The following is a 63,415-nucleotide window of genomic DNA, read 5'->3' on the forward strand; positions in this document are numbered from 1 at the left end:
GGCACAATACAAGACTGATGTAGAAGTCCTACTGCTTATTCAGGTAATGCATCACTCCATAGCCCCCAGCTGCCATGGGTATTTCAGAGTTATTTTTTTCCTCGATAGGTACATAGAATCACAGAATATGCCAAGTTGTAAGAGACCCATGACCTAACTTCTGTCTCTGCATGGGACAGCTCCAAGAATCACACCATGTGCCTGACAGTATCATCCAAACACTTCTTGAACTCTGTCAGGTTTGGTGCTGTGACCACTTCCCTGGGGAGCCTGTTCCAGTGCCCAACCACCCTCTGGGTAAAGGACCTTTTTCTAATATCCAACCTAAACCTCCCCTGACACAGTTTCATGCCATTTCCTTGGGTCCTGTCTCCATCCACCATAGAGAAGAGATCAGTGCCTGGCCCTCCTCTTCCCCTCATGAGGAAGTTGTAGACTGCAATGAGGTCTCCCCTCAGTCTCCTCTTCTCCAGGCTGAACAGACCAAGTGACATCAGCCACTCTTCATAAAGCTTCCCCTAAAGGCCCTTCACCATCTTCAATATATTTGCTTGTGCTTATCTCCCTCTCTGAAATTTAGGCACTTGATTAAAGGGTCCTATTATTGATTAAATTTTCAGTAGCATCAGAGTGACCTCTCCCAAATGGCATAAGCTGCATTGCCTCCCACATGCTCTATCCCCAAAGAAAATTGTCTCTCTGGAAGGTAGAAAGTCTCTAATTCCCATCACTCAAATGTCTAGGAGCTGTCATTGCTGTGCCTGAAAAATAATGGAATAGAACTGTGGCATAGAAGTTAATTACTGTTATGTATGAGACTTATAGGAAGTGATTATAGACATCTATAATAAACTTAAGAGGATCACAAAAGATACGTTTGCTAGACATCGATGTTGAATTTGCATTTATAGGTGCAAATTAGGAATATAGAATAAAACATTAAAGTGCCAGCATCTCTCTCTGACTTGCAGTTCAGACAGCTCCAAAATGCAGGGTCCCAAATGCACTGCACCATCTCTCTGTAGCTTTCAGATCTCAATTGGAATCAGAAATTAATTTAGTGCTCCAAAAGCACTGATACTTCACATAATGAGAAAAAAAATAATTAACTGGCTTTTTAAATAGTCTCTGAGGATATGAATGTTTAGTCTACCTTTTAATACAAGGGCACTCATACCAACAATCAAGGAAGACTTTCTGACCCACTCAGTGGATAGTTGATGTTCACATCTCCCTCAGACCTGCCTTTTTATCCAGCAAATAGAGGAGAGAACTGTGCTAGTATTATACCTTCGCACCTGGGCTCACGATCCCCTGTTCTTTGCTGTTGCTGGATTGATTTCTTTTGGCCAGACTTGGAATCAGTATTAATTTGCTCACCTTCACTGCAGACAGGCATGACTTACACTGAGGCCTCTCTCAGGCATGGACCAAAAAAAAAGAAGAAAAAAACCAAAACCCCCCCCCCCCATTCTATTCTGCAAGACAGAAAAAACTGATTCTCCCCGGAGAGACCCTGGTGGGAGGTTGAGGGTGCTTTAGTCATAGAACAACCGCATGCACAAAGTTAGCAGCTGAGCTAGACGAGCCTTGCATTGTCCATGCAGACACATGTTCATGTCCCTTTCCCACAGCCCTCGTGAAAGGCACAAAGAAGTTGAAGCAGTTGGAGACAGCAGCCTTGAGAGGGTCAAGCTTAGAGCACCCTGGTGTCACAGTGGCCCCCTGCAAGCTGGGCCAGGGCAGAGCCAGAGGAGGGGGCTCACCAGGTCAGCTGGTGCCTGCTCAGGCCTCTGCTCCCATCATTCTTTTTGTGCTCTATTTTGGCCATAGGGCTATGGAGAAGTGACACTCATGTTCCTTGCCAAATGGCTTGCTGACAAATGTGTGTGAAGGGTCGGTGGGGACAGAGGCATGGAAACTGGGGGCAAACTGTGTGTCAGCTGACTTACATTCAAAGCAACCAGCCACTGAGGATGGAAACTGGGAGAAAGGACAGAGGCAGATGATGGCTTAGTCATAACAGCTTAAAGGAACATGTGAGATCAGCCAGAGTCAAATCAGCATTACAAATACCCCTGTTAAAGAGAGACAGCAAACTGCGTCTGTGGGTCTTCTGCATTGTGCCCTTTGGATTCATCTATCCTGATCCATATTACAGTCCCAGGTTGTTCACCATTTCCTAACAACTCTCCCCAGCTTAAACCTGATGTGCCTACAAGCACTTTCCAGCTCTGGAGAATACTCTCATCTTGTCTATGGACCATGACCAAGGGCTCGACTTTTGCCCCTGCTCTCCGTTCAAGGCTTTACATCTAGGCTATGTCTACATCTTGTTGATACTTCCTAACTAGCCTCTGCTGAGGATCACAGACTTTCTTCTCAGCCATGTTGTATCCACCAGGGATCATAAAATCATAGAATGGCCTGGATTGGAAGGGACCTCAAAGATCATCTAGTTCCAATACCTCATACTGCTCACCTCCCTTGTTTTAGGTTGTAAGCTCTTTGGAGAATACACCACCTGTGGTTCCATGTTTTTACAGTCCTCCAGTACAACAGAGCCCAGGCCTTAAGAACACGGCAACACAAGTCACCAGCCCTCTGCCCTTCCCCACAGCTCATTTTGAGCTAAGCTGCTGTACCCAATTCTTGCTTGGAGGTTTTAGAGCTAAATCTCTTTTCTAATTATAGTACTATACAGGGAAGAACAGTTTTTTTTACTAGAATAAGTAATGACCTGATTTCTATGTGCAGTGCTCACAGGGGAAAGCACAAAGCCAGTCCTGCTCTATTCCTATAGGATCTTGTATGAAGAGTCCTGTCTAATCTTTGGCAAGTCTTATAGAAAATCTGCACTGCCGCAAACTAAGGAAAACAATGAATAATTCATTTTCTTATCTGTTTCAGGATTGTTTTCTGCAAAACATCTATTTTAATAATTCATGTGATCTTTAGCTGCACCGTACTGCAGATGCAAGAGTACAGAGGGTAACCCTACTGTTTTTCTCAGTGTAGCCTGGAGGATTCATTAGTGCAAAATTCGAGTTCGCATTGGACCAAGTTCCAAGTGAGGAGTGAGGGGTGGAAATCAGGCTGGTTAACAAGATTCAAAATAGAACAATTCTCTGAAAATCATAATTCCAGAGGATTCTTCCTATGATGCCAAAATGTTCATATGCTGATGATGCCAAGCTTGTCAAGAGCCAACTGGGGAACAGAGGGAAATATATTCAGAATTCTCATATTTCCCTACATTGTATACAGAGTTTCCCCTGTTTTCCCAACAGTACTTGTCAAACACATGGGCTTAGCATTTATAGAATTGCACTCCAGTTACTGTTTCAGGCTGTAACTGATTTCTTCCTCAGTCAGATTTATCCAAGTGGCAGAGCTGCGGATTGAGGTTTCTTCTAGAGCTCAGGCAGGAATGACTACAACCTGCAATACCCCACTAGCGGACAAAGCTGCAATGCTGGTCACCCCTGTGGGAGAGTCAAAAACCTCTGGACACATTCTGACAAAAACGACACATTAAAAGCTAACCACAATCCGTGAAGGGAGGGATTTAAGGAGGAAATTATGATCTCACATAACGGAAGCCAATGATTCTTCGGGTCAGCAGTAGCAGATCTGGGCTCATGAACCTGAGCACTCCGTTCACATACATCCTGCTCTATCTAACAGCACTTATTTCAACTGGAGGCATGCTGAAAATGCCCTGCTTGCAGCAAAGTATTTCAGCCTGCTAAGTCATCACCACTTGGCTGTGCCCCACAGGGCACACAGTGAATATAAGTGCTTTTAAAGATTGCTCTTCCATTAAAAATGACCATAAATTAGTCCCCTTTACCCTGTACATGACAGTAAATTTTTCAGTCCAGCTTTGGTGCTGCTCCAGGAAACAGCCTGGAGATACCATTCTCCAAGACAAATCACATAGATAAGATGGACCTTGTTTGCTTCTAAAAATAGTACATAGAAATACCACCAGCACCAGGAGTACCTTCAAAAAGAGACAGTTAAAATCACAGCAAAAATATTTCTCCCTCCCTCAAAGGAAAAAAAAAAGCTACAAGCCAAAAAGTTTCAGAAGCTGGAGTAGCACTTGCTCTCCTCCTGGCTGTAGTCAAACCCCCAGGAATAGATCCTCTTGGCTCTCACAGCTCCAGCTCCACAGATGCTGGTGAAGAACCAAGGTTGCTTGAAGGTAAGTTGGTATCCACCAACGTTGTTAAAGGAGCCCTGGTATCAATTTAAATACACATTAACTGGGATAAGGAAGTGCTGTGCTATGAGAAGTGGCTGAATCTGTAACAGAGAAATACAGGCCATCCTTATATAATTCTGCACACAGAATTAAAGAACTCCAACACTACATGGACCTTTTTTTCTGGGTTTAAACAGATCAAGGTAATCATTTCTGCATTTTAGATCACATAAAACTTCCCCATATTATGTTTTCACCAATCATATTTTCATCTCCCCACCCAAGGCAAGACATTCTGCATAGGTTCAGTATGCTGTCTTGTATTTTATAAAGTAAATTAGCAGCTTTGACTTTTTAAAACTACACAGGGCTGCATGGCACTGCCAATGTAAATTTTTTGCCTGACAAAAATTACCTGTTAAAAAAGAAAGGTATAAAATTGCTTTACATTCTGGGCAGGCAGCACTTGCTTCCCAAGATGCACATGGCCAGGCATGAACCCATGGGAGAGGAGATATCTGGTGAAGTGCAGTAACCATGAGGCTGTGGAAGGCTTTTCAAAAGACCCAACAGAAATCTTTATTCTTAATTAAACCAAATTCTGCACCCTGCAGTGGGTATAAATACTGATTCTACTTTCTTGAAATAACCTTTATACCTTTTTTTTATCCCTGTTTCTTCATTTTCTTCTCCCTAGGGACAGCAGGACCCAGTTTTTGACAGGTCAGTTTGGATTTGTGTCAGTGACAGTGTAAATTCTGATTTCTTAAAGAAAATCTTACGTTTGCATCATGGGGGTCATTCCTGGGGAGGAGGGAAGGCAGTGTCACACAAACATCCTCCCTCAGCAGCACACAGCCAGTGTTAGGCACTCACCAGGGACATTCTCTGCCGCAGGTTTGGCAAGGATTTTGAGAACAAGCATGTTAGGACAAAGCTGAAGCATAAGAGGGCAGAATGGTAAGATGTGAAGGCACCCACATGCAAGGGCTCCACAGGAGAAGGAATATCACACTTAGCTTCATTAAATCCATTGCCCTGAAAGACAGGAAAATTTATCACCCAAACCAGTTAGATTATAATGATACAATCTGACATGGAGTCAGATGACATTTTCTGATTTTATTTGAAGTTGACACCTTGAGACAAGGCATAACTGAGAGGATGACACCAGTAAGAAGGTAGCAGGAATATTTGTGCCTCCTTCCCCTTCCCTCAACTCCATGAACTCCAGTGCTGAGTATTAAAAATAAACCAGTGTAACCTAACAAATTGCAGAAGGTATTTCAGTCAGAGTGGGACAAGGAAAGAAAGTGAGAGTCTAAGATTTGAAACTATAAAACCTGTTACTAGAAAGTTATTTTAGAGGCTTCAAGAGTGACATAAAAAAGTCCTTGAGACTTAAGGACTATAAATAACAACTTTCCAAAATCAATGGTAGTAAGTTAAACATGCAGAGTTTTATTCCTTGTATTTTCATGCAAAATATGCAAATGCTCTCTATTTCCAAATTCATTGGAGAAGACTAATTATTGCAATATCCATAGAATTTTGCTGATTAACTCCACAATGAGTGCAAGTTTCCATCCCTGCAGAGAAGCCCTGAACCCCATCTTACATTTCAGCAAAGAAACGAGAGAGCTTAAATCCAATAAGCGGTTTCTCAAGAAGTTTAAATATTCCTATTGCTTTATTTTTTTTGCTTATAACGTCATGGCCCAAGTAGCAACTAAAATGATATAAAGCACCTGATCTAGGGAAGCTGAGATCACACTTCAGACTTGGGAATACCACAGAGCTGCTACTTCCCATTTTACCTGATCCATTAAAGTAAAATAGCTTTCATCTGTATTACTGCATATCTCAAAAAAAAAAACCCACATTGCTTCAGTTTAGAATGATGTATAATTTATTGATATAATTCACAAGTAGTTGGACACTACTCAGTTTAATCTCCATATGCAAGTGATTTACACAAACATATAATACTAAAATTGATTGCTTAGAAGGTAAAAAATACCATGGGTATGAAATGCCATGGTAGATGTTGTTCAATATACTACACAATCTTAGTGTCAAACACTTTTACTCACTTATGGTTTTAGAAAAAAGGCAGCTTGCCATTTTAAATTATTTTTTATAAGTAGTCTGGGAAACTCAAGAGGAGAGGTTTTGCTCTAAACCTTCTGATCAATTATTTCTCCCAGATCTTAGGAACTGAATTGACAACAAAAGCAACATTTTCAGTAGTTCAAACAGAAGATGTAGATTTTTGACCCCCTGAATTCACCAAGCACCACGTGACCAAATCACGTTGCCTTCCAGCATGTGATACGAAATACTAACTTCTGAATATTCAAAGGAATGTGCAGGAACTTAGACCATGCCTCAGCATGGTGGTGTTGGTGAGAACTGCCTGATGTTATAATTTTTGGCCCCTGCCAGTATCTGGTAGTTGTGAATGTGTTTGCAGTTCAGTGTGAATGTATTAGCATCACCAGACCATTTGGTATTCATGCAGCTGATCGTAATTCTGCACAAACTCTTCTCACTGAAACTTGTGTCTCATAAGCCTCGTTAATTTTGCATTAAGCATATAGTGGCTGCATGGAGAAAACTGGACTTTAATGTGTTTGCCTGCATCAGATTAAATTACACATATTATCTTCTAGATGAGGTCCAAACATATATTTTGCTTGAAATGCCAGTAGTTATGCCAGCCTTAAAACATATCGAGAAGCTAAAAAGCTTTTACAATACGAGATCCAGCTACTTATTCCACATATACAAAAACACAGCTAGAGAAATACAATTCAATTGTCAATGCTGAATTATGAGGAAAGTCTAAAAAAATAGAAAAACTCTGATATCTGGACATCAATTCAGAAGGTAACACTGCATAATGAGGCAATATGAGCACCCATTTAAAATGAAAAATCCCCCACCAGAGAAGCATAAGGGGACCATGTTACAAAAATAGATGAATACTGCGCCAAAAACATGCACACAATTGCCATGGTCATCCAGTATGCTAGCGATGGTCTAACAGTGGTCTAACACAAGAGTGAGACAGTGTTTCCAAAGAAAATCAAGTGAGTAACTACATATTGATTAAACTTTCTGATGCAGCAAAATGAGGGCACAGAGCCATCTCTGGGTTCTGGAGCTGTTTCAAGATTCGCTTGTAAAATTTCTCTCTGACACGATTGAACTCCATTATGTCCAGTGGATCCTCATCAATCCAGAATTTGTGGAATTCATGCATTAAGTAGCCTACAAAATAATAAAAAGGGAGAAGAGATGAATACAGTATGTAAAGATGATATAAAAAATTAGAAAGAAGCCTGCAATTCATAATTATGATCTGCACAGGGAATCCTGGTCACTGAAGTCTGACACTTCAGGACACTGGGCAGGGACAAGACTAAACGTATTTTGGACAAAAAATTGGATGAATATTACATGCTGGCAGAACTTCTCACCATAAACACAAGAAGTCGCTAGTTGTCTTGACATATGGATTCACTGATTGTAAAATCCCTTTTAAAAAACACCCCACTATATAAAATGAAGAATATTGTTAGATCTTCCCCCTCCAAAATTTAGGGGATTTCCAAGAGGCACCTTCTGTACTTCAGCAGTGATGATGCCAAGTGTGCCGTGGAGCAATGCAGTTTCATGCACTGCTTGTACACTCAGAGAAGGAAACAGAGGCCAAGACCAGTGAGCCAAGTGCAGTTCTCAGCTTCTAACGTGTGTCCCCACAGCCTGAGGGAGCAGAAGGGTGCAAATGAGGTAACGTGGATTCAGCATTTAGGAAGTCCATGCAGTACAACCACTGTGTCCCCCTAGGTTGCTGCCTGGTCAATGTAATTTTGACTTTCCAGTTCAGTCAGGCAGCCCGTAGACATTTAATGAAGCCTAAAGTTACCTGGGATTGAAGGAAATTTGAAGGAAACATAGGATGACTGCAGTAGGGAGAGGAGAGAAACTTTAAGAGCATAAGAATAGGGGTTTATCAGACACAAACAGACAAACTCTGGAAAAATTGTCCTCGCTCCAGGAAAGTATATATGTTGGTGTTTCTCTACAATAAAATCCATTTGATAACCTCAAGTTTTTCATGGGATAACCTGTAGTCTTTCCTAGGATGGCAGATGGGGTGTATATGAACATCCACCACCTTCACTGGCCCATTATACCAAAACCACAGAAGTTTAATCCAGTTTCACAACTCATAGATTCATGTGCTTTATGGATAAGAACTGTCAAAACCAGCACTCCCTCTACTGTCATCCCAATGGACTGGGTATGTTGGTCATGAGACACACTGGTTGTGGGGCAAAGTCCCAGGCTTGACCAAGAGAACAGTCCATCCTGCAGCCAAATTTTTATAGGTGGTAACGTGACACTGCAAAGGCACTAAAACATTTCTCTTCTTCCCCCAGATTTAGTGGTGGGAGATTTAGACATGGCAAGAAATACAAATCAAGAATAGGATATAGAATCATAGCATTGTTTAGGTGGGAAAAGACCTTTAAGACCAATTCCAACTGCTACCCCAGCACTTCCAAGTTCACCACTAAGCCATGTGGTGCCACATCTACATGTCTTTTAAAAACCTTCAGCGATGACAACTCCAGTACTTCCCTGGAAAGCCTGTTTCAGAGTTTGATAACCCTTCTGGTGAAAAAATTTTTCCTAATATTCAATCCAAACCTCTCCTGGGGCAACTTGAGGCCATTTCCTCTTGTTCTGTTACTTCTTACTTGGGAGAAGAGACTGACCCTGACCTACAACCTCCTTTCAGGTAGTTGCAGAGAGTGATGAGGTCCATCCTGAGCCTCCTTTTCTCCAGGCTAAACAACTTCAGCTCCCTCAGCTGTTCCTCATAAGATTTGTGCTCCAGGCCCTTCCTCAGCTCCACTGCCCTTCCCTGGACACACTCTAGGAACTCACTGTCCTTCTTGTAGTGAGGGAACCAGGACTTCACCTTGCTGAACTTTTGGCCTCAACACATTGATCCAGCCTGTCCCAGATCCCTCTTCAGAATCTTCTTGCCCTCCAGCAGATCAGCACTCCCACCCAACCTGGTGTTGTCTGAGACCTTGCTGAGAGGGCACTTGATCCCCTTGTCCATATCATCAATGAAGTTATTCCTGTTTAATTCCTGTTTGACTGGCCCCAGTACTGAGCCCTGGGGAACACCACTAGTGACCAGCACCCAGCTATCTGGCTATCCAGCCAGTTTTATAGCCAGCAAAGAGAACACCTGTCCAAGCCATGAACAGCCAGTTTCTCCAAGAAAATGCTGTGGGAAACAGTGCCAAACATTTTAAGTTTAGATAGTGTTACTCCCACTGTGCAAAGTGCACAGCAGGCCTCTGCTGTAGAAGAGATGATCAAATACACGGAAAAGAGCTGGGAAAGCATTATTTTGGCAGGGGAGCAACTCTGCTGAAGTGTGGAGAGTAACACCTGAATGTAGATGGAAGTATCATAAGACAGTTGGATTTATGGGGAAGCAAATTCCAGAAAGTCCTTAAAGTCCCTTTACTTTCTTCTTATTATTTAAAAAAACAGGAAGGTCACTTGTTCAGGCACTTAATGAGGTTTTTTGATTTGTGTTTTTTTGTTTGGTCTGGGATTTTGGTTTTTTGTTTTATTTTACCCCTTGGTTTGGTAATGGAATCTATCACAACTAAGAGCTGAATCCAAGCATCCTAAAGACAGGAGAGCAAGACTAGCACTACAGTCTCTGTGTTGTGTCAGCAGATTATTTATTTTTTTAAAACTATGTCTAGTACAAAAAGGGTTAGCAGAGTACAAATTTTGTATTTCCCGACCCCCCACCCCTTCACCCCCCCCCCACTTACAGAATGTCTGCTGAAAGTGAGTGAGTGTTGGTGCTTCTGGAGCAACGTTGTAGAAATGGGTCTTCAGAGCTCCACTCACAAGCAGGTTGTATGCCAGGTCTGTTATGTTAATGCCCACAATAGCAAAAGAGTAGCTGTAAGAAAAAGCAGCAACATTTGTAGAGAGTTCATCTTCTTTCAGCACACTGTAAGACACACTGATGACTCTGACACTGCAGATTTTGTGTGTTACTGAGGTATATTACTTTTCTCCTTTGTGAGTTTTCAAGGTGCGTATGCGGTGGAAAGCAAGAAAAACATTTATCCTGGATGCCTCGTACATTCTACCAGCAGGTTTTCCTTGGGAAATACATGAACACAGTGAAAACAGGAGATTCATCACTGTGCAAGCCTCTTCAGTGGAACAGCACTGATTAGTTCCTACGGAATAAAAACAAGTACAGATGTCCCTGTGCTCCTGTGCTCACCTCTGCAACAGGGCAAGGACTCCACACGGTGGCTGTGGCTGCAGGGTGACCCACCATTTGCTACTTTAAACTATCTGCCCCACAGGAATTCATTACCCAGAGTTAGGAAAATCAGGTTTTAACAATCCGTCCTATAAAGACATTCATACGGCTAAAAAGCCTGTGAAAAAGATCCATCTGAGTCACCTCACACTTCTTCCTAGAAGTGAACTAGATACACAGGCCAGAAAACAGGCAAAAACCTAAGTCAAAGCATACTGGATACGAACCCAAGAAAAATCAAACTCATGAAGCAAACTCCTGTCCTGCTAAGAGATATCAAGTGAAGTATATTTAGGCATAACAGAACCCAGAATCTGAAAGTTAATTTGTGAGACTCATGCATAAAGAATTTGACATTTCTGGTAGTGATTATTTCCCAAGAAAACACATAAAGTCTCACACTGACATTTATTGATAAAAGAAAACATATTTGGATATTCAGTGACGGTTTTTTTCTTCTCATCTAAACACAGCTGTCTTCTGTAGACTGTTCTGGGTATTTTTTCAACTGCCTCTATCAAGTAAACTAAAATACTTTCCTTTTCTTCAACCTTTGTTGTATTTCAAGAGGAAAAAATAATAAACACTAATCTAGAAGTCAACTGCAGCATGAGACCTAGAGGAGTGTTTCACAGAGAAGTGAAATATGGACAGTAGGATACATTGCAGATCTTCAGACACACACAGGAGGAACATCCAGTTCCATACTCGTGAATAATGCAGCTGCACCAAACCCACTTCTTAAGAAGAAAAAAAGTCATTACAATTTTTTTCCTATTGTATTTTCCTAAAAGCAGTTCATAACCTGGCTTTGACAGCAGGAAGTGACATCTGATCACATTATACGTTAAGAAGAATTAAACAGATATTCATCACTGCACTACACGTATAGCATACAGAGGAATGTTCTCCTTGCTACGGAATTTTTGGGTTATTTTTTTCTAAATGTAACAAACTGTTTCTCCTGTAATCTTTGATCAACACCAAGGTGTGGTTAAGACAATAGATGCTTCCAGAAATTTCCTCTAAAATGTAACCAGGGAACACCTTTGTCTGCTCAAATATACAGCATCATTGTTACCTGCAACTTTAAAAAGATCTTTAAACTTACCCAATTGCCTTATCAAACTTTTTCTTCTCCCATTCAGCTTTGCTGAGTTGGCTGAGGAAAAAAAAGTAATTAAAACTCAGATATTGCCATGAATTACAAACTGACAAATATTTTCTTTCAGTTTCTTTGATATTATAACATTTGAACATGGTATTTTACTTCCATTGACATGGCTAAGCATGTTTAACTCTGCTTCTGGCTGCATGGATTGATATAAACAGACTTGAAATGGGTAACTGGCTTTCTATCATTGCCCATAAACTCGTCTCACCGTTATAAAACAGGTACCTATGTCAATGCTCACAGTAAAAGCCAGTTCTTTTCTATACTGACCACAAAGATGATCCACTTCAGTTAAGTTTCAGCTATACAAAAAGTTGAAATTACATTTAACTAATCAAAGATGGTTAGACTCATCACTGGAGGCATGATTCACCTGAGGCAGCAAGCCTGAAAAATACTCCTCTGACTGTCAGTTTTTATGACTATCCAAATTAGAAACCACTCAACGGCCAAAAATAAAGAACAGCATTTTCTATTATTTGGCATAATAATGTGGAGATTTTCAAGGACACAGAAGAAACCTCTCTTAAAATAAAATTAGCTAGGGAACAGATTGATTTTAGACTAAATTTCAGCTGTTCAATGATTTTTAAAAGCTGTATGATCCAACCAGTCAGCCAATATAGCACTAGCCAGGTCTGAGTCTATTCAAATGAGGAAGTTTAGCAGAAATCATTGCCTACATTTATACCCAGCTAAAAGCAGGCATGGAACTGACTCTAACCAGTGGACTACAAGCTTGACATGGCTGTGGCAGTTTTGCCTTGGTTAAGTAAATCAGAGTTTGCAAGCTTTAGATCCCACATTATCGACAACCATGTGTGAAAGCATAGTTCTTGGACTATACCTGAACTACAATAAGTACATATTACACTAAAAACAATTCCCTGAGCTTCATGTAAATATAGTATATAAAAATTGTTGTCATTAAGTATTTAAGATACTAATAGGTTCATATCCATCCTCACCTGAGTGTTACTAGGTGGTATGCACAAGGACAAAACTTCACCTTCTAAATGGCTTAGCATACAGAACACCTTATTCTTCACTCATTCTCTAAAATCTTAACCATCTTTGCAGGATGTGGCATAACAACACTTAGAAAACCCTAGGTAAAGATGAATAATAAGGGTGGCACACATAGGATGTGGGTAAGCAATACAGTTCAACTAAGGCAGAAAATTCATTGATCATGATCCTGTCAGAAAACAGCACAGCTGCTAAGCAACTGCATCAGGAAGATCACCATGGGCACCCCCAGCAGCATCTATCCTTCTGCTGAATGCTCTGTCAAGGCATAGAAATTGCACATACTCACACAGCACTCCAAGACTGCCCTTGGTAATCAAACATGCAAATGAAGAATACTAATATGTTCCATGGGCTTTCTGTCATAGAATTACCTTGGGAACTCAATCACAAAAAAACCCCTAAGGAGATCAAAAGCTTCACAGAATTCAGATGTGGACCAGCTGACTGGATATCTAACATTCCTGGTAGAAGAAAAATGCCTTTTAAGGCAACTGATTTTTATGTAACTGGATAAGAGGTATCGGACCCCTCCAATAATTATGGAGTAAATCTCATATTCCCAAATTGCCCATAACACAGCTTTTGACATCTGAAAGTACCTGATCTCTAAACAATCAAGACAATGGACTCGCCAGATTGGGATCATCATTAGTCAAGGTAGACAGATTATATGACTATAAATAAAGGGCCCTTTCAGCTCTGCTAACAAATTTTTGGCCTAGACTACTTATGATTATCAAGTCAGTCACTTCAGCTACATCAAGCAAGGTGAATTTCGTTTTTGATATATTAACTGCTCATATGTACCCAGTGTTGCACCACCAGCTATGTTTGAGTCAAGTTTGAAGAAAAGAATATGGATCTCTTGGTGTTGCAACAAAGATTTTCAGTTTATAACATGCCAAATTGTAGTATGGTTTGATGTTTATTTACATGTAGCATCTCAGAAAACTTAGAGAAAAGAAAAAAAAATACCTTAGTTCCTTCTTAGTGACTTCTCTTTAATTATGAAAAAACACAAACAAATTAAAAGAAAGGTAAATAAAAATACAAAAATCACTTGAAATTAGAAGTGAAAACATTTAACACTAAATTTAACTATTTCCAAGATTCAATATACAAGTTCGCCTCTTGTACTTGACCAGTTTACAGGATCAGTACTTGAAAACAGACAGCATGTGGCAATACCCAAGCATATACCCAACAAAGAGAAGAAAACCCAGCCCCATTCCTGAGACAGAGCCAGAACAGTGCTCTCCCAAGTTATTATTTCAAGCGTTACCTGTATTTAGGGTGAAGAGAATCAGAGAGAACTTGCTGAGCTATCTCAGTGTCCCATTCAGCGAAATACCTGCAGACATATATAGGGTATTTAGGGTGAGTTGTCAAAGAAACACAACAAAAAAAAGCATCTTGAGACATACTGAGCTGTTCACACACACCCTTTTAAAGGTCACTGCATGTGTTACACAGTATGAGGAGTGTGTGACATGTTAAACTCATTAAGCTACCACTCAGACCTCCAAAATAAAAGATTAAAGCAGCCTCAAACTACAAGTGCAATCCTGTAAGTGCTTAGTGAATGTGCATTACCAGAGTCCCTTCTCTACCCATCCTACAGAAAATCAGCTGCTTATTGCTAGAGCATGTCAGGTGCTGAGCTCAAGAGAAAGCAGTTCAGGCTTCTTGATCTGGTAGATTCATTATGCAAGATAAGAGTCATCACGGAAGATTAAGAAGTTAAAAACACAGTAGGGATTAATTTCCCATGGAAGTTCAAAGCTGGAGTCAAGAGTCCAGATCCTTGAGTGAGCTTTGCTAGAAAAGAACATATGGACAGTGGATGATTTATGTCCTTCAATCTGTAAAAGCAGAAAATATTTCTTTTTCCCCTCATAGGGAAAGGTTATTTTATCAAATGTTTCTGAATTACATAACTACCTGCAGTAAATATAATGGCTGGAGAAAATAACAGGCATTAGCCAATTCCCAAATTATGAAGCACAGCTATGGTACTAACACCTGGTGTTCCTGAGTTGGAAGGAAGAAGTGATGTAAGCTCAATGTTTCATTTTGAGTATCAACAGAAATTGAAGTAGTAGTCAAACCACAGAAGTCTGTCATCAGTGGTTGCATTTTAAGTGTTTTGCTTAAGGATTCAGCATGAAATTCCCAAAGAAGGTGGCTAAGCAGTAACATAACCCTCCCACCCACATACTTCCAGGGCATTTTGTTGAAGGATATCTAGATACTGGTGAAAATATGTTTTACAGTTTCCTTCTTATGGGAAGAGAGTGCTAACTCACTGTGTCACAGAGAAACTAAAAAAAGGGCTTAGCAAGTGGTATTACCAGGTTGAATGAGGAATACTGATAGAGAGGAGAATTCTTTGAAGAGATAAACCCTCCAAAAATTAGGCAAGCAAATAAATTCTTTCATTTGTTTAATATGAAGTCCCTGCCACTTTTATAAGTTATTCCCACAGACTTGCTAAAATCTGCTTTTCATGACTTCAGACACACACAAACCCATATACAGAGGAACGTACTTACACCAAGTTATATAAGCCCAGGAGACCCATCCCTCTAAAGTCTGTTTTAGGATCGTCACCTTGGAAACCAATTTCACACCATTGCTTTGAAATCCGAGCTTTCAGTGGTGAATTGGGCTTCAAACATTTCCACAACTAGGAAGATTACAAGTAAAACATAATTAAACTTCCACACATTAGTATGGCTTTTTTTTTCTTTTTAAACTAAGTTCTGATGTAATGTCACTGCATTGCTATCCCAGAAACTGGAACACAAAATCAAATTAAATTCTTCTGTGTGTGGGGGGAAATCCCAAACAGCTCTGAAGTATTGCAGATGTTTCAGCCCTACAAGGCCCTTCCGACCTTATTGACAGCTGCTGTAACATCTCACACAAAGACTTGTTTTGCTCACGCTTTGTTCATCAATGTGGTGTCTGCCTCCCTAAGCACAGAGACAGGAATGGGCTGGATTTGGTTGTAAATCACTGACAGAGCAGCAGGCAATCAGCCCTCAAGCCCCTGAGGCTCTGCAGCAATCTTTTCTCTGGCATCTTTTGCAAGTCTCTGGAAAGGTTATAAATCAAGAGTGCTGACTTGGCTACAACAGTGCTGAAAAGCAAATCAGAGAACACACACAAAAAAATAAAATCCATACAAGAATAGCATGTGCCACCATCACATTTAACTAAGGGAAGAATCATTCCTTGATCTCACATTAAAAAAAAGGCGAAAATGATTTAAGAAGCCAGATCGCCAGCTGGAATAAATCCACTTAGCTGCACTGGTCCGGCGACTTTAGTGCCTAAATACTATGTTGCTGGGCACCTAAAAGCAGCCTAAATTGACGCCTGTCAAATACAAACCTCATGTGCCATATCTCAAACTCACTCTTTCCAAAGTATATTAAAGAAATCAGTATTTAGAATTAAGAAAAAAGTGAATTAATAACCAATCATGAGTTGGTGAGTAAGGCCTCAAGAAACGCACTTAGACAAAGCGTACCCAAGGGAAAGAGCTGTATGCACATTTCCCCAGTAAAAACCAGAAATTGTTTTAATTTTAGCAATCCTAGCTGAATTTAAAATTAAGTGCCCTAGGAATGTTAAAACTTTAATGATTTCACTTTGCAATGACTGCGTAAAGCATCATTGCTTAAACCATATTTGCTATCTTTATCCATCAACAGTAAATACAGTATTAATCATTAGTTCAATCACATTAAGTTAATCTCTCTCTCATTCATAAAGTGCCCTCCTGGTAAACATGAATAAATGACAGTCATTAGGAACTTGAATTACCCATTGCAGAGATCACTTGGCAGAGTGCATAGAAGGAATGAAAAGCAACTAGCCTATTCTTCCACAGTGTGGGTTGGAAAATGAATTAAACCCTTGGACATATTTCCATTTGACATTTGCAAAAGCAAAACACCTGCTGTAAACAAGTGCTAATACTCAGGTGAAACTGATACTTTTTTCAACAGTATGAGTTTGCATAATGTTGCATAAGCTGCACTGTTTAATCTTTCCTCAGACAAATACTGTTTCCATTCTGCTTTTATGCTCAAGCAGTTATGTTTTTAAAGCATTTACATGACTACACATCAGTGCTGTCATGATTCTCAGGACCTTGCCCTCACAGGCTGGGTGGCTTGGAAAGAGACCACAGCCAGCTCCTTGGTCTTTCTCACCTATGATCCCATCCTCAGACCCCACTTCTTGCTCTCTGGGCAGTGTAGATGCCCAGTGTATTTAGGAATGCTTTCTTGGAGCCAAAGGCACTTATTAACCGGCAGCGTTATTTTCAGGGACCAACAATGTAGGCTCACCTCCAAGGCACAGGCTTCCTCAGTGGGTAAATCTGTGTGTCCTTTTAGTTAAAACTCACTCTACCCCCAGAAGTTCGTGCATTAGGTTGCACTGGGGCTGGACTTGAACAGGAGGAGTCCATCTGCCTAAGCCTACTTGATGGTTAGAGCCCTCCTTCGGGGCACTCTGATTTTTAACAACTCCTTGGTGAGACTCCCACCTCTCGGAGGGTCAACCTTAAATACAGCAGCTTTCCAGACACCTACACAAACTCTGACCATGTGAGGCATTTTTTAGAAACAGTTATTTGCATCCGACAGTGCCTATATAATATGCCTACTGGGATTTTTGGAAGTATTTGGAAGGCTGAGTAACTACGGTAAAATTTCCAAAAGCTCTCACTGTAATTTGTGTAAAGCACTGCATTGCAAGATAGAGCGTGGTTTGGATGTAGTGGTATTTAAGTTTTCAATATTTTTGTTCCAAATACGTGGAAAAAAACAAACAACAACCAAACAGGTGGTATGTTTTTATAAGAATTCTGAAAATTCTCTGAGAAGGCATTTTGCTTTCAGATAATAAGCTCACCATCACTTATTCTATGTTTCTTATAATTTCTCTGAAGTGTGGAATAGGGTCAGAAACAGGATTGGAAGAAATACCAGGGCTTGCTATTAGACTATTTTCCAGACCCTTTATTCTTTCCTCAATTGCTTTCTAATACAGGAATTCACTAGCTCTTCCTCTGCTTATGGCGTCAAGATAAAAAAATGCTTTTATTGTTTGCTCCAGTGTGAGGCTTTCCTGAAAGCATGAAGGAAGTAAAACCCAATTGGTATGGTTTTCATAACTCTACCTGTATTTTCCAAAGAACAGTTTCACTTTGTTTTCATTTCAAAACATATTTGGTAACTATAAATGTTAATCCTTCCATTCCACACAATAAAAATCTGGATGTTTGCCATTGGGATACATTGTATTCAAAGATAAAAGGAACTGAAGAAAAAAATTTTACTCTGGTTAATAAAGAAAAATACCCTTCTTACATTGAAGAAAGCTGTACTGAAGTAGGACTTAGGGCTATTTTTCCAGAGCTCACTGCAGATAACAGCTCTGCACTATATAACTACGTATCCAATGCCCACATATAGTCCAGCCAAGGAAAATCCATTCATCAACCAGGGAGTGAGCTGCTTGCTTGGCAGGTGTTATACCCAGACCTGATTTTAATGCTGTATAGTTTTGTCTTAAAACAAGTACACGATGGAGGAAGGTGACAATACCTCTCAATGTTTTAAAGAGGTTTATAAGCCAGGCTGTTTGGAGCTAACATGAACAAAGGATGCCCTCTAAGTACCTCTTAAGCACTCACCTTCAGAAGCATTTCTTCATGTTGCGGATTCTCTGAATCATACGGCTCTCTGCGCAGCTTTTCAACCTCTGCAATAAGATTTCTGTACCCCACAATCTGCAGCAGGCATGCCTGAAGAGATACTCCCAATCTGAGGGGGGGAAGCAACATAATCCAACTCAATCATATGTAGCCATGAAACAGAGTTACCATGTACATACCCATTTAATTAATGAGTAGCATTACATCCATGAATTGATAGTCTAACACTTTAATTACAATGGGAAAATTTCCAAGAAATCAATATTACATTAAACAAGGCCTTGTGAAATGTATAGTCATATTTAGTGCCTTTCTTAGATGATAATATTTGGGATTTTTTAAAAAACTGAACAGTGATTTTCACATTGAGATCCCATTACAACTATACACAGCAGCATCCAATGTCTACAACAAGCACATTACTTAGTCCTTCTCCTCATTCAAGTGACAGCTTCTCAAACAATACCCTAAGATCAGAGATGTGAATTTGAAAAGGGGTGAGGGGGAGAGGAAAGTCAGCAAAAAGCTAAAAATATTCATTTTGCTTCCATGCCACAAAAGCTAGCATAAAGAAGCCAAAACCCTGAAGTAATAGAGTTTCAGAGATCTGCCGCCAGGCAGGGTTTTTTTGGTCTCATGTTGAGAATTGTCACAATGGCTCTTTTCATTATAATGCAGATTTTGTGTTTCCTTTTACATTTCCTGATGCATCATCAAAAAACCCAAAACCAAAACACATGAAAAAACATCCCTCCCAAAAAACCCAAATCCCAACAAAAAAACTGCACCAAGCAGCAGCTTATTCAGTTTACGTTAAGATTTTATAATATGAAATGCAAGTTATGCAGTACACAACTGCCATGCTCATAGAAATTTTTACTTCTATATGGGAATAAATTCTCTAATATTTAATGAAGTCTGAAATTATCAGAACATCTAGTATGAATTTGCAGGGCATAGCTAAGTCTGCACCCTCATTCCTCTGTGGCATGCAGGTTGCACTGATATTAAGCTGTACATGTTCCTCATCTGTCTTGTCTAGTATACTGAAACATATTGTTTATTGCATAATACTGTTAAATTTTCTGAGTAGAAGGATTTTCACTGCTTATCTTTTGAGGCAGGTCCTGCTTATCTAAACTGATCTTCTTCTATGGCAAGGTGAACCGCTTAGTGGATGAGGGAAAGGCTGTGGATATTGTCTGCCTGGACTTTAGTAAGGTCTTTAACATGGCTTTACACAGAATTTTCCTGGAGAAACTTGCTGGTCATGGCTTGGGTGGGTGCACTGTTTGCTGGGTAAAAAATTGACTGGATGGCCCAGAGAGTGGTGGTGAGTGGAGTTACACCCATTTGGGGGCTGGGCACTAGTGGTGTTCCCCACGGCTCAGTTTTAAGGTCAGTTCTGTTTAATAACTTTCTTTACCAATGATCTAGACGAGGAGATCAAGTGTATCCTCAGTCAGCTTGCAGATGACACCAAGCTGACTGGGAGTGTTGATCTGCTGTAGGAAGGCTCTGCAGAGGGATATGGACAGGCTGGATTGATGGGCCAAGGCCAATTGTATGAGGTTTAACAAGGTAAAGCACTGGGCCCCTCATACAAGAAAGACACTGAGGTGCTGGAGCATGCCCAGGGAAGGGCAACAAAGCTGGGGAAGGGGATGGAGCATAAGTCTAATGAGGAGCAGCTGAGGGATCTGGAGGTGTTCAGCCCACAGAAAAGGAGGCTCAGGGGAGACTTCATTGCTCTCTACAATTACCTGAAAGGAGGTTGCAGCCAGGTGGGCATCAGTCTCTTCTCCCAAGTGACAAGTAACAGGACAAGATAAAATGGCCTCAAGTTCCCCCGGAGAGGATTAGATTAGATATTAGGAAAAATTTCTTCACCAAAAGGGTTATTAAGCCCTAGAGGAGGCTTCCCAAGGAAGTGGTGGAGTCACCATTCCTGGAGGTATTTAAAAGACGTGCAGATGTGGCACTTAGGGGCATGGATTAGTGGTGCACTTGGCAGTGCTCGGTTAAGGATTTTAAAGGTCTTTTCCAATCTGAATGATTCCATGGTTAATCTACAGAAACAGAGATGTCAGCATTAGGCCATTTCTAGTGCTGCAATTGTATGCTATTTGAGGCTATAACCCTTTAAGAAAAACTTCTGCAGCATTTTCCCTCCTTTGCTGTTTATCTGTTTATTCTGGGGGGGCTTTGTCCTTTTTTTTTTTAACATGCTTCCCTTGCTCTAGCCTTCAATTTTACAGAAAGACTGCACTTCAAAAAAGCTGAAATGCCAGACAGACTGCATGTGAAATCCTGCAGTGTATCACTAAACCACAGCCATAATGTTTTTAGCTACTCTATAGCCTCAGAATAGTTTAAAGAAGCAAACCACAGGACGTGGCAATTTTATATATATATATATATATATATATATATACACACACACACATATATACACACAATTTTATATTTTTTATATATATATATATATTTAAGATACACATTGCAGATCATATTCAAAGTAAGCCATGTTTCCACTTTATCTAAAGACAGTCAAAAGCTCCATGCAATGTTATTTGGGTGGAGGTTTGGGGGTGGAATTAATTTCCCCACTTTCCTTCTCATTAAGGTTTTGTTCTCCTGCTTGCCAAGCACAGGAATGCTGGTGAGTTGCTGATGTCCTATGCCTCCTCGCTGTACCGGCTGTGGCAGTTCTTAGAGCACAGGAGCAATGTACCTGGGCATGCATCCCCACTGTACTCATCTTCAGGTGCTCCACCAGATGGAGGCAAGTCCAAAAGTGGAGCAGGGGAATGGGAACTAGATGATTGTTATGTTCCCTTCCAACCCAAGACTTTCTATGACTCTATGCCTACTTCCATAGTTAGTGTAGACCGCACATGTCACCACCTGGTTATTCAACCTACTTGCTCCTACCACTAAATATAAGCACTTATCTCAGAGGCATTGACAAAGGAAAATTACTGTGTCCTGCCTCCTCCTCTTCAGGTCATGGCAGCCCACAGCCTTCAAAAAAAGCTCAGTGCAAGCACCCCTGGGGAGCTAGTTCAGCTCTGCAAAAGATGCTACATTAACAAAAATGACTGCATACAGATTTGCAGAAACACATACAGTATGACACATGCCCCCTTGTCCTTACCCTGGGAGATTTCAAGTCTACTATGCAAGGCAAGGCGAGAGCTTCTGAACAAGACAGTTTGGATGCAGGTTTTAATTGTTTAAGAGAAGACAAGGCATTGGATTTTCCTTAATCATGTCTAGAGAAACAGCTGACCTGCTTTTGATGAAATTTTTCCAGAAAACTTCAGTATAAAATAGATGGCTCACAAGTAAAACTTCAGTGAAGTGTCCAAAGTTTAGAAGAACTATGATTACTTTAATATAAGGAGCAATTTAGTGGCAGGGCATGTTTCTATGTAGGTGGCATCACCTTGCACTTTTCAGGCCCCCATTCCTCACTGTTTTAAGGAGATATTTTACCAACTTATCTTTTGGGTTTTGTTGTTGCAGCAAGACCTTGTTTATGCTGCTGATCCCTTAAAGAAAGGTAGCTATCAATGTATGGATGCCCATTTTGTATTATGTATATCTACTACAAGCCTGGGAAGAGGAGTGAACCTCAGACTGATTGCCTGAATAATACAACTTTCAACACTTAAGTTAGGGCTGTGAAGTAAGGCAACCACAAAAGTGTTATTGCTTACTCTTGAAATACACACTTGTAAATGTAATGGTTGGTTGTTAATTTCTTCTTACCAATATCAGTTACATTGTATCATTAAAACTTGTATTTGGACAATTAAAGGCAGTTTTAAAATGTTAACCAGTATACTGTTTGTATCAGTTACAACAGGATGATTTCTTCCCCATTCAAAAGGCCACATATAGCCTTGCTAAGAAGCCATCACTGTCCTTGCCAGGACTCCCTGCTTTGGTGGAATTGTATCCCTGGAGAAGTGACCCCCATAAGTCCATGCATCAACAATAGACAGTGTGATTCAGGAAGCAGCTAGATAGAACTTGCTTATTACAGTCACCATAAAAGATCATTCATTTTTCCATAATTTTTTTGACAGCAGAACTGAAGTTGGAATTGTATGCTGAGAGACAGAATTCATCTTCAAATCATGTGCCACAATAACTATGGAAAACCAGCTCTCCACGGACCTAGGCACTGAAGATATCAATAATTCCCATTTATTTTGTAAGGAAACCATGAACTTACTGTGGATTTATATCTGGATTAATCCTTTTCAGCTCCATGATGTCATCTATTGTTTTTTCAATAGCATCAGGGTGAACATTTACTGATGTTTGCAGTCGCTAAAAAGAAGTTTTAAACACATATTAATTCTTATAAGAGCTATTACTCAATAGAATTTAACAATGGCAAGCGTGATACATAAAAGCTTCCAGATTAAGAGTCCAGAAGACCCAACTCAATATATATGCACATCTTTCCAGTCTATTCAACCCTACTGACTAGTTTCAAAACACTCTCCCCGTAAAAACTTGAGTTGCTTTGCCATGCCCTTGTAGTGTATTGCATTTCTGTGGCAGCTGTCAGTGAAGGTGATCAAAGGCCTCAGTGCAGATCAAGAAGGAGCTTCAGACCATCCACCTAATTCCACCAGAATTGCTAGCCTTCATTTGACATTCCCTCTCCCAACACGTTACAGTAAGACAGCACAACATTTTTCGTTTCACTTGTCATTGCACTTTGTAGAGATGCTCTTGGAAGTTCAGTATCCAAAAACCAACATGTCATCTGAATTTTCTGATGCTTCGTTTGTAAACTACACAGTTGCTTAAATGCAAGCTTTTAAATAGGATTCTGCCTTTCTGTTTGTACTAGAAATATATTTGGAAGCACTATGCTGAACTAAGAGCTACGTGACATCATTTTTGTTAATGCTGAGGTAAGCTTTTCAACATCACTCATTTTCATGACAGAGAATTTAAAGCCTGAATGATGCTATTTAACATATACACAAATGCCTTAGAGAAGAACTTAGGTTAGCACAACCAGTGGCACAGTGAAAGGATGAAGTGACAAAGGTTTTTCTCCATTAATGTATTTAAAATAAAAGAAAAGAATAAAGTTGGTAAAGTTGCTCTTCCGGTTGTGAAAGTCGCTTTTCAGACAAAAAATCTGATTTTTTTGTAAGTATGTAAGTGACTGACTGCGGATTACAGATGTTCTAAGACAGGATGAGGAATCAAGCCAAGAAACCCCGAATTACAAAACATCATTCTCATCATCTCCACCATGGCTTGTTTTCCCCTTGATTCCATCATTGGTACAGTGTGCCTGTCCCTGGAGCATAGGACACTCCACCCGACTTTGCAAGATCACCTGCTATCGCAGCCACAAGACAGTCTTCAGCTGAAAATTGTTTTAATGTAAAATCATACAAAATCTTAAAGTGATTTTTTTGGGAGAGCAAACAGCGAACTGAACAATCCAACAACATGAGACACAATAGAAAAGGTGAATGATGAGATCTTTCACTTACCTTACTTTTTGAACCTTTCAGTGATGCCTCTGTAAGAGAACAGTATTTGAAAGCACCATGTCAGACAAGCTAAATTTACACTGGACCCATTTAACAGTTTATTTATAATAATGTCATACTATTTTTAGCACATGCAGAAAGGTACAAAGGCATGCAGAACTAAGTATTTGCAGTTACCTATTTTCATAGTTCTGGTGGCTCCAGGTTTGGTATTGTAACATATCCTTTGCAATTCACATTGACCTGTTAGTTTCCTGACCACGAATTTCAGGCAGCGCCACAAGCATTTGCAGTAGAAGTACAGGCATACCTGGACAAACATCCTGGCAAAAGAAGAAGTCTGAAAATAAGAGTCTGGAGCAAAGTTTGTTTCAATGCTGTCACCACCCAAACAGAAAGTACTTCCTCATCCTAAATTCCCATTGCCTAAGGAAACCTTTAAAACAAAAGCAGCAATCACACTACAAACATTTATCCTGGTAAATGTTAAATTGTGCTTTTTAGTTTTAGCCAACAAAACAACTCACGCACAAAGCACCAGAACTGGAAGCACAGAATAAGTCAACTCCAGAGTTCTCAGAAGAGTACTGACAAAAAACTCTTTTGTCCCCTTAAAAAAAAAGGTGTATAGTTCATACAAATGCTTTGGGGAAACATGAGAAGGGAGTACAGCGCACCCTGATATAATGGATGCTGAGGATCCAGGGAGTCATTACACCCTGGCTTAGTTTTGCCTCTGCAACCAGTTGCTCCAAACAGATTGGCTGGTTATCCTGACAAACTTGACATCCTGACAGCATTCATGTCAGGTCCCTAAGAATTATAATTAAGGAAATCAAAGCTTCCACTTCAGCAGAAAGGGTGTTTAAGAACCTACCCTGAGGTTCACCAGCTCTTCCAAGATCAACTGTTACACAGCACTGATGCTGTGTACAGAACTGACAGTAAGCCAAGAAATCCCTTATTTAGCTATTGCATCTAGTTTTGAGCCCCAGCAACAGAAGATAGACTTTGAAAAACAGGATGTATTTCAGTGGAGAAGGTAGGACTGGACAACAAACCCTGTGAGAAGAGGCCGGGAGAGCTGGGCTTGTTCCACCTGAAGTAGATACCTCCAGGGGGAACTAACCGCAGCCCCCAGTGCCTGTGGGAAGATCATGAAGGAAACAGAGCTGGGCTCTTCACGGTGCTGCAAGGCAGGTAGACAAGGGACAGCAAGTATGATCACAAGATGATCAGTCTTGTGAGGAGAAGTTTTCTCACCATGGGGACAGTCAGGTAGTAGCATAGGCTTCCCAGAGAGGCTGTGCAGTTTACTTCTTCAGAGTTTTTTAAGTCTTGACTGGAAGAAGCCCTGAGCAGGCCAGTCTGGTGTCAGTGCTAACTCTGTTGTGAGCAGGAGGTTGGACCAGAGACCTGCTTAGGTCCCTCCCAGGCTCAACTATCTTGTGATCCTATGAAAGCCTGAAAAAGGCTGCATACATGAGAAATGCTCTATTTTAAACCTTATTAGCACTGCAGCTGCTACTGAAGCCCACATACTGCCACAATTACATAACACACCCAAAATCCAGATTTAAGGGGAAAAAATTTTTTTGGAAACAATTTAGCTTTCTTGTTTCTATGGTTATGAAGGCACAGATTCACAGGGTGCACCAGGTGGGGGAGGATCCACCCGTGGTCACTGGGTTCAGAGGTACATCTCATAAAAGACAAGCTGCAAAGACATGACAGTGGGAACATTGCCATCTGGGCATGGTCCTGGGTAACTGGCTCTAGATGGTTCTGCTAGAACAGTGGGGATGGACCATATGACCTCCATGGGTCTCTTCCAATCTCAACCTCTCTGTGATTATATTCCATTATTATATTATGGGAAAACATCAATACTGCTTTGACATGATAGCTTGCCAATAAATAGTCAAAAATAATTTGGGCCATTATATTCTAAGCCTGTGTGTATGCATATTCATCATTAGCCCATTATTTTCTGCTGTTGATGTTTTCACAGGATGGTTATTTGTTTGCAAACTCTATTAACCTTTTCAATGAAGTGTGGTAGTTATTTCAAACTACTGAATTCCAGATACTCAAATCAGTTATAGATTTAACAAAGCTTGAAGAGCTCGATCACTTCCTAAAATCATCCTGAAGGGCATGCTGTAGAAGGACATTCAAGGAAGGGAAGATGAATTAATGCATGTTAATGTCTACACAGGAGTTTAATCTGCTTTATATTAACTTTAGTTTAATCATCTTTGAAGAGGGATTAAGCTAAGGGAACTAAAGACATTTTATGTCTAAATGGAAAGCATCAACGCAAGTACTTAACATGCTTTAAAAGCATCCACTTTATCTTCACACTTTTAGTTAATTCACTTAGCACTCCCAAATGCCTGCATGCAGGCAAATCCCCTTGGTTTTATGCAATGGGAAGCCACTATTTTAGATACAAAGTGAATGAGAAATCAGTCCCGTGATTTATTCAAGTTTTAGACAAAAAAAGTTTCAGGTGCTGACACCAAAACATCCCCTCATCCCTGCCGCACGATGTGCCAGAATACACAACTGTGAGGAGTTAATTTGTGTTTTACAGCAGGTTATCGCCTTCAGTATTAAGAACAAGACTGGTTACCAGGAGACAAAGCCATCATCAACCAACAGCCATTCTTTAAGTTTTCAACAGTTAGATGTAGAATCACAGAATCATCATAGAATGGTTTGGGTTGGAAAGGGCCTTAAAGATATCTCGTTCCAACAGCCATGTCATAGGCAGGGACACCTTCCACTAGACCAAGCTGCTCAAAGCCCCATCCAACCTATTCTTAAGATATATGTCTGTTAAAGAGTCAGTCACATTAAGTCAACTAATATCTTCAACTGTAACCTTTAATAGTGGCTTAGAAAACCCTCTAAGTTAACATTGGACATTTTGGTTTTCCAATAAACGTTTGATATCAACCTTCATAGATTTGACTAGTCTACCATCCCTGAAGAATTCGAAGAATAGCCATCCCTTGGCTTCCTCAACAAAACTCAGCTCTGTAGTCAGGCCGAAGGCACAGAAAAACAAATACAAGAGAAAAATGCCAAGCTGAAAGGTGGAGTATGGTAAAACAAAGTTCTGAGTTTTCATCATATATTTGTAGTAGAAATTAAAGTTATTTTCTTTAGGCCTGCTTTCTTTACAAAGGTTAGGTCTCTATTACAGCAACCACAGAGAGAGCTCATTTATAAGAAAAAATGAGAGGAAAGACTCAGAGTCACTTAACTTCATGTCAACAGTCCATGTAATAAGATTTCCTTCTAATGAGCTAGGTAGCTCCCATAAAATCCACGTCCTTTAAGAAAGTTCATGTCTATACTTAGTTGCCTCCAGGACTGAACCCATTTATTTAAAAACAAGGTTTTGAGTACCGTATTGTGTGATGTGCTTAAGTTTTGGGGGGGGGGGGAGTGAGGAGGGAAGGTATTAAGTGCATCTGAATTACGTGTTTCTGCCTTAGGTTCAATGACAGATTTGCAAATCAAAGGAAAAACTCCAGATGGGATAGTGTTGTGAGCATATAGTTGCAACCACTTTCTCCACTAAAGTTCTGCTTTGGCTGTGGTTTGCATAAAGGTTAATAAAAATGTATCTACTAAAAGCATGACACTACAGCACACAAACACTACATCTATGATTCACTAAAATATACTTATCAGCTATTACTAATCAAACAAATACACACTAGTTTTGACTAGAAGAAAGTTAGCCTTTGTGGGTACCTTCAGTTTTCTACTACTCATCCATCTCAGGCTTACACTAGTTGAAATCTTCCATTTGCAACATGAGAGGCATAAAAAGTAACACAAGCTCTTTATAAAAGGCACCTCTTGCTTGCAGAAGTCCTATAATAAAAGTACACTAGTGATTAGGTAAGACAAGTTTTCTGCTAGCTACTATGCACTTCAGTGTGTGCAAAATTGAGACACTGGCAGCTATAAAACAAAACATAGTATATCATGAAAAAGAACTCCCATGAAAGTACAGCATGAGCCATGTGTTTGACTACGGCACAGTGGCATTAACTTCTAGTTTGTTTTAGTGTCCAGTTCCAAAACTCCTCTCCAGTCAATCTCTTCTCTTGTTCTTGTTTGTTGTTTTTGTTGTTGTTGTTTGGTTGGTTGGTTTGTGGTTTTTTCCCCCCTCTTGCCCTTGCAGCACAGAAAACAGTTTGTGTGGTCATGTATGGTAGGATTTCAGATCCTGAGGTGAGGTTTAAAAACAGAAATATTATAGAAATTAAGGCATTCCTCAGAGACTCACACTCTGCTCTTTCCAATTTCAATACAAGCTCCTTCTTCCTCTGTATTACAAGTTGTTGTATAGACCCACATATATTCATAGTTGCATTTCAACAGTATATGAACATTTATTCAAGTAAAACAAAGAAAGAACTGCACAATAAGATGCTGACGTGCACAGGCCAAATGAACAGCCAGTTCCCTTGCCAAGGATGATGTACGAAAAAACCGATTAAGCAACCGATCTCTATCAGCAATAATGGGGCTCAGCACAGGTTCTGGAGAGCTCTCTTCCATGAGGAAGGGGATGAAGAAAGGGGTTTCTACAATTGTTAGGATCCTTGCAAAACATGGAGAAATTTAGAGTCAAAAAGTAAGAGTACTGCTGCTACAGTCACAGTGCTTCTATTCTCCACAGCATATGCTGATCTGTCTGAGGAAAGAAAGCACGAGGCGGCAAGAAGCAGAGAACACGGAGTATGTTGTTTCACACCCTAAAGGTGTGAAGGGAAGTACATAAGTGGTTCTCAACAAGGGGTTCTCAATGTTTGCCCTTGACTAGCCATCTAATGTTTTCATTGTGACAGGAACAGCACGAGCGATGGCTATTAGAATTTACATCTCTCTCCAGTGACATTATGATGTCACATTTTCATGAAGTCTGTCTTTTTATTTCAGGGTGACTGGCTCTAGACAGCCTTCTCCATGATAAACTGGCAGAAGCAAAATTGAGCAAAGGTTTCCAAAGTTGCCTAGTTTTTCTGTGAAGCTCTTTCCTGCGTTATCTGTTCACCTAAATAACAAGATGTATGTATAATGCAACATGAAATACCTCTTGAAGGAGAGATTAATTACTGTGCAACAGTTTTGAAACTAATAAAATAGAAGGTGCTTATTCCCTCCCCCAGTAATTTCAGAACCTTAGTATTTTCAGAGTCAGTAACAAAGACAAATACTTTGGGTAAAATGAAAACTTCAGCTACATACTCAGTGCTAGTTACTGGACTTAAAATTGGGAGGGAGGCAAGTAAACCCCCAAAACCAACCAAAAATACCCCAACATCAAATCCAGTAGTTTAAAAGAATGAAAAAAAGTCACTGAATCTACTTACACATCATTTTCTTTCCTGTGTGTCCTCTCATTTCAGGTCCTACGGATAGTAAAGATTCTTACACAACTATTTTTCCTGAAGGACATACTCAGCTCAGAAAAGAGCGGATTACAGGAGTATTTCCCTTCTGAGAATTCTGATTACAGTTTGAGAAATCAAACTAGTTATGGCTGATAAAGTGTCCAAATAGGTGAGTAAGCAAGTGAGGAGCTTATTTACCTTGACTGTCTTTGGTTTATGTGCATAACTTACAGTGTATACACAAGGTCAACCAAGAAGTAATGTACCAATCACCATTTCTGCCATAGGCTATCACCTCCTTTAAAACACAAGAAATTGTTTTCATTCTACGCCTTTGCAGACTTGACAACTGAAATCCACCTTATCTCCTCATTTAGACATGAAAGCAAGTCACCGTGGCAACTAAGGAAGACGTAAGAATAGTTTTTAACAGCAGCTTTCCTCACTTTGCTTCTCTTGCTGTTTGCTGATTTGATTTTCATTTTATCTGATATGACTCCAGTAACAGATCTTATGCTTAAATTCTGCTAGTGCTTACAGATTCTTTTGCAGTAGATCAAGAGAGGGTGTCAAGTTTCTAGAGTTTACTGAAGAAAATCTAAATGTCTGCTACAGTTGGCTCTCCAAGTTGTTATTATTTCAGTTGCTAAAGATAAATTAAAGTCAAAGTGGAATTGTCACTGACAGACTCCACAAAACCCCTTTACAAAAAAAAGCACTGAAAGATAAAGTATTTAACTGAGAAACAGTTTTAATATTTCATAAGTAATATTTCAGATTTCAGGAATAATTAATATCAGAGCAAGCCAAGAAAGAAAAGAAACCTAAACCAGCTCTTTTCATTTGGACATCACCTTGAATTAGAGCTATGAGCACAATAGTCTAAATTCAAAGATTTAGAGTTATTCCAAATACTAGACTGTCTGTTTAATAAAAGCTTCTCCTTTTCCAATCAACTTGGATGGGAATGTTGATCTTCTAGAGCGTAGGAAGGTTCTGCAGAGGTATCTAGACAGGCTGAATCAATGAGCTGATGCCAACTGTATAACGTTCAACAAGACCAAGTACTGGGTCCTGTGCTTGGGTCACAACAATTCCAGGCAGTGCTACAGGCTGCAGGAAGAGTGGTTGGAAAGCTGCCTGATGGAAAAGGATCTGGGGGTTTTGGCTGACAGTAGCTGAACCTGAGTCTGCAGTGTGCCCAGGTGGCCAAGAAGGCCAATGGCATCCTGGCCTGTATTAGCAATAGTGTGGCCAGCAGGACCAGGGCAGTGATCGTCCTCCTGTACTCGGCACTGGTTAGGCCACACCTTGAATCCTGTGTTCAGTTTTGGGCACCTCACTACAGGAAGGACATTGAGGCACTGGAGCATGTTCAAAGGAGGGCAACAAAGCTGGTGAAGGGTCTGGAGTACGAGTCCTGTGAGGAGTGTCTGAGGGAGCTGGAGTTGTTTAGCCTGGAGAAAAAGAGGCTCTGGGGAGACCTCATCACTCTCTACAGTTGTGTGAAAGGAGGTTGTAGCCAGGTGGAAGTCATTCTCTTCTCCCAAGTAACAAGTGACAGGACAATAGGAAATGGCTTCATGTTGCAACAGGTAATGTTTAGACTGAAAATTATGAAAAATTTCTTCACCAAAAGAATTGTCAAGCATTGGAACAGGTTGCCCAGGATAGTGGTGGAATCACCATTCCTGGAGGTACTTAAAGGACACGTAGATGTGGCACTCAAAGGACATGGCTTAGTGGTGGACTTGACAGTGCTGGGTTAATGGTTGGATTGCATGATCTTAAAAGTCTTTTCCAACCTTTTGAGAGACTGAAATTGGTTAATGGCTTAAACATTGTAGCAAATTCTGCAAAGAAGCAACTGCTCACCCAAAGCCCACACCTACTAAAATTTGGACTATGATAAGATAAATGATTGAGATAAGATAAAGGTGGTACTATTGTCCAGTTATCCCAGGAGAAGAATATATCCACAAGTGTGAGAGACTGGAATGCTGATGGCTCAGACAACCAAGATGCAAGCTGATTATGTTCGAAGCAACCGCCCAGATGCTACAGGCATGCACACTCGACACCTCAGGTTACAAGCTGTGTGTTGAACAAGGTAAGGAAAGAGGCAAGTCCTGCAAGGCAGGGTAGTGTTTCTTTGTCCTTACACAAATGACTTAGCTATGATAACTCCCCTCTGAGGAACTACTGCAACAATTCACATGTAGCCTGAAGATATTCATCTCTGCTGACAGGCCATAATGGGCCACAATGGACTCAACTGAATTATTACTCAATGCACTGATGTAACATTAGGCAGCTCTAACATCTTAGAAGGTGTCGAAAACTCAGAAAACATCCAGTGATCCAGTATTACATCATCCAGTGAAAAACTCCCTGTCCTAGTAGAGGTACCAGGGATGTTCCTACCTATCCTAAGCATAATAAATACATGGGACTTCCCTACCACCAGAGGCTTCCTCCCTAACCACACTTGGGTTTCTTCCCTCGCTATGTTGGGCTTCTTCCATCACCACACGGGGCTTTTTCCCTCACCAATGTGGGCTTCCCTTGAGAGATCCAGACTGCAACCATCACTTCAACAAAACTGTGACTCTCACCCCTGAGAAGAGGATCAATGGGATGCTGTCAGAATCCATGGAGTGGTCATATTTTTTTTTTTTACTTAATCTGTCTCTCTGCCACTCTCTTTCTCTACCATGCCTCTCTCTTTTTCCTATTTCTTTCTATCTCTACCTCACATTTAATGTTAAATAAAAATCCATACTATTGACTTTGGCATATGGTCTCGTTTGCACCTTAATTTGGGCAGAGGGATTTCTAATAATTTTGAAGAATCTGATCATAACACACTTAGGATTCTAAACAAAAGGAACAGGTTGTTCAGAGAGGCTGCAGAATCTCCATCCTTGGAGATGCTCAAAATGTGACAGGATGCAGCCTCAAGTAACTTGATATAGCTGACCTTGCTTTGAACAATGCGATAGGATTTGATTTCCAGAGGTGTCTTTCAACCTCACTAAACATAGAATGGTAGAACACTAAACAAGTCTTCTTAAATTGAAAGGTTGGGGGGAGGGGGAAGAAAAAGACAATTCACTAATATTAAACACAAAACAGACTGTCAAAAGAGAAACAGGAGATGTCAAGCTGATTCTAAAAAGTCATGTCAAAGGTCCAACAGATGAGTAGTAGGCACAGCAAAAGTAGCATGCAAATTACACTAATGAGTAATTACATTATTCACAACAACATACATTACATGAGTAATCACTGTATTCACAATTGCAGTGTTTTGTTTAGAAGACCAGCTCCAGTAAAAACCAGAGACTACAGTGTGTGTCTCCAGTTGACAAACTTAACTCAGAGCTGAGTGGCAAGTCTGCCTATAGGTAAGAGCTTTCTCTTACAACAAGCTGGATTTGAAAGACACTGTTCAAAGTCCTCCTTGGGTGTCCAGGCAAATACATGCTACATGAAGTTGCTTCAGGGAAAGTACTGCCACTACTTAGAAAGTGAAGTTGAGGTTATTTTAACTTCACATATAAAAGCCCTGTTCCTCTCTACATCCATTTTATGGCATTTTCCATGTTGCAATCAACAAGATGACTTGCAGTTTGAGCAGACTTAACTAAGCTCACTGGTTTCAAATGTAGAGATAATCTCTGCCATCAGCATCAACTAGTCCAGTGTCTGCTCCATGTTGTGCAACAAGGAAAACACTGTGCCACTGAGCAGCCTTTGCCATCAGCACACAACACCCAGCCCTGCGTTTGATCTTCACAAACAGTTAAGAACACTTTAAGCTCTCAGGTGGCTGCTGCTAGCGGTAATGGACAAACATCAGGGGACACAATATATATTAACTTGTTTATTTTCCAGCTGATTTCCAAGCTGGGAGACTTAATATCCTTGCCTCACATGTATACATCCCTGCAGCTCCGCCCTTCACTGCCTTATTCTTCATCACACAAACCTGCAACCACAGGCTGCAACACATATAACAAAAATCACTATCCCCAGTATGACCCCAGCTTACTTTTTAATCTCTGTTTTTCTTCTATACTGACAAATTATGAGGAGAGTACTCTTATCAGTTCATGTCAAAGGATTAACATAAAATAGGAAAATCCAGATGCTTGTAAGTAAACAGAAATAGGTTCCCTATTTCAACAGTATTTTCCTATTTTAGGTGCTTTGTATTCTCCCCCTTCCCCATTCCTTAATCCAACTTCCTGTTCAGCATTTGGAATACTGGACTTTCCACAACAAAATCCTGGACTATGCTATTTAGATAAGCAATTTTTTTCAAAATATCTGCTTTTACCACTTAAGAGAATCCAACAGCATCAAGACTTCTCAAATCTTTTAGGATTCACTGACTTCAGAAATACCATAAAGAGAAGCAGGAGGCAGTTTCTTCAAGACAGCCTCAGGAACCCACATATCCAAAACAGCACACTTTCTCCAACATGGAAAAATCACCAAGGGGGCAGGACAGACAAAGGTGAGCAGAACAGGTAGTTTAACAGGAGGAGAGACAGCAGTTTAGAAGTTGGCAGCAGCTCAGCATCTCCATCAGGAGGGATCAAAATTATTTTATGCTCAGGAAATCCCAGATCACTATGGGAGCAAGCTGTAACACCCTCTGTGACCCCAGCCAGAGGCTCTCACTCCACTCACAGGATGGTAGAGTCCACTTTATGCAGGACTCATGACCCAAATCCCTTACGGCACCAATTTGTGACCTTGGGTCAGGCTGCTGAATAAGTCTGTACAGAGAAAGAAAGGTAAAAATTATAGAGACAGGACTGCTGAGATGGAAATAATTAGCAGGATCCCAGAAGGAAGGCTCCAGAATGAGACAATATAAAATTATAAAGGGAAAAAGCACCACAGGGATGTTATCCAGGTTAGTTGTGAACTGTCAGCTCACTGGACCCATACCAATGGAGCCGGTGGAAGACTTGGGACCACCCAAGACATGGGCCACTTGCAAGGCCAATTCTTTCCCTCCTGGCTGGTGCCTATCAGGGTGGTAAGCACACTAATGTTTAGCTCGTTCAATCTTATCTGTCTTTAGTGGATGTTAGCAAACAAATATTTGCTTTATACTTTTGGCCTGTATATGTCCTGCTTACAGCATCCTTTTGCAGCTGGCTCAGGATACCTGAGGAAGCTGACCCAAACACTCCACAGAAATGCTTAAGCCAAATCTGGCTTGGCAGCAAAGTCATTATAGATGATTAGCCTAGAAGTAATGATGCTAATATCCATAGTGTATAAGACTCTCTGCTGTAAACAGTGTAAAAAGGGAGAAAAATATAGTGACAGATGCTCTCTATACAGAAGCATATGTTTTAGCTCTCTTGAAAAGGTTTCTCTCATCCAGACAGATTATGATTTCTTTGGTTTATACACAAATTAGGCTCTTGATCTGTATTAATTTTGAGAAGTGCTCAGCTCTCTCCATTGACTACAGAACAAAGACAACATGGGCTTTCTGCACCTATAGCTGTTGTCTCTCAAGTCCTTCGCTCTACCCCTGGTTTATGGAGAAACAACAGCAAGTCATATGTAGGAGCAAGTAATTGACATTTCTCCCCCAAACTAAGCATGATCAGCTTCAAAAACACTTGCACCTCTTCACCAAGCATCTCCCCTTCTCTGCTTTCACAAATAACACTCCAAAAATCCCGACAGTAGACAAAAATGGGAAAGCAAAAGCCCATAATTTTTCAAGCACTGTTCTACATTACTATTTCCCCTATTTCCCCCTGACATATTTGATACATCACTGCTCCAATCCCACAAGACAGTTGACACATTCTTTTCTTCTATAAAAAACTGGAAAGGAAAATTTAAATTAAAATAGCTTTAATTAAATAGCAAGATCTAGGTGAACAGAAAGCAATCTTGTATGAACTAGTTTACACCTTCTGTAATACTTGTAACAGTAAAAACACTTAACTCACTGCAGCATTAAAGTAATCAGAATAATTTAACACTTCTGAAAAAATACAGAACAGTTACCTCAGGAAGTGCTTCATAGTGATGGTTTGGTTTGTGTTGCTAGAGCTGTAATCTATTGATCACTGATGACCTCTTCTTTGAAGGGGATATTGGTGCTGTAGAAATAGAATTGAGGCTTATTTACTAATAGAAAAAAAAAGTGATATTTCAGTTGTCTAAATGGCTCTTGAAACAAACATCTATGGAAATACATGGGAAAGATGTTAAAAAACTCTCATGTCAATAAAAACAAAATGAAAAATCATAATTTGTTCACACTTCAGCCTGTGCACATACTTTGACCAGACTATACTACCCATGTCTCTTTTCAGAGAAGTAAAAAACTTGAATGAGAATACAGAAAAAGGTGAGAAAGCTTGAAGAAACATCCAGACAATTTCAAACGCTTCTTGTGTTCTTCAAATACCTGTTTGGTTCACAGCAGTTTCCAAGTGGCAGTTTCAAGAAACACTCGGTTCACTCTGCTGTCAAAAGTCCTCTGTTTGCCAGAATTTCCAACAGCACTTGGAGACCTTGGGTAAAAGTAGAATGTAAGCAAAGAGATACTACTGATCCTGATTTAATTCACTACAAGAGATATTGAGTAATCAATTTTCCTGGTGACCAACTATATTAAATGATACATATGAGATCTTAAAATAGAGTTGATCAGGTTGCCCATTGGTTCTGAGATTTGGTGTCCTACAGCTAATATTCATTATGATTACCAGTTAGTCCCAGTAGAGGAGAACTGGAAGAAATAATGAAGAAACATTATAAATATAATGCTGCCTGTGTACTGCAGACTCTCCCTGGTCACCACTTCTTTACTTCATGTTTCTGAAATGAAGTATTCACTTACAAGTGATATTTGACTAAAAGATGCAGACTTCTCAGATTACTGTACTTGATGTCCTGTAAAAGGTAATAAAACATTTTTAATTTCTTTACTTGCCAGAAAACAGGTACTGCTATATGTGTCTGCTGTTGGGACAGCTTAATCCAAGACTTAAAGGGAACAAGACCACACTTTCAAGCTCTGTACTAGTACAAACCACACACAAAAACCTCAGTAAAAGCTGCAAAGAAATCATTTAAGAGCCTGTTTTCCATTAGCACTGCATGCAGCATGCTGAAAAGTATTGGAAGCCTTAAGAAATTTGACCTCTTTTGTCACAAAGTTATAAATCTAGAGAACTTCAAATCTATTTTCTTCTCCAGGACCTATCAGCACTGATGGGATAAAAATCTTCTTGCCCTACCTTGTTCTCATACATTTTCCCCTTTGTAACTTGTAAGTTTCACATTCTGTTATTGCTTGCTGACAGGAACAGAACAAGCATTTAAGTTCAGAAAAATGCAGCTATCTTGTTGGATTACATCATGTACAGCTTGCTAAAAATATATAATCCCTGAACTGTGAAAGCTTCATTCATTTATATTGGTTTTGACTGGCTGAATCATGTTGCTGTCCCCTGAATACAGCTGTAATTGGTGCTGGCTGCAGTGACACCTGCTTGCAAGGGTAGAGAGTTGCTAACATCAAACTCCAGTTCATTAATGAACACAGTAGGCAGGCTCCTAACACTTCCTGATAGATCTTTTGATAGGTCTTCTATTGCAGAAAGCACAGGGAGTGCAGGAGATAGGCAAAAACTGGAGGGGATGTAACCTGCTCCCCTTCCTCAGTCTAATAATTTGCTGTTTAAAAGATACAGTTTGTGAAAAATTCTCACAGCTCAGTCTCAGTGTTTTAGCATCAACTTGAACAAAGGAAGCTCCAACACAAAATTTGACCCATAAGGGCATCAGTATAAAGGACATGCCAGAATTGCCACGAGTTGTCAGATCAACCCCCTCTAAAAGTGTGAGCTGGCCCCAGCCTCCGAGGTCAGCTCCCTCTTGATTCTGATCAAGGTACTTGCTGAAAATTATGCTGCTTTACTACTGCTTTAAAGGGAAAAGAAGTTCAACTTGCTTGAACTCCAGAACCAGTTCTTCCAAGTGTGGCATGGAGCCTCCAGATACTCTCCCTGCAAGAACAGTTACCAGCTACAGCCAATTATAAATTCATTTTGAATGCTCATTAAAAATTAGACTGTTTCAAAAACTGTATTTTAAGTCAATGTAGCTGTTTAATTACCTGGGTAGTCTCATCTCCTCGGATGGTAAGATTGATGGAGACATAGACAACAGGTTAGCAAAGGCATATAGTGCTTTTGGAAGACTCCATAAAAGAGTCTGGTGAAATAAACACTTGAAGAAAAGTACCAAGATCAGTGTTTACAGAGCCATTGTGCTGTCTACTCTTTTATATGGTTCTGAATCATGGGTCATCTACCGCCACCACCTGCATCTCTTAGAATGCTTCCATCAATGCTGTCTCCGTACAATCCTAAACATCCACTGATCAGACTATGTGACCAATACATCTGTTCTAGAACAAGCAGCAGTCATAAGTATTGAGGCCATGTTGCTGAGAACACAGCAGGACATGTCTCCAGGATGAAGGACCATCGCCTCCCTAAGATCTTGCTTTATGGGGAACTTGCCACTGGCTGCTGCAAGAGAGGAGCCCCAAAGAGAAGATACAAGGACTCCCTGAAACAACATCTCAGCCTTGGCCATATTGATCAACATAACTGGTCTGCTCTGGCCTCCAGTCGGGAGGCCTGGAGACACAACAACTATAACGCTGCTGATGCTTTTGAGAAAGCACGCAGGATCACTCTTGAGAAGAAAAGACAAAGCAGAAAGAATCGTGTCTTGCAGAATATACCACCTAAGGAGTCTTTCTGCTGTGCCTTTTGCAACCGGATGTGTCTAACTCGCATTGGCCTTTTTAGCCACCAGCTCGCTTGTGACAAACGTGGGTAGAGCCCTTCCCAAATCTTCGTTTGCGAAGCCCAGCCATGAGTGAATGAAAAGCTGTCCATACACCCTTGTCTTCTTCCCAGAAAGCCAAACTCAAAAGAAGGTCACTGGTTGCAAAGAAAGAGCAAAAAACTAAGTGACAAAACAAGCATGACAAATGGTTAAAAGTGCCAATTTTGGATCTCTTTAAAAGCACATCTTCAGAATTACAAGAATAATTTTTGTTGCTCTCTCCCTTTTAATTAAAATGTGTGTGGGAAGTCATGAGAAAGAAACTTTACAGCTGAAGTCCTGATGCCACAGAAATCAATACCAAAGCCTTTCAATTTGGAGAGGAACAGTTCACTCTGCATGTTCAACAGCCAGTTCCCTATAGCACAGGTCCAGATAATAACCAGGTCCATAGAAAGGCCATGGCCTCAAAAGCAGTTTCCACTGGGGCTCAACACAATCAAATTCCACCTGACTGTTAACAAGAAGGCTTCAAGACCTAGAGACAAGACTTTCAGCTCAGGCAGATGCACAGAGAATCTATGCTGCTGTCTTGGTTCATAAGGTAAAAAGTTTACCTTTTATGTGTGGTAGACAGGCTTTCTAAATGCTGTAATCTGCTAAGCAGAGATAAAAAATCAGTGCTGTGTTCTGCGATTCTTGCAACAATTCACTTTTGTGGACACGCACACACACATGTGGCACTAAGCTATCTGTATCCAGGCTAGACTGGGAAGCCAAATCAGAAGTTGAGAATTTACAGTCATCTTCAAACAAGTAGGACTGGAGGGCAGGATTCCCTATTTCCATATATCTCCATAAGTGATTCTCTAGGGGAATTCAGCAAAGATTTTCTGTGAAGAAAACAGTGTTTAAACTCTTTAGAAAGATTGTTACCACAATTCACAGCTGATTAAGTTCAACTATTCATAAACCCATAGAGCCACAAGACCAAATTTCCGCCAGTCTCTTTATCTCAAAATGTAACAGATTTCTCGTAAGTGAAACTTTACTTCCAGCATCTCAGTGAACAGGAAGAGCAGCTATAGCTTAGGATAACATGTTCAATCAACACTTCAGAGTTTACCCAAAAAGTCAATTGTATTAGATGCACTTAGAAAAAAGACAACAGAAAACAAACAAACCGTCCCCTCCTCCCTCCCCCGCCCCTCCATTTTTGGTCAGAGAGAAGGACTTGACTCCCAGCCTCCTTCATGCACTTCTCAAATATCACTTTTGTCAAACTCTCAGTGGGACACCCAGAGCCAGCAGGTGCCCCGTAGGGAGCAACCTATTGTAAACAGCATGCACTCACCACCCAGAGCCCAAATTTGCACTTTTATATGGTTTTACTTGTGTGAACTTTAGCTATGTTTTTCTAGAGCTTAAGAAAATGTTCCAGCTTCATGCTATGCACACATTTTCTCACTAAAGTTCCTACAAGATACTTTTCTTATCCTTTTGTAGTCAGATTTTCAGCCTTTTCTGATTTTAAGTCATGCAGCTGAAGTAAGTCTAAAGACAAGTAGGTCTGACTTTGTCAGCTATCTTCCACTAACTCTCTAGAAGTAGCTTGCACTAACAATACAGATCCACTACAGAAAACCTCCTGACTCAATGTTTGAAGTCTGCTCTTCAGCATGAACAGAGTGATCCATGTTGTAAGGCTCTAGATTGAGAATGATGGAGCAAGGACACAGTTTGGATGCCCCGTACGCTCAAGTTCTTGGCTTGCAGGATTTTATCCTGTACCACACCACTTCTACAAAGCAGTTTCCTTCTCCCTCCAACACCACACCCACATATCAATTCATTGTCAATTGTTTCATCCAGTTTATTTTAAACAAGACAGCAGTTTTCCCTCCTAAAACTAACCACAGCTTTTCTTGGAAGAGAAGCAGTACTACTGTAATCACATAGAACTACAAAACTACTGCAAACTCTGCCTCAAAATACAACTGAAGCTGTCCTTAAATAAACATCAACTATTGGAATTTCTTGTGACTCTATGATCTTTTTGGTAGTACAGTAAAACATGCATCAATCTGAAAGGTTAACAGTTGCTGGAAGCTCAAAGAAATGAAGAGTAAGCCTTAAAAGTCACCACTTTATTTGAAGCTCAGAGTTTGCTTTGTTTGTCTTCAAGAAAGCTGAAGAGAAAAGTTGTGTTATTTAATATAAATCACCATATTTTCAGAGTAAAATATAAACCCAAGGTAGTTTCCTTCACAATATTTGTTTTGCAAGCTGGCATATTGCAAACACTTAGAAGGGTTATATTCCAATTATAAAGAAAGAGTATCTGTGCTGAAGAGAAAAATTGTTGGAACCATTAATATGAGTAGGCTGAATATAGAACTTTGTTTACATGGATCCTTAGATTACCAAAAAACCCCAAAGCCCAGTAATTTATTTTTAAGTTTAGTTGTTACAGTTTCAAAGTATGGTTTTCTGAATGCCACCATCATGATGTTGATTTCAGGCTGCAACTTTTCTTTCCAACAGTATCCTGGGTCACCACCTATCCCTCATTTACCTCAAAAACCTGCATGTATTAATCTGTGAGGGACAATAGGCTTGAGCCTTATGTCAGCAAAAGAGTTTTGCCTCTGTATATTCCTCTTTTTTTTTTTTTTCTGAAGGGAATGTTAGTGCTTCTGTATCTTAAACACCAATCTGCAATAACTAGAATTAGAAAGGGGAAGAATAGCTGACACACATTATGAAATGTCCCTTGAGGTCCTGCAGGACAGCAAGCTGGCAGCAAGCCAGCAGTATGCAAAGACATACAACAGCACTCTGGGCTGCATGAACACAAACACAGCCAGTAAGTAGATTGAAGGAAGAGATTATCTTCCTCTGCTCAGCACTCTGGGCCATATTTAGACACTGTCTGGTTTGAGGCTCCAGCAATACACAAAAGACACCAATAAATTGAAGAGAGTTAAGCAGAGGCCACTGAGATGGCAGGGGAGGTAGGGGGGAGATGGGCTTGTTCAGCCCCAGGCAGAGACAGCTCTGGAGGGACGTAACAGCACCTCCAGTGCTACAGGGACATCATTGAGAAGCCTTAGATGGATTCTTCATAGCAGTGCAGGGCAGGAAGGTGAAAAACAACAGGCAGAAACTTAAACAGGAGAGGTTTGGCCTGGATACAAGGCAAAAATTTTTCCTGAATAGGACAGTCAGACAGTGGCACAGGTTTTCCAGTGAGACTGTACAGTCTCTGTTCTTTGAGGTTTCAAGTCCCAGCTGAATGAAGGCCTGAGAAGCCTGACCGCAGAGCTGACCCTGATGTGGGCAGGAGGTTGGACTGGAGATACTCTAATGTCTCTTTCAGCCTTTGATTCTCTGCTTTCCCCATGGTCACTTTTATGGTCACCCAGATAACCTGAGTTATACCCAAGTACTCATAGTACTATAGTGCTATAGAGATACAACAAGATATGGTGCCCAAGTCCCTGCTCTTTTATCAGTTTAAGACCTACCAACTTCTCACTAAATTCCTATACACTTTTTAGTGTTTCCCAAGAAACAAGTTTAGCTTTAGGATGGAACAAAATCATTCGCTCTATCTTATCTCTCCCCTCCACTCCCACTCAGAAGCCTCCATCATACAATTCGACCATAAACAAATCATTATAAGGGTTGTACAACTCAAAAATGAGAGTCTCTAAGAGTCCTGCCAGTATCAATGTAGCACACAAACCCCCCAGATACAAATAAATCCCCAACAACTCTAGGACTCCAGTTTGGCAAGCCATTCTAATTCTCAGCAAGTATTGTTTATCAGGCTACCCATGGAATAGATATATACCTATCTGCATCTTCCAGCCTGCATTCATGCCCAAAGGTGGCATAGAAGTCCCTTCAAGTGTATTAAAAACCTAGTAAAACCAGAGGAACTTCAACCATCTCAATTGCAGCATAGTCATTTATAGGTCTTTGAATGCTATAAAAGCAAGAACACCGCTCAGACATCTCCAACTCAGAATGCATCCTGGGAAATGGCTCTATTGCTGAAAAAGCTCCCAAGAACAGATTGCCTCAAATGGCAGTTCCATGGAGTGCAAACGCACTTTGTTTTGGCTCAGAAGCTGCTTTGCCTGACACCAGTGGATGCAGCCACTGCTAGGACTCACCTCAAAGATCAACAGTGGATGCCTGTTTTGTGTGAGCTTAGTTTCTCATCTCAGTACAGAAGGATATTTTCATTTCCATGTGCCCATGATGAGGCTGTATTCAACGTAAAACACTCTTTAGAAGAAAGTCTTGGAACAAAATGTCACACTTGATTGATGATGTTAATAAGCAAGACTTCAGTCACACTGTCACAGGTAATAAAATCTTTTCCCCCCCTTATCTCCATCACTGGTTGACATTTTTCATTTCAGTATTTCACTAGGAGAGTGAAGGAAAGGCTAGATGTGAAGTAAAATTTAACTGAATTTTAGTCCTGTGAGCATGAGCACATACAACACAATTAAGCAATAAAAAGAGCCTTGAATAAAAGCTTAAAAGCAGAGTTGGGGGGTGGGAGAGCACAAAACTCCCACTTTCTTTCAAGCTACAGAACAATGCTTTGAAAGTCTAATTTTGTAGTTCTACCTTAGCACCATTACTGCCTCTTTAAAATGGTAAATAGCATCCTTGATACACAACAACGAAGGATCAAGAGGGTTTTGCAATACCTGTAAGAGGCAGTCACGTAGGATTGTATCTGGCTTCAAGAAAATTCACTTATCAAGTCTCACATGGCAAGTTACCTCTAACACCACCCAATTCTACACAATGCAATTCCTCCACAGATTTTTGTTCAGTGATAACCTACAGTTTAATGAAGATAACATCAAACCAGAATTCAGAGTTGTAGAAGCATCTCCACCTTTTATTATTGATCTCTGCCCCTTAAAAGAGAAGGCTATGGCTCTCTACCTGACTGTTCAAAGCAAACTATATCCCAGAAATTCAACAAAGGAGATGTTCGTGCATACAGACACGCTTTGCATGCAGAACTGTGGTAATAGTTTTACCAATTTCTATTAGCTCTGCTCTATTACAATGTTGAAAGATGTGGAGGACAAAACTACATGAAGTCACTTCAGGTTACCAGTGAAGACTTTGCTGGGTACATTCTATTTCTAATAATAAATACGAAGTTAGAAAACACAGGAAGCTTTCCACACCCCAGAGAACTGTAAACTTCTAGAAATGTTGTCAGATGCCTAAATTCAACAGAATTAAAGTATCCAAGTGTCGTCTCCGTCTACAGTGTTTCCACCCTTAACAAGCTCACCTTACATATTGAGGAAAGTGTATTTTACATGGAAGAGAACAGAGTAGATGACATATCAGCTAAAAATGAAGTGTCATACTTGATAACAGCCTTCAACCCACAGCAACTTCCTCCGCCCCCCTCCTTCATATATTATAAAATGGTATAATTTTTAGCCACCTCTCATGAACTTTCATTTGGCTGCTGAGTTCACCTAGGAGAACAGCAGCATCATCTGGGTGGCCCATACATGTCTACATGGTTTGCAGTGCAAAGTTTCTGTCCCACTTGCTCTGCTTCCAGACACACTGTACAACAGCTTGAATTGCAAGGAAGACTGTTCTAAATAAAACATCACACTTCATAGCAACATTCCGTCAAGTTTAGAATAAATCCTACAAGGCTAGATGCATAAAATCCAAATATGCTGCCTGGTTAGCTCCTAGACTAATTACTGCAGAAGCTTCATGGAAAAAAACCAAAATTACTATTTTCAAAAGTGAATGACTGATGCGCATTTGCCTTCCCTTCTTGGTTTCCACCTCATTGCCTGAAGATGAGTGGAGAGTACAAGTTAAAAGGCAAAGAGGATGTATTCCCTTGCCACCAAAATTAACTGAAGTCTAGATTTGCTTTAGAGCCCTACCAATTCCTAACAAACAGTAGTTTGTGGGGAAGGAACATCTTTCTATCAATGGGTCACATGCAGATCTGCAAAGCCAATGGAATCACACCAGAGATGCTTGCTCTATCCTTTTCCCTACCTTTCCATCTACCATTACATATGCTTGGACCAAGCAGAGTGAACTCAGCCATCAGATTAATACAAGCTCACACCAAGCATCAGCCTGAAAGCATGCAAAACTAAGGACTTGGAGATTTAGTTTGCTAACTGACACCCCTCCCCACCCAAAAAAAAAAAAAAAAGAAGTTAAGACAAGGACACCAGAGGTGTAAGGCCAAACTCAGCTTTCAAGCTCAGCTTTCAAGCTAAAGGAGCATAAAGCAATTCATTTATCCAGGAACCTGGTGAAGATCAGACACAGTTCATACTGATCTAACAAAAAATTACTCCATGTGGTGCCATTTTCTCAACATTGCTCCAAATTACGTTGGCATGGGAATGACAACTTTTCCACAGAGCTCTGAGAGACAGTCATGCAAGAGTAGGGCAAGTAGGATACATGAGTTTCTGCATTTCCTTCTGCGGTTTTACAGATAAACTGTTCCCTAACACAGGATTCAAGACTGATGATTTCCCATGCAGTAAGCCAGTTAGATGATGTCACAAAGCATCACATTTGTGAAACCAAGGGCATCCTACAGCAAGTGTTATGCACCAGCTGTTAGCTGCCTGGAGTCCTGCAGTCTGCAGAGGGACCACAATAAATGAGCAACATACTTAATCAGTGGACAGAAAGACCTAAAATCCCACTGCAGTTTTTTTGCAAACTTCATGGCCTACTATTTCTTCTCCTGCTTGCTGCTCAGTGAGATGTTCTGCATCCCAGGAGGAAGGAAATCAGGACAACTCCAGGTACATGACCTTGCTGGAATCTCTGGTTATGCATTTTCTGCCCAGAAGGACATATGCAGGGCAGATTGTTCTGGTTTTTCCAATGCCTGGGGTGAGGAGAAGGGGAAGAAATAATCTATTTTATCACGGAAAACAGAAAATTTTTCTTAAGTTTCTCCAATATATACTGCAGACTCCATGTCCTGGTTGAAACAGATTTAAGCCCTTCTTTAAGGAAAAGTTTTGAATGGCAACATGGTAAAATAAACCCCACATCGCTTTAGGGTATCTTCCCAAATCTGTTATCCAGATAGGCCTATGTACCAGCAGCTACCAGTTGACTCTTCAACTTGAAAGACTCACAGGTAACTTACCAAATTTTAGTTTCTATTAACAAGGGTTGCGAACAACTGTAAAAGTGCATTAAGACTCACTTCACCCTACTGTAGCTTAAGATAACTCCAAGTAGCATCAAAATCAAGCGCTGCTTCTATAGGCAGTGGAGAAAGAAAGCTATGATAGAGTTTGGTGACAGGGAGATTCATAGAAAGGAGGGATACAGCAACACAACCACCACTAACATGACTAAGTAAGAAAAAAAGGTGATGAAGATCCGCAAAAGGTAAAGGTGGAAAGAATGGTCTGAAGGTCAATGAAGTTATACCAGCTAGTGAGCAAGACCTATGAAGCACACTTTGAAGCATGGTACAGGAACCATTTTTATGTGGTAATTGCACAAAATGTACTTTCTCAACAAGTAGGGAAAAGGTGAGTGACAAAGGAAGTACAAGGTGCTCTGGTGCTCTCCTTCCCTCTGCCACTTCCTGCTTGGTCCTACAAAATGTTTACTTTCTTTTAGGTGCCCAGTCTCAAACAGAAAAGAATACTGGCAAAGATTTGATAGCAGCAAACTGGAAAGGCAGGAGAAGACAACGTGGAAATAAAAAAGAAAGAAGAGATATGAAGACCATTGGAAACTCTTCCTGTAACAACATCACCCAGGGGAAGAACAACAAAGCAGAGCCAGGAGAAATACAAACTAGGACAGGATGATTGACAGGACTGCCATAACGGGTTTATTCTTAACAAAATGCAACAAAAAGTCTTCTTCCTTCAGTGTCTCTTCTTAGAAAAGTGAGTATACTTTTTTTTTTATAGTCCTACCATTTACCCCATAAGTGTAAAGAGATAGAAAAACTTCTGAAAGAAAATAAATAACAAGTTTCCAGAATACTTGCAGCAGATATAATAGTTCATTAACGTGAATTGATCTTATCCTTGAGGCAGTAACTTGTATGATATAGCACATGTTGGTCAGGACAAATGAGGTTCAAAGAAGAACGTGACTGTCTCAGATTCTTGGAGATAACGTTGTAGCCTGCAGGAAAGAGCTGGGAGTAGATTGCGTGGCCTTGTCTTAATTTGCACTCTGGTATGTCCTGTTTTCCATATCGTCTTCTGGGAGCACCACCATTCTTTTCCTTTTCCTACTCTTCTCCCTTCTTCACATGGTTCAGGAAGAACTCCTCTTTTCCTCCTTCAGCCCATCTGTTCTCCTCAGGCTGCTTTAACACTGACAGCATGAAGGCCTAGCAAGCCCAAAATTAACAAACTCCACATTGATCTTAGTGTTTCAGAGGCACAACCTGTTTGATGGCACACATCCAAGTCAACGTTGATATGGATATGGCTTTGTGAAATCACAGTGGGAGAAGGAATAAGAGACTTGCTCTTATAACTGCCTACCAGAGCTATGGAGGAGGACTACCGTTTCCATGACCACAGGACAGTGTTGTACTAAGGGGTCCAATTCATATCACCTGCACACCCACATGACTGTGCAAGTATTATGAGTGTAGTAAAAAATGGTGTTGCTACACCATGGACAAATCTCAATACCAAAGTCATCCTGGAAGACAATGAAAGGTAGGGATTTATCTTTATTTTTCAAATATATAAGATGACTAAAAAGAGAAAGAAGACTATAAAAACAGTGGAAAACTTCTGTTCATTATCAGTGCAATCTTTAATTGGCCACAGAAGCACTTGCTCAATATGCTGACCCCAACAGTGTTATGATTTTGGAGTCCTAGGAAACTTATTGGTTCACTTGTGGCAGACATAGACATACAATATGGGCACACATGGCAGATGGTGTACATATGCTAAGGAATAACTCTTGTGTTTGTGAAACTGATAGCGGACTGCACACAGTCCTAAACAAGCCTTCTTTACAGAAGCTGCCTTTCCTTCTTATGCACCATCAGAAGACATCAATGACTGAATTAGCAGGATGACACAAAATGCTGTGGAGACAGGACTTGGTATAAATAATATTTTTCGGTTTGGTCCTGCCCTTTAATCTCTCTATCTCAGTATCTTTCCCCAGAAAAGCAAAATACAGAACTACTGCTGAAGGTACAGCTACATCAGTGCAGACCACAGACCAACAGAAGTGCCTCTGCCAAGGAAAAAAGTCCTGCCAAGCACTTGAAATTGAAACCATATAGGCTGGAGAAAGGCTGCTTGTTTTTAAACAAAACACCCTATACAGATGCTGGAGTAGCTCCAATTTGGTCCCTGGGACTAAATGCTGGGTTGCAGTTGATGTGCTCCCAAAATAGTTTCTCCTATTTATTCTCAGGTGCTCCAAGAAGCCAACAGAGCGAGGTGAAGAACAAAAAGGCAGGGACAACCGGACTGAAAATGCCTGTGAAGTAATTCTAGGTACAATATCACCAGAGAGGGGAGATCTCACAGGTACACAGTTTCCTATAGATATAGTCATGAGGACCACAGTATATTGCACCTCCTAAATCTGCTCTAACAATTTGCAATTTCACATGCTTACACTGTCAATTATTTTCAATTCCAGTCTTTGCACCTCCTGTATTTCTCCTATTCCCCAGGCTTCTTTTTATGTTTGTGACTGTATCCGTCTGAAGCAAGATGGAGTGCTCAGCCTGAGGATCTGCAGACAGATTAGGACACGTAAAAAACACCATGCCCAATTGATTAGTTTCACTCACACTCCTATGTAGTAAGTACTACACCTACTGTAATGCTAGAAACTATCTTTTTGAAGGGCCTCTCAGCTGTAACAGAAAGCTGAGAAGTGTTTGCTCACATTTTTCAGGGAAATAGGACACAGCACCCCAGAACAAACTGCCAGAAATGTTTCAAGCTAAAAAAACTGGTGTGGGGCTCTTCACCGGTTTTATGCTAAAGTGGATGAGAACTGCTCACTCGATTACAGCTGAGAGGTACTTTAAAGAAACCAGTGTCTTTCACACAGGACTCAGTAATTGAATGGGAATGCTCCCAAAGTGGAAGTCCTGGTTTAGTTTCAATGGGAGAGTTCGGGTCTCTTGTAGTGAGACTGCCCCGAGACCTTAACCACCACAAGGCAACTGGAGAAGGTTTTCAGGGAATGTGTCAGATACTCAAGCTGGATGTGAGCCAAATCACTAGTGTAAACATATTCATAGTTTGTCTCAAGGCAAAGTCAAACAGGTCAGTTTGCCACCAAAATGCTTGCTTTGCCTTGAAAAGGAGTGCTCATGCAGTCCGACATACCATAAGAAGTGATTTGGGAAGCTGCTCCCGCAGCCTCTGCTGTCAGACTTCTCTTTCCACTGCCTGGCAGGAACAAGCAGCATTTCCACCTCCGGCTCAGGCTTGGCAAATCCCATAGTATAGCATTGCTCAATACTCGAGCTCATATCATGTTAGATGGATGCTGAGGATGTTAAGCCTGAACCACAGCCACAGTCCTGCGCTAACATAAACATTATCCACATGTCTTTACATCAGGCTCATTTTTCATTTTATTTTTCTCTACTTTATCCTTCTTTCCTGCTTGGATTCTCACCACCTGGCTTCCTTCTCAGTATTCCAGTAAACCTTACTCTCGAGTTTACTCTTCGCACCTCCTTCCCAAAGCTTGCATTGAATGAGAGTAACATATTTCACACAGTCCTTTGCCCTGCATTACCACCAAAGGATTTCAAAGAAATGGCAAATAAAAGAAGTTTTCCAATCAAGAAGGCTGAGCAGATGTTCATTTAAAAAAAAAAAAAAAAGTAGTCTCATGAGCCAGAGGACATTAAATCCAACAAGATTTGATCTCCAGGCAACCCAAGCTTGTTCTTCTTGCAATTTTTCTGCTAAGACTTCAAATGACCCCTTGGGAAAAATAAAGCTCACCTGACTCTGTATAGTTCTTATGCTCTAACTGTATAACTGAACAGATTTTTTTTAAAATTGGTTTATAGCTGATCACAGATTAACTGCAAGTATAAGTTCTCTGCTTAGCTGAAGGGGCTGTAATTCCTTGGCAAGAGCAACAGAAAGATGTTTGATCAAAGGAAATTCTTGGGTTCACACGCGTCAGTGCAGCTAATATGATGCTGTCCCATGGTTAATAAAGCCCTGTCTCAAGAGCTGAGCAGGCAAAGGATTCGTAGGCACTTTGTTATGTGCTCAGCTGTAGCAGGTTTTTACACTAGCAGAACATGTTTTACTGTATTATCAGTGAACCAGCAGGAAAGTTAACAAATTCATTCTGTTGCACAGTTTTTTCCATTGTTTGGTGCTTTCCCAGGATTATTTTCTGTTCATTTTCTGTTTAGAGTGACACATACAGCATCTGATGCTGTCACATGATTTCACTCCTGAAAATCATAGGCTTCCTGTCTCTGAGCTTCTATTAGCCTTGATAAGTCAATTGCTAGAGCAACGTAGTTTTGCATTTGTTTTAGTTGAAATGATTGCTTAAAATGACATGCAAATTATGAGAATTGAACAAGTCAAAAGATATTTCTAGACTCCACTGGTTTGGCAGTGCGGTAGCCCACATTTTTTAAGACAGTCAGAGAAAAGCAGGGTCTCTTAAGAATCAGCAAGTCTCATCTGAACTTGCACTTTGCTAAACAGACATAAGTATGCAACACCTACCAAATCATAATACACAAGGAGTCTTTTGCTGTTCTGTTCTTAGGGAGACAAGATGTTTTTATCACAAGCATACTCAATTGATTCAACAACTCATTGATCTACCAGTACAAAACAACATTCATTAAAAACGCGCAATGAAATGTTTGAAACACAAGGCAATGCGTAAGCTTGCTGTAGTGCATAGGGATGATGCAGGATTTTAGAGATGCTATTTCTTCTATGTCATTTTAGGATACATTACAATAGTGGAGGGGTGGGATGGTGGGGCATGGGGATGCAGAAAAGAAAAGAATGAAAACCTGGATTTATTAAAGCATGCAAGTCACAAAATAAATTTCTTCCAGCTTCAAAAATGGCTCCTTTGTTTCAAATGCCTTTGTCACAAAAAAACCAGCTTGTTGTGATCTGACTGTTGAGTTGACTGAATTGGGACAAAGGTGTTGTTCTTCCCTCTCCAGCGTCGTCCCCCCCCCCCCACCACCACGCCGCCCCCATTCTGACACAGACTTTCGCTACTCTCTTTTACCATTTTAAAAGAAATTATAAGAAAACCAGAAACGGCAAGGACAAAGGGAAACATCAAAGACTACTGACATCAATCCTGGACTAAACTCGGGAGCAAGCGTAACTTCAATACACAATGACCATGCGGGGGGATGAAGGGGAGGCAGGGAAGAAGAGAATGCCATGAAAAAAAGAAGTCATCATTATCGTGTGCACATGTTGGTGTCACTGAGGTGCACAGACTCTAAGGCAGGTGCAGCGGGGCAAGCCACGCCGGCGGGGCCGCGCAGGGTGGGCTGCGGGGCAGGGCAGGCTGCGGGGCAAGGCAGGGCAGGGCGCGGAGCCCACTGCGGAGCCGCAGAGCCGCACGCCTGCCGGCCGCCCAGCGCCACCCTCCTCCTGCCCAATTACAAAGGATGGGGCAGTAAAAATAATAATAATAATAATAAAATAATAAAAAAAAAATTTAAAAAAATTTAAAATCAGCTAAAAATACCCTGAATGCGCAAACCACTCAGCGGTTCCAAATTTCCTTACGCCCCAAGGTCTTCCCAGGAAGCGTCCCGCATTCAAAGGGCCAAAACTTCGCTCCCACTGCCGGGCGGGGAAGAGAATATGAGGGGGGGGGGAAGCGGCGCAGGGTGCTGCGATGCGATGCCCGGAGCCGCCTCCCGTCGCTAAGCGACCCGCGGGGCCGCCGCCGGGCCCACTGCTGCCGCGCACTCACCGCTCCGCGCCGCTACATCCCCGCGGCGCAGCGCAGCCGCCCTCCCGAGCCGTCCCGAGCCGTCCTGCCTCGCCGGGAGGGACACGGAGCTGCCGCCGCCGCCGCGATCTGGGTCACCCGGCGCGGCGCCCGGCGAAGGTGAGGAGGAGGAGGAGGAGGAGGCGGAGGAAGGCGGGTGGCGGTGCCGCCTACCGGCGAGCGCGGGGGGAGGCTGCGGCGGGGCCCGAGCCCGCCCCGCAGGGAGGAGAAGGGGCCGGGGGCCGATAGCAGGCGGTGCGCGGGGAGCGTCCGCGGGCGCGTTGGGTCCCTGCGCGCCGTCTGCCATCGTGGTACCTGGCCCCCGGCGCAGGATGCACCTCTCATCTCTGGACTTCGAGACCTTCCCCCCTCGCCCTCCCCACGCTTGCCGAGGAAAGGCGATACCTGTCTGCGATTCAGGGGAATCCAGCACAGTAGTACAGTTAAGGTCCTATAAGAAAGCGGGGAACATCTCCAAGGAGTTAAGGTCCCGGCTAGCTAGGGTATTATCCAGCGAGTCAGCATTCTGCCTCCATATGCCATCCCACCGATCTGTCAAGGAGATCAGCGTCCTTTCTTCCCCAGCAGTATATCCTGAAGGCTTTTGATCTTCAAAGTTTAAAGTCTGCTAACCAGGATCACAGGCATGTCAGTATATTTATATGGCTCTCCCCCTCAAGAGAATAATGACTGTTGTCTGGAGCATCCACAGAATCATTTAAAGTTGTCCAGTACTGTAACTACTGCCAGTAGGCAAATAGTCTCTGTTTTGTTCATCCTTACTGCTGCATGCATCTGTCCAGATGTTCCTTTGAAGATGTAAGCAGGCTGTCAGGCCACATTGGCATCCCAACATTGTCCAATAGTCTCGGGTTTTCAGAAGTCCTTTGAAAATGCTAATTAACCTACTTTTCAAAGTATTTTCTATGCCTAACTTGAAAATAGCTTTCTGCATGCCTGTTACAGGAACATGGTTTAATTTCTTCTGAATCTCCTTTTTCAGTCATTTTGATGCCATAATCAACTGTCACATTCAAGAAGTATGGTGAAAACCTTAGTGTCATTGAGTTAAACATTTAAGACTAGGAAATGCTCTTCATAAGACAAAGCAGAATGGTAGTTAATTCGCCTTCTAGCTAGAGCTAGAGTCCCTCTTCCACTTGTCATGAGCGTGCCTGATGCACCTGGTTGGCAGATACTGTGATCTGCAGAGCTGATCAAATGGCAGGAACAGAGGAGGTCCCAGCAGCCTCCACTACAGCTGTGTGGTCATGAGCAAACAAGGTCTGATGCTCAAAGGAACAACTAAAATAGTTGGTATTAGACTTCGGCTTTACTGCCTCAGCTCTTATTTGCATCGTGTTTTGCATGTTGAAGTAATCTTACAAGTTTAATTCCATGCATCAATGCAACTAGAAAAGTAGTTCTTTCTTCTGTTTCCTGCATTGCAGCAGTTTTTCTAATTACTATATCAATTGATTTCCACCCCCAACACATTCTTGCTCTCAGGGTCCTGTGCCTGTCAGAAACTTCTCTAGCACTAGGCCAGAGGAGCCACTATAGGCTAGGAGTCCCTAGCTCTCTGAAGAGAGCAAATCCAGTGCTGGGGAATTTTTCAGGGGCTTCAGGAGCAGAGTTCAGCTACACTTCCCAAAATAAGTTTAGGAACGGAGATTTGTAAGATATTTCATTCATAATTATGCAAGATGAATCATGAGCATGAAAAGCCAGATCCTTGCTACAGAAGTAGCCTTACTTTCTCAGACAACATGCTCTTGTTCACAAATATCAAGGAATTCAAAATGTAAGCTGGAAAGATTATTGACTTATTTCCTTACTGTTATGGCAAATTTAGGGGATCTGAACAAGAGGTTTGGAGTTTCCAGATGGCATTCTGCCCATTCTCTGGAATCACATAGTGGCAGGTGGCTATACTGTAGTCATGAAGTGCCATTTCAGACTTGACAGGATCTTTTAAAAACACTTGTTACCAAATTTCAATTTGATGTACCCATTCACTCAGTATCTTAGGATGGAAGCTACCCAGGTTATTATGACTCCTATGTTCAGCATCATTGTTCTAATGGAAAGTTGAGGCAAACCAGCATTTTATAAAATATCCCCAAGTCTCTTGATTATAAACTGTTACAGAACATTTTACTATGCTTTACTTTCCTTCCAACAGCATAATTATTTTTAATTTATGGCAAATGAGAGAAACTGTGCATGACAGCAGAAATATAGCTCGTACTTGGAAGTGACAGTGAAAACCACATTGGAAAAAATAGATGTAGGACCCCACTAGTTGAGCAATGTCACACTTTTCCAGCAATAGCTCATACAGCCTGCTGTGCTTAATAAAAACCAGCAAGGTCACCTGCATGATTAATTTAGCATTAGAAAGAAGGTGACGGAAGCAGCGAAAAACCCAGATAGCAACATTCCTTGCTCAGATATTGGTGAAAAATCAAAAGCTCAAGTCCCTCATTATTTTGGATAGAAGCTCTTGCTCTTACACAATTTACTGCTAAAGATGAAATTGATAACAAGGACATGAGCTATGCCCTTGTGAAGAACCTAACATATTTTGACACCACCCAGCACTTTTCTCAATGTGTCCCCCAAGCATTATTAAATGCACCATAAGGAGTTAGGTAATGTTTTATAGTGTTATTTTGTTTTCTTTTTAACAAGTAATTTTTCATTTTGTGACAATACAGTAGTGGCAAAAATATTTTAGCTACACTTGTATTCTTTTACTTAAAACAGACAAGAAAAAAAATATATTTTATCTAACAATCCTAGTACTCCTGAAATAATCTAAAAAGTTGTAGTGCAAAAAGATAAAGAAGGAATAAGAACAATCTCCTTATTTACATAAGGATCTTTCTTACCTCAGTTTTCAAAATCTATAGTCCAGATTATTAATCTCTCTAGTTTTTACTCAGCATGAGACAGGATACTCTCACCATAAATGAAAAATTTCTAAGGCTGTTTTCAGTCTTCCTCACCTGCCTCTTTTGAGGGGACTCTAGTGAACTGGGGGTTATCAGGGATCACACCCTTGGCTTTAATCTGACAGGAGTTTTCCAGAGACCTGTGGATCACCAGAAAGTTTTTATTTTTTATTTCTTAGTGTTTGATCTTCGGGCTCAATCAACTCAAGTGTGATTTAAGAGACCATAGTATATTAGGCAACTGGTGACAGTGCTGTGCATTTAGAAGAAAATAGCTGTAATGGAGGCATACTGCTAAGTATAATGAGACTTGTGATATCAAAGGAACAAGAGTGGATTAAGTACTGCAAGACCAGCTGCTGTTTTTCTTTATTCCTTTGACTGAGATGATCAAATATTTTTGCTTGTGGAGAAAAGTTTTGCATTAAAAAGGTTATACCTTTCTCCTAGTATTCCTGCCTATTGGAGCACATGGAGTAAGGTTTCAGTTTAAACAGCTATTTGCTCTCCATAGGAAAAGGCATCTCAACTCTTTTAATTTGGAAACTCATGTTTTTATGAAACTGTATGGGATCTTGGTGTTAGACCTCTATAAGAAATGACCAAACACTGGTATATGGTGAAATGGAGCCTTTTCAAAGCCAGTAACAAACAGGTGACAAAAGAATGCTGTCATCAGTGAGTCTGAGCTACAGCTTTTGCTCACAGCAGAATCAAGCTCAGATTACCTTAGGCGTAGGACATCATCAAGCTAAATTCCAGACGTCTTCTGGAAGGTGTTATATGGTCCAAGTTAGTGGGATGTTCAGGTAAAGGTGCAGATGGGAGAACACTTGTCTGAGCACAGTTTGTCACCATTCTGCTCTCATGGATCATGCCCCATATGAGGATTAGGCTGAGAGAGTTGAGGTTGTTTAGCCTAGAGAAGAGAAGGCTCTGGGGAGACCTTAAAGCATCCTCTCAGTACTTAAAAGGGCTCTACAGGAAAGATGGGGAGGACCTCTTTATCAGGGAGTGTAGTGATAGGATGAGGGGTAATGGTATTAAACTGAAAGAGGATAGATTTAGATTAAATATTAGGAAGAAATTCTTCTTTGTGAGGGTGGTGAGGAACTGCAGCAGGTTGTCCTGAGAAGATATGGATGCCCCATCCCTGGAAGTGTGGAAGGCCAGGTTGGATGGGTCTCTGAGCAGCCTGGTCTAGTGGAAGGGAGCTACATGATCTTTGTGGTTGAACTAGATGATCTTTTAAGGTCCCTTCTAACTGAAACCATTCAGTGTTTCTACACATTTGGGGTGTAAGGTACTTGCTGACCAAAAAAGAAGAAAACTCCAGTAAGAATCATTGCAGGGGTTGAATCTGTAGTCTTGGAGGCTGCCAGTGGGAGCAGAAATCATGTAAGAGATACACTAACTATAGCAAGCTCTGGAATGAAAAGTTTCTATAGTAAATTGAATTCCAGCTGCTGGACTGTACTATGGATGCAGCTGGACAGGTGCTCCCAATACAGTTCTTACTTCTGTGCCAGCATAGCCACGAACTTTTCTATATCTACATGGAACTTTATAGTTTACTTCTCATAATTAAAAGAAATTAAATATTTGGAGACAGGCTTTCTTGGGTATCCATGAGAATCTACAAAGAGAGTACTAAACATCTGTAGATTCGCTTATGGGTAAGAATTATTGCTCTTTTGGAGCCTTTCATCTGAGGATACTCACGTGTTAGCATGAGTTAGCATTTCTGTTTTATGTTTGATAGTGCACAACATATGTAGGAGCCATTTGGTTTTATTCTATACAATCATATATATCTGCACTGAGATTTACTGAGTGGGATTTGGAGTTTGTAGTTCATTCCTTCCCATTCCAAGCAGTGCTCAGGTAGTGGGCATGACCCTGAATTATGTGATTCGGTCATAGATTCCTCTCTTTGGTCTCCATGCACATTCAAGCAGGTGGTGATTCCATTTCTAGGACACTGTGCTGTGTAATTGGCAGGTTTTTGGTGACTTCCTTGCAGATATCCTCACCTCCAAAATGCATTCCTACAAACTGAGCTGTAGAACACTATAGAAGTATGTTGTAAAGAACCATTCTGCTGCAGTGACGAGAAGGATGGCTGAAAAAATATATTTCCAAACTCTAACTTCTATAATTTTCTTGCTTAAAAAATCTGATTCCTCACATTAAAAACTATTTTATTGTCATGTCTGAGCATCTATTTCAAATCTACATTCTACTTTGAAATATTGAACAGTTGTCAATTCTTTGTGCCTAGCTTAGGACAAGCATCAAATACAGATTGTCCTGCAATGGTGAATTATATGGCTTTCATGGACTGATATCACAGCAACTAGAGCAGTGTGTACACAAGCTTCATGATAATTTTTTAAACCAATCTTCTCGTTATTTTGTTCATTGACAGTCCCACGCTTTGCCTCACTTGTATTCCTTTGACTAAAGATGCTATTAAGTTAACATGGAAGACACTAACAGAAGCATGTAGATGATGAAAACATGAGAGATGGAGTTTGTCAGGCTTACTCATAGAGCCTTTGGAGAGATGACAGCTAAGTGAAGCAGCCAGTATGCTCATTTAGTTCACCCGTCTCTTTAAGCAAAGCTTTTTGCCAAAAAGGACTTTGTCTACGTATGAGTTAAGAGCACTTAATGTTATAATATTTTAATTTAAACAATTCTGACTGCTATTTCTATATAGAAAGAGTAAAATAGAGTGATGTAGACATGAATTTCAAATACTATATGCTAGCAATGCCTGCTTATTTATCTTTATAAAAGCGAACACACTCAAATATGCTGTAACTGTGTACTAATCTTCACCAAGATGTGTTCTAACCATATTATGTCTGTGTGGAAAAGAAAGATTTGCATTTGTAAAAGAGAAATTTTTTAAACCACTATTGAACAAGTGAAAAAAGCTGATGTGATAATTTTTTTATCTATTCTTTTCATTTATCCTCTGCCATTCATCAGATCCATACTCTGAATGCATGTGCTACATTTCATTCAAGGACTACAAAGTGTTTCACAAACAATGATTCATGAAGATTCACAACCTTGGCGAGTTGGGTAAATATTTATGTAAATGTCATCGAGATTGCCAAATTGAGTCACAGAGAAGTGGTGTTTGTAAAAAAAATTCAGTAAGTTAGGATGCATCTTCTTTGGTTTTGCCTATTCAGTTGAAAAACTAACAACTTCTGTTTTTCAGATATGTCAAGTGTGCATATAGATACAGAGAAGTAAATGAAAACCAGTTTACAAGAGCAGCAAGTGGGGTGACCCAAGTATCCAACCATGTTTTGTGTAGAAAATTTCAACTTAGGGTTGCACAGCTATTCTTCTTACGAAGAAGGTAAACCTTTTGCATGAGCAACAGCTAACAAGACCTCCTGAGATGATGCCTGAATGGAACCGAAAGGATGGAGTTCTAGTTTAAGGAATACATTGCAATATTCTCTCCAGTCTCACTGGAGGCCCCAAGGATCTCACTTACGATGGAAATGAAATATTTAATTCTTTATATGTAAACAATACTATGTCTTTAACTTCACAGATTGTGTCCAGGCTGCAAGCCTTAAAAATGTATTGATTGATGAAGTAGACAGAATTAGTGCCTGATATTCCATTATTGTCCTTATGATACATTTGTGCCCTGAAGTTATAACTGTGAGAAATGATGGTTTCCAAAGATATGTAGGAAAGCAGGCTGCCTGCCCAGTGTAGATATCAGGGAGGATCCCTGTGTAAGGTCACATTGCTTTCTGCATGCCTATCAAATCCTAATTGCTTGTGACAGAACTGAATTTTGCCAGGTTAGTGTAAGATTTTGACTGTAGGGCCAGAAGAGTATAATATAATTCCAACAGTAATTAAAAAAAATATATATTTCCTATTTTTTTATGGAAAACAGGCATAAAGAGTGAAACTGTAAAGTACATGCAGACTTTGAAGAAGAGTTGATAATTTTCAGTCTTCATGTCAGAGAAAACAGAAATATTTTGTTTGAACCTTTCTAACAACATTGCTTTCAAGGCTAAACTAAACCATGTGTTCACTGATTTGGAATGTTTCTTTCAGTACTTCATATTACTTTTCTGACACCCTGAAAAGTGTGTCAGATTGGCACAAAATCTTCCCTAGACTTTGCCTGAACTGCAGAGAAAGAGTCACATGGTCAGTGAAAACAACAGTTCTTGTTCAGCAGAGAATTATCATCTCTTCTTCAAAGCCTGCATGGCTTTGGAAAGATTTAAAGCCCCAAGTCTCCAAGATTGTTTATGCCCAGAGAAAAACTAGAAAATTAAAATCGAGGACAAAACAATTTCCTGCAATGTGTGGTTTGCTTAGTATTGGGGCATGTGGGGCTTTGAAGGCTGAAGACTATTCACTGAGAGCTGGCAGGATCTTCACTGGGAACTTTTATCTGAACTTCATGGATATTTATGCTTTCCAGTAGTTGGGCCTAGGGAATTTAAATCTCTTAAATTCTTCCTTAATCAAATTAAGAAATTATCTAGTTTTTGACATATGTGTCTGCGTGTTGCAGGAACCTCACAAGAGTTGATGCTTTGCACTGGCAGTATGTATAATGAAATGTCTTCAGACTTGCAGCATGCACATCATAATTACAGTAATTTCTGTCTTATGCCTGAAAGTTCAGAGGAATTTTCTGAGGACTCACCAGAAAAGGATCAAAGATTTTCTGTTTATTGAAGCTTACAGATTGTGCTCCCAGTCCTAGTGCAATATTAATGGTCAGCAATATAGGCTTCCAGCAATATAGGCACACCTTTGCTGTGTCTCTGACAACAGAAGTTAAAGTTGTTCCTCCCTGGCTCTGATAGACAGGCTTGCATTTCATTAATGCAATCTTATGGCATAGCAGAAGTGGTCAATTTAGCTAACCTCTGTCTAATCCTAAACATTCACTGACCAGTTTGGTTCTCTATATGACAAGACCTATAGCTGTCCCAGTACAGAACTGGAATATTCCTACCCAAAAAAAGTTGTGTCGTCACACTAAAGAAACTTGTCCTACAAAAGCATCATACCTTCTAAAGGAGGCAGTGAACCTGCAAATAATCATGTATTTGTGCCACAAACACAGTGTTGCCAAATCTTACAATTTTGTCATGAGACTTATGCTATTTAATGTATTTCTTAAAGTTACAGTATGCTGAGTCTTGAGATTTCAGGAAAATTGCAGATTTCATTAAAGGAAAGGGGGAAAAAAAGTACTCCAAAGTCTTAAGTTTGTGGGAAAAAAGCTTGAAGGTATGAACAGGGTATAGCCTAAAGCTTAGAAGTCAGAAAGTGTACTGATATTACTTTTAAGTCTCTTGAGAATACAAGAGTTTTTTTATTACTGATTTTACCAGGACCTAAATTTTTCACATCTCTTTCCATTCTTATGCAATTGCTAAAAAATTTCTTAATTTTTTTTTTTTAAGAAATATGAAATCTAGCATTGAACAGCACAAATGCAGAATCAGAATGACATTCGGCACAGAGTCAGCCTTGCTGTCTTCCTGAAAAATATAAGCCTTTGACATTGCAGAGGTTTGTTATGGAGAGTTTTACTATCACAAGCAGCAGCAGTAGCACATTTTGAATTTAGGTCAACACATATTTGTCAAAGTGCTTAACTATTGCATGAATGCTACCCTAAAACAATTCATCTTGTGTCTCATCATTTACTACGGTACTCCTCTGCAGTACTAGTTGCGGATGATTTTGAGCTGGATTTTGTGCAAAGAAGTTTCTTCTTCTGAAACAAACTGTTATCCTGAAATATATCCTATTTGTCATGATTCTTAAACTGCGGTTTCTTAAATCGAGAGATTTGATACAGAAAATCCTACTATCTTCTTGCGATTCTCTTTTAATTGGGTTTGAAAGTGATGGAAATCCAGTATGATCACATTAGGCTAAAGTATGGCTTGGCTTAGTTTGCTAGGGAATAAGATTGTTTTTCCACATATGGACCAGTAACCTCCTGTTTGTTGAAGGAAACAAAAGTGTGTTTACTTGTTATCATAGAAGTTGATTCCCAGGAACTGACAAATACCTTGACTCTCCCTGGGAATGTCGCAAAGATAAAATAGCTAACAGCATAGCAAATATTATAATTTGCTCCTGAGAAAAGTGAGCAGCATTTTATTTTTCATCTATGAGTAAATGGGAGTGTGATATTCTTCTTTAAAAGACGTTTCCTCATTATCAATGAAAAAAAATAGAGCCAGAGCAAAGATTTTCTGATATAAACATCATCTTAAGAGAACTATTAAACCTTAATATCAAACTAGAACATTTAAAACCAAAATAGTATTCATCATAAAAACTGGGTTTTTAAAAAGAAATATTGAGATTTCTGCCAAAGCACTTTAAATCAGAGATCAGATTAATATCAAAGGTAAATGTATTTGAATCCCCACTTCTGTGAACTATTTCATGGGTTAGTCAGTGACAATGTTAATCACATAGAGATGTATTTTTACTTGTGGTCAATAAGCACTGTGGTATCTGTAGAAGGAGTCTGTATCCATGTGATCTAGCATGGGAGAAAACTGCAGTGCTTCAGGGCCTAAATTATGAAGGGAATAATAGTTCTGATTTGACCAGAGTAAGCTTGTATTAAAACCCTTCTAACCAGCCTTTAACTGTTTTCTCTTTAATTGGTGGAATTTTCCTATGTGAGAATGCTGTTAATAGAAGCAAAATCTCGATGCATTTACAGTGGAAATGATGTTGCCATATGCATGATAAATTCTTGACCAATGCTAATCATACAGAGATACTTAAAAAAACACAACCCCACAGGGAGTTTGTTCTCGCCCAGAGAACACACATGGACATGCAAGTAGAAGAATGGAGAGCCCACACAATCTGGAATGTGGGCACTTAAGAGAAACAATATTTGGGCAGGTATTTTCCACTTGTCAGAACAAATTGGTAATGAATTACAAATTGATTTCATTAGGATCATCTTTTCAGTAGCTTTCAGGGTTGGGTGTTTTCCAGGGCTGAGAGCCTCAGAGAATATTTTAATAGAGACAGCAGCTGTTGATGTGGCCTGGTTGTTCTTTCCCATTCATTTTAGTTCACAAGAAGACCAGATGATGCTAATGCTTAGTGTTCACAAAGGTTAACAAGATATATGCTATACTCTTGCTAGGTAGGCAGTTAATGTTCACACTTTACATATAAGAAAACTTAAGCAGAAGATCTGCGCTATCACAAGACCTTGCTACCCTCTGTGTGGGTCAAAGACAGAGAGTGATGTAATGCCACAAACTGTGGAGGAAGGACAGAAGTGGAACCACCCTTCTGACCAAATACTACCTTCACAGGCTGGTGGATGTGCCCTGTCAGCCTCACATCCTTAGTGCACTTGTAACTCCTGCACACAGAATAGCTGTGTGCCTGGCACAGGGAAAGGTACATGCTCCAAGGGAAGCATATGGTTCATTCATTTATTTGTTTTTTTTTCTGGGTAAGCACGGCCATGGGTAGATTGCTCCAGAGTGTGGATCTGGGACAAACTTGAGGAGTTGGCTTTTGTTCACAGATTTACAGGCTCATCAATCACCTTACATACTACCCACTTGGGAATCCCACACATAATTGATATTGAGGAAAGTTACATACCCACAGGAGACTGAGGGAGGAAAAACAAAAATAAGTTTGGTACTTAAATGGAGAAAGAAAAAAAAAAAGTTAGAAAAAAGTTAGGCTTTTGGTAATAAGTTACAGTGAGAAGTAGAATATTTGCCAGGTGAAGATAGAAAAAATAGGTAATCCTCAATGTCAGTATTTTGGATAAAGAAGGGGGATAGGCTATGTTTAGGGGCACAGTAGTGCCCCTAAGGGCTCCATTAGTCTATGATGAAGAAAAATGAAGGAAAGGCTTACACACTGAATCTCTGATTTAAGGGACCACTTTCCCACAGAGGGAGTCATGAGCTGTGGAGATGCTTCCTTTCAGCGGGGCAGGTCACTCAATAGCGTGGGTTTACTTTGCAGCCTTACTGGGGTTGCTAGCCAACTCAAGGATGGAGCAGTGAAATATTTATGTACAACCAGAGGCTCGACTTCACATGGCCTTTTCTGGACGGGCATGGTTTTGTCTTCCTCTGTCCCTAGTGTGGCAGCATGCCAAAGGTAACATGATCAGTGCTGGTGGCTTGTCCAGGTGATGGTCTCTTCTAGGGAGTGCCTCGGCCTGGGGGAAGCTGTCTTTAATGCACCCCAGCCTGAGGGGTGCTGCCTTTAGTTCATCTTGGCCTGAGGGAAGCTGTCTTTAACCCGCAGTGTGGATGTGCCTCCCACTGGCTGGTTTTGGATCCCTCATGCTGGATGAGGCTCTGCCCCAACCTGCTGTCAATGAAGGAGCGGAGGCAGGCCTGGGGTTGAGGGATGGTGCACCACTGCATGTGGGGTTAAAGCATCGCACTTGTTCTGTGCAGACTCAGAGGGAGACTCTATTGAAGGAGAGGAGGACGACAAGGAGTTGGCTCTACCTGGAGAAAAGGCAGCACAAAGAGGCCCTGCTGGCAAGCGGAACTGGGCAGCACGGAGTGAGCAGGAACAGGAGGTGGCACAGTGACAGTAAGCATATGTCCATGGCAGGCAGTCGTAGGGGACTGCTCATGCCCTTGCCCTTGCCACTCCAGCTGCTCCCCTCAGCGCTGTGAGCCCCAGACCTCTGGGCATGGATATCCCTCCCCTAAGCAGTGGTCGCATGCCCCAGGAGAACATCACCGCGGTCATCATGAAGTCTTAGTGCAGAGCACTGGCTGCTGTCAAAGAATCACAGAATCAATTAGATTGGAGAAGACCACTGAGATCATTGAGTCCAGCCTTTGGCTGAACACTACTCTGTCAATTAGACCATGGCACAAAGTACCATGTCCAATCTTTATTTAAACACCTCCAGGGATGGTGACTCCACTACCTCCCTGGGCAGTTCATTCCATTGTCTAATCACCCTTTCTCTGAAGAAATTCTTCCTAATGTCCAACCTAAACCTACCCCCCCCACCCCCGGTACAGCTTA

At 40.7% G+C, this 63,415-nt stretch overlaps 1 protein-coding gene and 1 long non-coding RNA gene across 4 annotated transcripts; one reads left to right on the forward strand and one right to left on the reverse strand.

Annotated features, from left to right (window-relative positions):
- Window positions 1–6,096: 6,096 nt before the first annotated feature.
- On the reverse strand, window positions 6,097–51,909 carry ELMOD1 (ELMO domain containing 1). 3 transcript variants are annotated; one of them, XM_032678755.1, is made up of 12 exons: window positions 51,783–51,909; window positions 35,944–36,049; window positions 35,538–35,632; window positions 24,247–24,392; window positions 24,070–24,098; window positions 22,779–22,876; window positions 18,515–18,644; window positions 15,354–15,487; window positions 14,084–14,152; window positions 11,707–11,757; window positions 10,087–10,220; window positions 6,097–7,483 (listed from the first exon to the last, which is right to left on the reverse strand). In XM_032678755.1, exons 3-12 carry the CDS (start codon window positions 35,552–35,554, stop codon window positions 7,311–7,313), a joined length of 981 nt encoding a protein of 326 aa, XP_032534646.1. In that variant the 5' UTR covers window positions 35,555–35,632; window positions 35,944–36,049; window positions 51,783–51,909; the 3' UTR covers window positions 6,097–7,310. The 3 variants fall into 3 exon arrangements, with proteins under 3 accessions (XP_032534646.1, XP_032534645.1, XP_032534647.1); XM_032678754.1 differs by lacking the exon at window positions 51,783–51,909 and adding an exon at window positions 51,360–51,494; XM_032678756.1 differs by lacking the exon at window positions 51,783–51,909 and adding an exon at window positions 51,129–51,208.
- LOC116782306 lies at window positions 51,366–58,682 on the forward strand. The gene is made up of 2 exons (XR_004355195.1): window positions 51,366–51,497; window positions 57,570–58,682. It is a non-coding gene; the product is annotated as an uncharacterized LOC116782306 (long non-coding RNA).
- Window positions 58,683–63,415: the final 4,733 nt, after the last annotated feature.

Source organism: Chiroxiphia lanceolata, chromosome 2 (assembly GCF_009829145.1).
Source record: "Chiroxiphia lanceolata isolate bChiLan1 chromosome 2, bChiLan1.pri, whole genome shotgun sequence".
NCBI classification, from domain to species: Eukaryota; Metazoa; Chordata; class Aves; order Passeriformes; family Pipridae; genus Chiroxiphia; species Chiroxiphia lanceolata.

What these genes read in the sequence shown, in the direction of transcription:
- ELMOD1 (XM_032678755.1), bottom strand. An exon ending in CACCAGAACTATGAAAATAG is followed by an intron (nt 24,099 to 24,246) that starts GTAACTGCAAAT and finishes GTTCTCTTACAG; the next exon opens with AGGCATCACTGAAAGGTTCA. An exon ending in AAGTTTGATAAGGCAATTGG is followed by an intron (nt 10,221 to 11,706) that starts GTAAGTTTAAAG and finishes TTTTTCTTACAG; the next exon opens with CTACTCTTTTGCTATTGTGG.